The sequence below is a fragment of the Anolis sagrei genome, chromosome 4 (genome assembly GCF_037176765.1).
Source record: "Anolis sagrei isolate rAnoSag1 chromosome 4, rAnoSag1.mat, whole genome shotgun sequence".
Taxonomy (NCBI): domain Eukaryota; kingdom Metazoa; phylum Chordata; class Lepidosauria; order Squamata; family Dactyloidae; genus Anolis; species Anolis sagrei.
The window spans coordinates 140,442,464-140,504,133 of record NC_090024.1 but is presented as its reverse complement, the minus strand read 5'-3'; the positions used below and the strand labels follow the sequence as shown (position 1 = coordinate 140,504,133).

Below are 61,670 nucleotides of genomic sequence, written 5' to 3'. Positions count from 1 at the left end.
CTTGAAGAACGGGCAGATCTGGCGTGCATTACGGAGACCTGGCTGGACGAAGCTGGAGGAGTAAATTTGACCCAGCTTTGTCCTCCAGGCTTCTCCGTACAGCACCAATCGAGACCTGGAGGGCGGGGAGGCGGAGTTGCGGTAATCTATAAAAATTCAATCCCTCTGACCAGAGGCCCCATCCCGCAGTCAACTAACTTTGAATGTGTCCACCTGAGGGTGGGTGACCGGGACAGAATAGGGATTCTGTTAGTGTACCGCCCACCTCGCTGCACTACGGTCTCCCTACCTAAGCTAGCAGGGGTGGTCTCGAACCTAGCATTGGAGTCCCAGCGGCTTCTTGTGCTGGGGGACTTCAATGTACATGCCGAGACTACCCTAGGAGGAGCGGCTCAGGACTTCATGTCTGTCCCCCAGCACAAGAAGCCGCTGGGACTCCAATGCCAGGCTCGAGACCACCCCTGCTAGCTCAGGTAGTCTTCCATGGCAACCATGGCAACCATGTCTTCCATGGCAACCATGGGGCTGTCCCAACGAGTATCTGGCCCCACACACAGTGCTGGACACACATTGGATTTGGTTTTCTGCCAGGGATGGGAGCAAGGTGGTGGTGTTGAGGAGTTGTCCATCTCTCTGTTGCCATGGACCGACCACTATCTTGTCAGCTTTAGACTCACTGCACCTCCCAACCTCTGCAGAGGTGGGGGACCCATTAAGTTGGTCCGCCCCAGGAGGCTAATGAATCCGAATGGATTCCTGACGGCTCTTGGGGATTTCCCCGTCACCTCGGTTGGTGATTCTGTTGATGCCCTGGTATCCCTCTGGAACGGGGGAATGACTAGGGCAATAAACACGATTGCTCCGGAACGTCCCCTCTCAAGTAGCCGAGCTAAACCAGTGCCTTGGTTCAACGAGGAACTGGCAGCGATGAAGTGAAGTAAGAGGAGACTAGAGCGCGTGTGGCGTTCGGACCCGAGCAAGTTAAATCGAACACGGTTTATCGCCTTTCTTAGGGCATATGCCGCGGCAATTAAGGCAGCAAAGAAATCTTTCTTTGCTGCCAATATTGTGTCCGCAAAGAACCGTCCGGCTGAGCTGTTTCGAGTTGTCAGAGGTCTATTAAATCCCACCACTCCGGATGGGAACCCTGACAACTCGACAGCCCGCTGTGAAGCATTTGCTCGGTTCTTTGCGGACAGTCGCTTTGATCCGTTCTGACCTGGACACCATGTTAACGGCAGTCTCAGAGGATGTAACACGAGCATCTGCTTGTCCGATTTTGTTGGATTCATTTCAATTGGTGAAACCTGAGGATGTGGACAAGATACTTGGAGGAATGAGGGCAACCATATGCATCCTAGACCCCTGCCCATCCTGGCTTCTAAAGGAGGCCAGAGGGGGATTGGCTGAGTGGGTGAAGGTGGTGGTTAATGCCTCCCTTCGGGAAGGCAAAATTCCAGCCAGCTTAAAACAAGCTGTGATAAAACCACTGTTGAAAAAACCATCACTGGATCCCACTCAATTCGTCAACTATCTGCCTGTTTCCAATCTTCCCTTTTTGGGCAAAGTCCTGGAACGTGTGGTGGCCTCACAACTCCAGGTATTCTTGGTAGACACTGATTATCTAGATCCAGCACAGTCTGGCTTCAGGCCGGGACATGGTACCGAGACAGCCTTGGTCGCCTTAGTGGATGATCTGCGCAGGGAGCTAGACAGGGGGGAGTGTGTCCCTGTTAGTTCTGCTGGACCTCTCAGCAGCCTTCGATACCGTCTACCACGGTATCCTTCTGAGACGCCTCGCGGGAATGGGCCTTGGTGGCACTGTTTTGCAGTGGCTCAGGTCCTTCCTAGAGGATCGTACTCAGAAGGTGTTGCTGGGGGACAACTGCTCTACCTCACAACTATTGTCTTGTGGGGTCCCGCAGGGCTCAATATTGTCCCCCATGTTATTTAACATCTACGTGAAGCCGTTGGGAGAGATCATCCGGAGTTTCGGGGTGCGGTGTTATCTGTACGCAGATGACGTCCAACTCTGTCACTCCTTCCCACCTACTACTAAGGAGGCTGTTCAGGTCCTGAACCGGTGCTTGGCCGCTGTATCGGACTGGATGAGGGTGAACAAATTGAAACTGAATCCAGATAAGACAGAGGCACTCCTGGTCAGTCGAAAGGCCGAACAGGGTATAGGGTTACAGCCTGTGTTAGACGGGGTTACACTCCCGCTGAAGATGCAGGTTCGCAGGTTAGGTGTGATCCTGGACTCTTCGCTAAGCTTGGAACCCCAAGTTTCGGCGGTGTCCAGGGGAGCATTTGCACAACTAAAACTTGTGCACCAGTTGCGCCCGTACCTTGGGAAGTCTGACTTGACCACGGTAGTCCACGCTCTGGTTACATCCCGTATTGATTACTGCAACGCACTCTACGTGGGGTTGCCCTTGAAGACTGCCCGGAAGCTTCAGATGGTCCAACGCTCGGCAGCCAGGTTGCTAACGGGAGCGGCACTCAGGGAGCATACCACTCCTCTGTTGAGCCAGCTCCACTGGCTGCCAATCCGCTACCGGGCACAATTCAAGGTGCTGGCTTTAGCCTATAAAGCCCTAAACGGTTCTGGCCCCACTTACCTCTCCGAACGCATCTCCACCTATGAACCGACTAGAACATTAAGATCATCTGGGGAGGCCCTGCTCTCAATCCCGCCTGCGTCACAGGCGCGTCTGGCGGGGACGAGAGACAGGGCCTTCTCAGTGGTGGCCTCTCGGCTATGGAATGTCTTACCGGTAGACATCAGACAGGCACCTTCGTTGCTGGCGTTTCGGAGAAAGGTCAAGACTTGGCTTTATGAACAAGCGTTTGGCTAAACAGTGCAACCGAACATAGGAAGACGGTAAATGGAACATAGGAATGGCACAAGGATTATGAGAACGGATCTGATTTCACTGAGGCGCTATGTTTTGATTTGTTAATTGTTATTGATTGATGTTGTTGATTTTGTTGTTGCATTTGTTGCGTTTTTAATTGCACTGACATTGTTGTGATAACTTGTACCATGTAAACCGCATTGAGTCGCCTGTTTGGGCTGAAAAATGCGGTATAGAAATAAAGCAAATAAAATAAAATCAATAAATAATCAACAGTATAAGGTTTTCTTTAACACACACAGACATCCTGTTGCAACTTACTGTAACAGCTACTGCTATTCTATGCATAGTAATATTTAATAAGCTGCTCCTTTAAAATGTGTCACAAATATCCTCTATAAGGCCCCTTCCACACTGGCCCTATATCCCAAGATCTGATCCCAGATTGCCTTCTTATCCCAGATTATCTGGCAGTGGAGACTCATATAATCCAGTTTAAAGCAGATAATCTAGGATCAGATCCTAGAATATAGGGCCAGTGTGGAAGGACCTAGCTCAGTATTACTATCAGAGTATTGAATATTGAATGAAGCTAAGACTTGACTTATACTGCCCTATATACCAGAAACTGATCCCCGATTATCTGTCTATCTGAGATTATCTGGCAGTGTATACCCATAGGCCCCTTCTACACTGCCATATAAAATTCAGATTATTTGCTCTGAACTGGATTATATGGCAATGTAGATGCAGATAATCCAGTTCAAAGCAGATAATGTGGATTTTCTGCTTTGATAATCTGGATTATATGGCAGTGTAGAAGGGGACATATAATCCACTTCCAAGCAGATAATCTGGGATCAGATCCTGGGGTATAGGGAAATGTAGATCCAGTTTAAGAGAGGGCCCTTCCACACACCCATATAACCCAAATATCAAGGCAGGCAGTGAACCACTTAATGTGGCAATTGATACATTCTTTTGACAAAGTATAACAAAAAAAAAAAAAAAGAAAAAAAAGAAGACAAAAGAGAAGAGACTGACAAGACATTTGTAAGTGCCAAATCTATATGTTCTGAATATTGTCTTGTTCTAGTATGCCTTCAAGCACCCTTCTACACAGTCAAACAATTCAGGTTATCAAAGCGGAAAATCCACAGTATCTGATTTGAACTGGATTATCTTAGTCTAAATAAAGGTAAAGGTTTTCCCCAGACATTAAGTCCAGTCGTGTCCGACTCTGGGGTGTGGTGCTCATCTCCATTTCTAAGCTGAAGAGCCGGCATTGTCCATATACAGTTCCAAGGTCATGTGGCCGGCATGACTGCAAGGAGCACCGTTACCTTCCCACTGGAGCGGTACCTATTGATCTACTCACATTTGCATGTTTTCAAACTGCTAGGTTGGCAAAAGCTAGGGCTGACAGCGGGTGCTCACGCTGCTCCCCGGATTTGAACCTGCGACCTTTCAGTCAACAAGTTCAGCAGCTCAGTGTTTTTACCCACTGCACCACTGGGGGCTCCTTAGTCTACACTGCCATATAATTCAGTTCAAAGCAGGTAATGTGGATTTTATACGGCATTGCAGAAAGGGCCCAAGTTGACTGATTTCTGGTACATGTCAAAACTCAAAATGTTGTCTTTCAAAATTATTAAATATATCCTGAAATGCAATAAATCTGACCATATTCAGAAATTTTACGGTTTATGGTACTTCTACACTGCCATATAATCCAGACTATCAAGGCAAATAATGCACATTATCTATTGATTTCTGTTTTAAATTATTTATGTAGTGGAGCCAGTCTGGTATAGTTGCTGGCCGTTGGCTGCACATTTCAAAGAGGCCCAGGGAAGGAAGAGCTCAGTTGAGGTAGAAGAGTCATGTGGTCACGAAAGCAGAGGGGGAGACGGTTATTGGCTCCTACTTGATTTCTTGTGATTTTTGTATTGGGAGCGGCTTTTCTGTTCCAAGCTCCCGAAAGGAACAAACGAACAAATGAATGAAACAGAGAAACTAATTCCGTGCACAACTCTATTTGCTACAATGTTCATTTCATTTCTTATATTTGGCACACTTGACACCATGGTGGGTCTGAGACCAGTAAATGTGAGCTGAGGAAAGGGGAGGGAAGGACAAAATTTAAATGTGAAACCCATTGATTGATTGATTGACTGGTAAATTGATTGGAAGCTGGGAACAAGAACTGTGACGGGAGGGAGCTGTTTTGTGGCTACATCAGGATTCATGTTACATGATATATTTGTGTTTCTCACCTGGTTTACCCATCAATATCAACATTTTCTGTCACAAGGAAAGCAGAACTGCTTTGCAATTTCCTAACACTTAGGGAGCACAAAACAATGCAGGGCTCCTCGGAGACTCACGGCCTGTACAAAAACCCTGGGGAATGAGAGCAGGTGCAGAAACTACAAGAGAAAAATACATCTTCAAGTTACTGGTGTTTTCTTTTCATTAAAAGTAGTTGCGGATAGTGGCTCAATTTCTTTTCAGTCAATCTGATTTGCTCTGATGTCCTTCACTATTCTTAAAAAAATAAAGATGCACGAATATAGTCCAGCAAACACAACTAGTAATTGTCAGCGTTAATATTAGTACAGCCATTAAATGCTCTGCCAGGCTGAACCTCGTATTGCCATGAAACTATTCATTAAAAAAGCAATTACTTCGGAAAGATTTGTGGAGCACTACAGCACCTGCTAATAAACATTGTAATGTAAAAGCTAGGACTTTCCTTCCTAACATCAGCAACTCCATTTTCTAAAAAAGTATATGGAGGGAAATTAACAAAGGAGATACATAGGCATACAGACAAACAAATAATCTAGATGCAGATCAAAAAGGTAAATCTGGCCAACTCACAAACTTCCAATATTATGTATACAACCATATATCACATGCACTCAAAATATTGATTCAAAAATAGGCATCTAAAGGGGGAAAGCTGGAAATTACTTCCCCAACTCTCTTTCATGCTGGTTCACGGGTTTCAAATAATACTGTTCCAATATTATTTCAGGGCTGCCAAATTGTAATTCCTCTCAATAAATGGGGGCTTTCACAGTGCACAATTGTAGTTCTATGACCACACTTTAACTGCCATAATATGAAATCCTGGGACTTGCAGTTTAATATCGGGTGCTAAAAAGTCTCAACCAGAGATTTCCCATAGTGCCTTTGACAAAACCATAAACCCCTGCGTTTCATACGATGCCGTCATTGCAGCTAAAGTGGAATAATAATAATAATACTCAGCCGCTATCAAGACCTCAAAATCAAACTGCAAAGGCTCTGGCATAAACCAGCACAGGTGGTCCCAGTGGTCATCGGCACACTGGGTGCCGTGCCAAAAGATCTCAGCCAGCATTTGGAAACAATAAACATTGACAAAATCACAATCTGTCAATTGCAAAAGGCCACCTTACTTGGATCTGCGTGCATCATTCGAAAATACATCACACAGTCCTAGACGCTTGGGAAGTGTTTGACTTGTGATTTTGTGATACGAAATCCAGCATATAGATCTTGTTTGCTGTGACATACTGTGCTTTTGTGTCAGTAAAATAATAATAATAATAATAATAATAATAATAATAATATACTTTATTTATATTCCGCCCTTCTCCCCTAGGGGACTCAGAGCAGTATTTATGGGACCCTGTTCCATTGCTGGGGCTGGTCCGGGACCTTTTCTTACCCTTGAATGTCATTTTGGGTTATAAATCCTGGGGGAGTTGTGGAAAAACAGCTATTTCCAGGAGCAAATTCCGGAGCTTATCTTAGGAGCTGCTCATTCGTCGCCATCTTAGCTCCTCTCAAAGGCAGAGGTTTCTCTTTTCGTTTCTGGCTTCAGGAGACAGTGCTCATCTTTGACTCTGAGGAAGTGCTTTTCTCTATTTTCAAGCTGAGGAGCCTGTCTTGTCACCTCCTGGTTGTGTGGCCGGCAAGATTGCTTCTGGAACATGACTATACAGCCTGGAAAACTCACAACAACCCAGTGAAAGCCTTCAACACAAAGTGGTTCTTGTTGAGGTGCAGTAATGTTTTCCCATCTTGCTATACTTATGTTTTAATTGCCTGTCCTTAAGATACAACAAGTGTTAGTCTCTGTATCAACTCAATTCCAGTTGAAATTATGCATTTTTTGGAATGGGATATGAATGGCATCACGCAATTAGACAATTATTATGTGTGGTTTTTTCCTTTTTTTCAAATGTATTTATTTTATTAAGGGTATAAAGGGGAAATTTGGGATAGGGGAATCAAAAGAAAAAGAAAAGGAGAAAGGAAAAAAGGACACCTTATACATGTAAAGTAGGAGAACAATAGTGTAATAGGAAAGTAGGAAACATATGACAATATAAGAAAAATACCAAGAGATCCCAAAAACAAGACCTACTATCAAAAAAAGAAAAAGAAAAAAGAGAAATATTTACTTTCCCTACAATTTATCATTTCTAATCATGTTTGCACGTTTTAACAAAAAGAATATGAAAAATATACATGACTGCATCACTCTCTATGAACCTGCACAGACCTTATCAGCTGGGGATTTTTGAATTTTTGACATTAAAAACAAAGCAAAACTAATCTTATTGCCTCTTCCGAAATATTTTCCCCAACAATATAAGATAAACAATATAGTCCTCAAAATGCCCACATGTAGTATTCAAACCCACTGGAACAAGGATTTTGGAGTCTTAACTGGAATTTGTGTTAACTGTATCATTTTCTTTTTTCATTTTGAAAGACTGTGAATCGTATGCCCACACAGTGTCTATGCCCTCTCCAAAATGATGAGTTGGCTTCCAGTGGGGAAAAGGAAAACGGCAGGCGATAATCCGGGCATCTAGTGGGAGTTCTTCCCCAAGTTTCTTCTCCAACGGCAGCATCTGTGAAAAAACAATTCAAAACAACTTCAGATGGCATAATGAATATGGTGTTCTCTCAAGTGATTCTTTTAGTACTAGAATACAAATTAGGAAATTTAAATGGTTGCACGAAATGTTAACCATTCAACTGTTAGAAGAGAGGGTGCAGGAATTACAAAACAATGTGAGTAGCACGATGGAGGCCACATGTTGTTGTTTTTTTTTTTTTTAAAAAAAAAGACATAATCAAATGAGAATAGTGGAAAACTGAGATGGAACAAGGGGCTTTGGGAGACTACAAAGCAATAGTAGAGGAAAACGAGAATTTGGTAAGGTGACAAGAATGAAAACAATAGATGCAGTAAGTGTGAATGACAGGTAGAACAACTCTGCGTATTAGTAAAGATTTCAGAGAATTATTAAATCAACATTCCAACTCATTTTGAAGTCAGATAATGGGAACTTACCATTTGAGGTACGCCAAATATAACAATGTTGGTGTATTGGGAAAAGCTGACCTGTTATTTTTAAAAAGGCAATTATTAAGCATTCAATTAATGTAAATACACTCTCTGTCTTTTCCCACTATATGCACCCCATATGCACAAGTGTGGAAACTGTGCTTAGAAGAGATCTACATTCCCATTCCATAAGGGTCAGCAATTATCTAAAGAAATTACATGAAACCTTTTCTTCTTTTTGTCTACTTCCTGCCTGATGATGGCAATGGATGGTTGCGAAAATCCTGCTCTTTCTTCCAGATCAAAGCTGTCTTTTTCAACTTGGAGCCATCACAGTTTAAAATAATGATGTATTAAAGGTCTTTCTTTCGAGACAGATGCCAGGAAATTCACTAATGAAATAATATTAACTCGCTATCTATTCTTCATCATGGAAAAAGAATATAAGGCCTTTTAATTCAACACTTAAAATATATAAGCATCGGCTGTCATTACAATAACAAAAGAGTTATTCTCTAATATGAGATCAGGGAACAATTCCACAGACAAAAAACAATCCCAGCTTCATTTATCAGCAGGAGTAGCTTTTTTAATGCTCTGCATGTCTTAAATTGATTTTAATAATCTGGATTATATGGCAGTGTAGATCCAGCCTAAGGCCCCTTCTACACTGCCATATAATCCAGTTCAAAGCAGATAATCTGGATTTTATATGGCAGTGTAGATGGGGCCTTAGTTTACAGTTTAACTTTGGGCCCAAGTAAACCTAAGGATTATATGGCAGTGTATACGCTAATAATCAAGTTCAAAGCAGATAATCTGGATTATCTGATTTGATAATTTGGATTACATGGCAGTGTAGAAGGAACCTTAATATGGCACTTCAGGCAACAAGAAGTTGTTTGTTTTAAAAAAAAAACCCAAAGCCCCCCCCCCCCCCCCCCCATAGGTTCAAATCAGATTTAGATCAAGATTCTAATGTTAGATGGCAGGCATGGAAGTACCATCATGCTTCGAATCTGATTTGTGAGTTCGGTCTAGATCAGATCCGTATTGGTCACCTCATCTTTACATGGTAGAAACAGTGATGGTGATCCAGAGAGGGATACCCCAGATCAATATTGCTATACTTCCTTCCCCTGAACTAGCTTGGGAGATAACTGAGTGTCACAGTTCTGGAACAACAATATCCAGACCAACAAATTGCTCCGCACTCCCTTTTCTGATCTCTCTCTGCACTCTGGATATCACTCCAGTGATGGTTTTGCTGCATCTATTTCATGCCTCTAGGAATTGTCTGCCCTTGGAAACATATGGAATTGGCTAGATTACTGAATGCTGGCCAGCATTTTTCAGAGGTTGAACCTTTTGTTACCTTAGTCTAGCATTTCTCAACCTGGGCGTCAGGACTCCTGGGAGGATCATGAGGGAATGTCAGAGGGATCGCCAAAGACCAACTCCAAAACTCAAGGTCAATGCCCAACAAACCCTTCCAGTATTTCCTGTTGGTCATGGGAGTTCTGTGTGCCAAGTCTGGTTCAATTCCATCGTTGGTGAAGTTCAAAATGCTCTTTGATTTATAGGTTAACTATAAATCCCAGCAACTACAACTCCCAAATGACAAAAACCAACCCCCAACCCCCCACCTCACTAGTATTGAAATTTGGGTGTATCAGGTAATGAAAATACATCCTGTATATCAGATATTGACATTACAATTCACAACAGTAGCAAAATTACAGTTATGAAGTAGCAACGAAAATAATTTTATGGTTGGGGTCGCCACAACATGAGGAACTGTATTAAAGGGTCGCAGCATTACGAAGATTGAGAACCAGTGTTCTACAAGGATCACAGTGTAGAGAGAACGAAGTATTGTAACATTTCTGATTTATGGTTTTTGTGGGTTTTTCGGGCCATGTTCTAGAAGCATTCTCACCTGACGTTTCACCTGCATCTGTGGCAGGCACCCTCAGAGGTTGTGAGGTCTCTTGGAAACTAGGAAAATTGGGTTTTTATATCTGTGGAAAGTCCGGGGTGGGAGAAAGAACTCTAGGTGTGATTGTTTCAATTGGCCACCTTGATTAGCATTTGATGACCTGACAGTTTTTAGGTGTAGCTTGTTACTGCCTGGGAGAATCCTGATTTTTGTGATTAGAGTAAATGGTCATTACTAATTTTCTGAATAGTGTTACATTTAATTTGACCATAAGACAGATAAAAACATGAAGGACTGGGGGAGAATTGCTGCTTTGGCTCTGGCTTGAATTTCCTTTAGTTAGAAAAAATGTTCCTGCACACTAGTTGCCATATGAGTTTTAATATTCACTGGAAGCATTAAAGGCCACTATCAATGTTACTTTGGCTTCTACTTGACCATTTTTCTGTTTGACTGTTTTTTTTATTTGCACAATTCCCTATTTGTAAATGTAATAAATGTAATAAAAATATTTACCTTCCATAAGTCTGAAATGTAAAATTTGGCATCTTGATGAACTCCTTCTTTCCAAGCACGGTACCTTGAATACCACACTAACCAAGGATTTAATTCGTAGCCCACAGCTTTAAATCCCAATTTTGCAGCTGCTATTACCTGCGTAATGACAAATCAATACTGTTTTCAATAGAACAAAGATTCTCTGGGACATTCCCTACCAGAACAGAGCACTTAATTAAAATTATTTTCTATATTTTAAATTAAGACAAACATACAACAAGTTCACAAGCATGTATACTCATCTTATTAGGGCTAATAACCCAATACATGGGCACAGGATTGCAGCCATAAAACAAATGTTTTCCAATTGTTCTAGCAACTGTTAATTTAATAGCAAAGCCACAGGTTTTTGTAGTTAGCCAAGAAGTAGCTTTAGCAATTCGCTTTGATGACTCTGCCACCTTGTTGATAATAAGCACTTTATTCTCATGCATTTTAGTGTTTTATAGTATTGCAAGCTGCTGGCTTTCTGCACTTTGCAATAGTGCTGCTTTCTATTTACTTACTGTATTTATATCCCGCCCTTCTCACCCTATGGGCGTGTTTGGATATCAGCCAGCATGCCAATGACTTAAATTAAGAAATCGTTTTCTAAGATCTACAGAGACACTCGCTGGAACACCTCAGCAAGTAGGAGTCCAAAAGTGGCAGGCTCAAACCCAGAACCTCAATCAATGGCTGATACCAAATGAGAGAACTCTTTCCAGGGCACACAGAAAACTGGGCGACTTGGAAGTCACTAAACAGACTGCGCTCTGGCACCACGAGATGCAGAGCCAACCTTAAGAAATGGGGTTACAAAGTGGAATCCACAAAATGCGAGTGTGGAGAAGAGCAAACAACTGACCACCTACTAAAATGCAACCTGAACCCTGCCACATACACAATGGAGGATCTTCTTATAGCAACACCAGAGGAACTCCAAATGGCCAGCTACTGGTCAAAGGACATTTAATAGAATGCTAAGTTTGCAAACTTTGTGTGTGTGTTTTTAAATGTGTGTGTGTTTTGGTTCGCTCCTGAAACAATAAATAAAAACCCGAAGGGGACTCAGAGCAGACTTACAATAGGCAGCAATTCAATGCCATATCAACAAACAATGAAAAATAAACATATACATTAAAACAAAAAAATTAAAAACAATCTAAACATTAAAATGCATTATTAAAATCATGCAGTCTGAAGACATAGTCAAGGCTATTCTGGTCGTTATTGCAAATAATTCCACTTCATTTATTGCACTGCATTATTGGTCAAAGGCTTGGTCCCAGAGCCATGTTTTTACTTTCTTTCTGAAGGTCAGGAGGGAGGGGGCTGACCTGATTTTGATGGGGAGGGAGTTCTATAGCTGAGGGGCCACCACTGAGAAGGCCCTGTCCCTCATCCCCACTAACCGCACCTGCAAAGGAGGTGGGACCGAGAGCAGGGCCTCCCCAAACAATCTTAATTTCTGAGACGGTTCATAAAAGGAGATGTGTTCAGACAGATAAGCTGGGCCAGAACTGTTCAGGGCTTTATAGACTACAGCCAGCACTTTGAATTGGGCTTGGTAGCAGATGGGCAGCCAGTGGAGTTGACATAACAGGGGAGTTGTGTGCTCCCTGCATGCTACTTGGGTGAGCAATCTGGCTGCTGCCCATTGGATCAAGCTTCTGAACAGTCTTCAAAGGCACCTCATGTAGAGCATGTTGCAGTAGTCTATTCGGGGTGCAACAAGAGCGTGGACCACTGTGACCAAGTCTGGCTTCTCAAGGTACAACTCATCTGTTAACTTATGACAACACCATGGATTTCAAAGTGTTTTCTTAGACAAGGAATCCTAGAAGGAGATTTTGGCATTTTTTTCCTCTGAAATATAAGCTATAGCATCTGGTACTCATTGGTGATTTCCCATCCAAGTGCTAACCAGAGCTGACCCAGCTTAGCCTCTAAAATCAGATGGGATCTGGTGCATTTTGAGTGTCTAGGAAATTCTACAAGCCAAAACAAATCCTAACTTGCTGGAAGTCTAATGCTTTGCATTTTCACGTTGGCTTTAGTGGGGAAAGCCAGGGTGGAAACACCTGGGCTACCAGCCAGTCAGGCCAAGCAAGCTGTCAGAAAACAGATGGAGAACTCTCCGCTCTACTGCAATCCTTGTTGCATAGAGGAATAGGCACTTTTCTCTTTAGCTAGCACAGAAATCACAGAAGAGCGAGGAGAAAGAATGAAAATATCCCTCCCTATGTTGCCAACTCACATAACTACCTGAATGTATTAATAACTATAAATCCAAGGGTTCTAGAGAATGTCACCATTCTCTGTAATCATAAAGTGGAATTATAGTACTCTCATTTGCAGACTGTAATATAATCTTCAAATAAGCCTGTATGAGAAAATAAGTCGGACCTACTTGATAATACTATTACACAGACCTAATACTGCAAGCTTTTTGCCCTGCTCCTCGTTTCCTTTGCCCATTCTCCTACTGTACAGTTGAATTTAGAGATACAACGGCAAAACATCTCTCTTTTCTAGTCTTGTGTCTTTGGCTAAGGACTACAGCTTGCACACACAGCCCTAATTGCTATAGTAACAAGAAGCAAACGAGTAAGGACAAATGACTGTGGGTGACGGGTGACTTGAATGGCTAGGAAAAGTCACAGCTGCTTCCTTGCTCAGTTCAACAGCAGATTCAAAAGTACTTTGGGGGATCTCTGTTGCTCCTTAGAAATACTATATTGCTTAGAGGCAGAGTATGTTGGTTGCATGCATTGCAGTCAATTACCTGTTGTTCCAGTTAAGGGATCCCAGGTAGATGTATGAGTAGATAAGATATAGGTCCCCTTTGCACCATATAATTGCAGTACTATGATTCTACACTAACTGCCATAGTGCCATCCTATGAGATCCTGAGATTAGTGAGTTTTCTTCGAACTTTATTTATTTATAGCCTGCCTTTATCCCAGTACAGCATCCAATGCAGTGTACACACCTTTAGGAACATGTTATGTTCCTAAACTCTCAGTAAAAAAGGTTGGTTTTTTTTTGTCGTTTCAGGAGTGACTCCTGGTGTGAGAGAATTGGTCGTCTGCAAGGACGTTGCCCAGGAGACGCGTGGATGATTTGATGTTTTTATCATCCTTGTGGGAGGCTTCTCTCATGTCCCCGCATGAGGAGATGGAGCTGATAGAGAGAGCTCATCCGCCTCTTCCCGGATTCGAACCTGCGACCTGTCGGTCTTCAGTCCTGCCGGCACAGGGGTTTAACCCACTGCGCCACCGGGGACTCCTTAGTAAAAAAGGTAAATTACAATTAAATTATTTTTGATTGGTTCCAGAACCCCCATGGATGCCAAAATCTGTGGGTGTTCAAGTGCCATTGTAAATAATGAATAGTAAAATGTTGGCTGTAATATAAAATGGCAAAATCAAGATTGACTTATGGATTTAAATCTATATAGTTTTTCAAACCTTTTATAGTTGAAAATGTGGATACAGAATGAATGGATAAGGAGGACTGACCGTACTGTATTTTTAGCTTTAAACTTACAATGCGTCCATCGCCACTTCCAATGTCAACCAGGGATCCGTTTCTGCCCTTTAACGTGTTTAGGACATTTTCAATCTGTTTCGAAGTGGCAGGTACGAATGGAAGGCAATGTTTTCTCAGTGCTGGAGCGATAAATGGGGTGACAACAGAGTAAAGGGCCACTAATGTCCCACCAATAACACCAGTGAGCAGGATGCCCCACTTTTTTTGTTTAGACCCCTCACTGGGGATAGGAAGAGGCAAAATGTGTTGAGCTGTGCTGTCTCCTGGGAGTACTTCAGGCATGCCAAAAACACCTAGAAACAGAAAAGATTTATTATGAGTACAATCCGGAATATGCTATTTATTTCAACATGGGACATAACAATAGTGATGCCTGATCACCATGTCCCAAAGCAGTTACTATACTCCCAACTCAAGAAAGGAAAACGGAGTGTTGGTGGACAGGAAAAGAGATTTAAAGATGGGCTCAAAGCCAACATTAAAAACTATGGCATAGACACTGAGAACTGGGAAGCCCTGGCCCTTGTATACTCTAAGTGGAGTTCAACTGAACCCAGCAGTGCTGTGAAATTTGAAGAGGCACGACTGGAGGATGAAAGGGAGAAACGTACCAAGAAGAAGGCGCATCAAGCCAACCCTGACCGGGAAACCAATGCCCTCACTGTTGAAAAACATGCGGCTCAATAATAGGTCTCCACAATCACTTACATATCCACCACCAAGAGACTACACTTGGAAGGCCATCATACTCGGACAAAGAGGGATCACCTAAATATAACAATAGAAGAACAACCTTGCTGGATGACACAAACAAGTCCAACATCTTGTTTCTAACTATGGCCAGGCAGATGCTTTTGTGAAGACAACACACAAGGCATGAAAGCAAAAGTGATCTGTTAGTTTGCTTTTTAGCAACCAATCTTCGGAGATATACTGCTTCTTGACAAAGAAGATCCAGTTAGTTATCAAGGTTAATTGATAAACCTATCATCTAGGAATTTATCTAGTCCTCTTTTTAAGTCATGTGCTGATACCATATCCTGTGCTAGCAAATGCATTTCTTAATTATATGTTATGTTAAGTGTATGCTTAAATTGCTCCTATTAAAACCAGTGGGGCTTTAAATTGCTTGACTTTGCTTAACTTTCTAATTTATAATAGCAATTTCATTTTAGGATTCTTTTTCTTGAAGAGGCTACTTCAAATCACATTAACAAAAATGAATTAAGAGAAGAACTGAGTTATACATAATCACTCTTCTCGTTTAAATTCCACAAAATTCACCTAGATAATCCAACGTTATTGCATACCTTTCAAGTCTCATGTGATTGGAATAAAAAAAAAAAGATGAACTATCTTCAGGAATGCTTCTTACAATAACATTCATTATCGTTGCAACATCAGAGTGTGTGAGAATCTTAATACTCATGCATAAAATCACATCCCACATACAGCAGAAGGGGGACCAAAGTATGGAAAGCAAAAAATTTAGAAAGAATGGGATGATGAATATTTTCCTTTTGAACATATTAAGCAAATCACTAAGAATAAAGATATTTTTGCTGATTCAGAAATTTTCTTATTCTGAAGTCCTACCTCTTTCAGATCTGCCCATACATGATTAGGCTGTTTGTTACACTGCAAATTCTATTGTGCCATATTATTATCTATGCAGATAATAAAAGTGAAAATATGTATAAGTGTGTGGCTGGGATGCTCACTTACACAGACAAGTTCCTGCCTCCACAAACATCTATAGCTCCCACCCCTCAGGAGACACCAATGGCTATCCTTCCATTGTCATTGTAGGTTATAGTGAGCACCACGAACATGTCCAAGAGCCCTGCCAATGTCCTCCACAAACATCATACGGCCCATCACTCAAGTGAAGGCTTTCATACAGGAACAATTTCATCCTAGATTTTCTGTTTTTCCTCCACCACAGACATTCCAGTATTTCCTACTCTCTCCATTGGTGTGGAATTTGCATGATCCCACCTCTCCCTTAACCCTTTACTATTATTTTACTATTCTGGCACACAGCAAACAACGCAATTGATCAGCAACTAAACATGCCAGAGAGGTTTGGGGAGAATTCCCCATGATTTATCGGAGTTGTAGTTACTGGGATGTATAGTTCATCTGCAATCTAAGAGCACCCTGAACTCCACCAACAATGGATCTGGAACTAACTTGGCACACAGAACTCCCCTTGATTTGGGGGAGATGTAGTTCACCTACATCCAGAGAGCACTGTGAACCCAAACACCAATGGATCTGTACCAAACTTGGCGCACATACCTGAAATGCTGCAAATTGATTACTGGAGGGGTTTGGGGGGAAACTGACCTTCCTTTCTGAGAGTTGTAGTTCACCCACAACCAGAGAATTTGTGACCTCCACCGATGAAGGACCTGGACCAAATTTGGCACATTAAACCCCATGACAATGAACCTACTGGAGGGGTTTGAGGGGACTGACTCATCATTGTGGGAGTTGTAGTTTACCCTACAGCCAGAGAGCACACTGAACACCACCAATGATGCAACTTTATGGATTTTGGGGGTTAACTCAGCATGATGTCAATTGTAGTTCACCCACAACCTTATGGATTTTGTACAGTTAAAAAGTATAATAAAATAGAATTCATTAAAGGGGAGTTGAATGCCAAGTCATTGAATGCCATGTGGGAAACAGTAAATGTATATGGGCATTGGCTGGTTGACATGCCAAGTTCCTTTGATGACTGCATGTGCCCCCATGGCTTCTCGAAGACCTACATGCTTTCCTGCTGTTGCCAGAAGCAGTCTCATCACCATGACCACAACAATGTGACTATTTCATTCTGCTGAGCTGCCACAACTCACTTCTGAAGCTATGTCTTTTTCAGTGGAAACCTATTACAATGGACCTTATTTCACTGGCAGCTTCAATGGTTTCATTAGTCATGCAATGATGCTGGAAGTGTGCATGCCCTGAGGAGCTATGAAGACACCAATGCAGTCCCAAAGATGTTTCTCACCTCTGCTTTAAAGCCTTTGTAGCTTCTCTAAACTAAAAGGCACAACCATACTCATGTTGAGGCTCTGAAACAGGATTATAGGTTTATTGGTTTCAGCATGAAACACTTGAAGCCTGACACTTCTGGGTTTCTGTGGCTCAAAAGCATATTTCATTAATTTAAATTTACAGACCAATTACATCCTTATCTGGACAGATATAGCCATGCTTCAAGAATTCATGCCCTGCTAAACTTCCACTTGAATTACTGCAATGCACTGAACACAGGTGGTTTTGGGATGGCTTTGATGCTTCAGTTTGTTCAGATCAGAATTGTAAGCTTAAGAGGCACTGAACAATTTAATGATATACCAATGTTTTGTCATTTCTATTGGATTTGGGCACCTTCCTTGGTCAAAGTGGTTTTGATTATGGTTTTGGCCTCTAAAGCCCTATAAAGTGTGGGATCTGGTTACAGAAAGAGTTGCAGCCTCCCACATTCATAATCTGGCCTAAATCTCAGACGCCTTCCACACAGCTGTATAAAATCCACACTGAAGTGGATTATATGGCAGTGTGGACTCAGATAACCCAGTTCAAAGCAGTTATTGGGGATTATCTGCCTTGATATTCTGGGTTATATGGCTGTGTGGAAGGGTCCTTAGAAACTCTCATTTGAGATATGGTGGGTGGTTATCGGGAGAAAAGAAGTTTACTCTGGAGTCAATCCAGTTGTGGAATTCTCTTCCCAAATAAGGTTGCCTGGCATGCACTTTGTGATATTTTCAATGACATCATTTTAATTTACCCAGGAATGGTAAACAAGTTCAGAATCTTTGACTAGTTCAATTCATTTCTGGATGTTGCTGAAAGTTTTTGTCACACTATTTTTTTCTGTTTTCATCTTTAATTGTTTATATTCATATTTTATTATTTTTATTGTGTGATGGGAGATACCAAGGACATAGATCTGCTAAATTTGCAACTCTATTTGCCCTCAACCATACGTTCAATGCTAGGGTGGGGTGGAAATCAGTCTAGTTGTGAAGCTAGAATAAAGAAATTCTTCATTGCCACATGGAAGGGAAATATCCTTGTTGTCCCATCCACCAAGGGAGCTTTGGATAGATCTACATTCCCAGCATAATTCAGGCTGTTCTTCACACTGTAATTCTATACACACAAATCTGAGAAAAATGTTTTTGGATTTCTTTTTAAATAGGCATCCAGATGATAGTACTATCAACCACAGAATAGGGTGAAACTGTGTAACATGAGCCCTCCTACAGGTGGGACAAGAGAATGACAAAAGGGAAGAAAAGCTATCCTAGAGAAGTGTTCACTCAGGTTTTTAAAAAAGCATTTTTAATTGGTTTTCCCACTTTTGCAAGGATCTTGCACCTGTAACCCCAGAGAATGTGCACGGCCTATTGTAAAGTCAAAGTACTGTTGAAATAAGTGGAAGGTCAAGAGGATCCCAGTAGTTTATAATATGCTTCAAGCATATAACCATAAATTGGATCCAAAAACTGCAGATCCTGGATAGCGTATTGCAAAACGACATTGGCTAATAAAATGCATCAAGTAATTTCAGAAGGAAATCAGCCTGGGCTTTATAGTTACAGCAAAGGCACTGCCTTTATAGATAAGGAAAAACAAGATTGTTGTAATAGAAATACGTCATTTTATTGTCCAGATGTATATTTATATTTTGAACAAAAGGCTACTGTCAGAACCCCAGGGATACAAACAAGGGAACTATGGGAGGAAGAATTGGAAATAAAAATAGGAGAAAAGGAATTGGGAAAAATTATGGGGAGCAAGAAACCTCAAGAATTTATCAATTAGGATAAAAGAAAACTACTACAAGATGGTATGGAAATGGTACCTGACCCCGACAAAATTACACAATATGGATAAGGGTTGTTCAGAAAAATGTTGGAGGGGTTGCCAAGAAGGGGGTACATATATCTACATGTGGTGGCAAGGTACAGGGATTCTGGGGAAAAGTTATAGTAGAAAGTATTACGAAGAAAAAAATTAATATATATCCGGCGACTATACTGTTATCTATTTATAATACAGATGAATGGAAGGAAAATGAAAAGAATTTGATAACAATGTTGTTAACGGCTGCAAGGCTACAAATAGCAAAAAGGAGAGGTGAAAATTAAGACAGAAGAAATTACCAATAAATGATAACTAACATGTAATCTAAAGGTTAAAAAAGGCCTAAGGAAGGATAATGATTTTGAAAGTATATGGAAAATATTTATTGAAGAAACATTAAGGAAAGAAGATGGGAACCAACCCCTACCAGAAGAAATGAGGTTCTGGTGGGAGCATTGTGCAGAAGTCATTGATACTATGTATGTGTTTAACTGTTAGAGTATATTTGTGTTTGTAACAGTAGCTAAAATTAGAGTTATCTGGTTTGAATCCACATTGAGCGTTGCCAAGGAGACCAGGCAGGCTAGCTCAGGAGAGTGAGAAGTGGGCGGAGCCAAGCAGGAAAAGTTATAGGTGTCTTTGGAAAAGGACCAGAGTGTGGGAGAGTGGAGGCTTAAAAAAGCCTGGGAGAGACGGGTGTGTGAGCAGCTGGAGGTTTTTCAGTCTAGAAGGGCTGAAGAGAGAAACCTGACCAGTTTCTTTAGTCAAGGAAGACTAAAGGAAGCCTGTTAGGATCCCTAGTCAAGGAAGGACTAGAGATCAGAGATTTGATCAAGGAAAGATCAAATTGGAAGGCTAGTTATAGTGGGAAACATTGTTCACTAAAGAGCTTCACCTCAGTAAAAGTCGGCCACAAGCTGTGTTATTTGAAAGAGTGGACTATATTAAAACCAAGTGACATTCAGAGTTCTATAAGTTATTTTAACAGCCTGCAACCATACGCTTTGTACACAATAAACTTGTTATCTTTTGTTAAAAACCGTCTCATCTCATCTAACCTGTCTAATATCACCTAATCTCATCGGTGATACCTCAAATACCTCACATTGGTGGCAGTTACCTTGATTTACAACTAATAATTGGCCTCCTCTATAATATATTCTTATACACAATTGAGGCCTGAGATTAATTCCCTCCACAATCATCCACATCTGCACAATTGGTTTGCGCATCTTCTCAAGCATAAAGAAAAGAACTCCAGAGATGGGGACCACAAGGGGTAGCACAATGGGGGGAAAGGAGAAGTAATTATATGAATTGTAGAGATTGTTTTGCAATGAAATGAATGCAATAATGGTCATATATTCCAGTTCAAAGCAGATAATGTGGTATTTTAATCAGCTGTGTGGAAGGGGTCGCAGTGAACTGGAACTCAAGCAACTGGAGGCCTTCCCACAAGGCTGTATAAAATCCCACATTAACTGCTTTGAACTGGAATATATTGTAGTGTGGACTCAGATAACCCAGTTCAAAGCAGATATTGTGAATTATCTACCTTGATATTCTGAGTTATATGGCTGTGTGGAAGGGCCCCGAGAGTTCACTGTTCTCAATAAATGTTCTTCCAAGCTTTTAAGCAGAGGCTGGATGGCCATCTGTCAGGGGTGATTTGAATGCAATATTCCTGCTTCTTGGCAGGGGGTTGGACTGGATGGCCCATGAGGTCTCTTCCAACTCTTTGATTCTATGATTCTAAGCCCCAGCCTTCTTACAAGTAGATAAATTCAATGAAAAGTCACGTTTTCAATCTGAATCCTGGGATTTGTAGTTTGGCGAGGCAACAATTCGTTAGCAAAGGAGGCTACAGACTAAAGGCTAGCTTCCATGATTCCATAGCATTCATTCCACAGTGTAGATCGACCCTTGGCCCAAACCAAGCCAATGCCTTTGATGTTGAAGCTAACTGGGAAGGGAGTTCCACGAGTATCCATTAACACTTACTTCTGTGGATCCAGCCACTGACTAAACGTGTTCGGAGGGAGCCTGCAAGCGACTTCCGGAAACAGTGAGACTAAGGCTGGCCTTGCTGCTGGAGTGGACAGTACCATTATTCCCACAAAGGTGGGGAAGTCTAAGTATCTCAACGAACGTCCCTTCTCTACTTTCCACTGAAAAGCAAAAAGCAAAACAAAGGCAAGTCGTTTACCACATTGTCTTTGAGAGCAGCTCGGATTTTAAAGGCTTGCGTTTCTCAATGGCCTCTATTGTCATTTGAAAAGAAAACATCCCCCCCCCCCCCAAAAAAAAGAACCATCTGAGAATAACTAAATTATAGAGGTAGGAAACTATAGAGTCATTAGAAACCTGCAGTTGTATAGGAAGCCGTCATTGACACATGACGCTGAGGAGCTCGAGGCTATGGCATTATAAGGGCCCTTCCACACAGCCCTATATCCCAGAATATCTGCTTTGAACTGGATTTTTTGAGGTAAAGTGGGATTTCCTGCCTCGATATTTTGGAATATAGGGCTGTGTGGAAGCGCCCCAAGAAAGAAACTCTGTAGAAAAAAAATGGCCCCTTGCGCATGCGCAGTTGCTCGCACTGCTCGTGGACACTTCCAGAATAGGAGTCGTCGCGCGAAGAGTTCGAGAAAGCCCTTCGCCGCAAAGAGGTGGCCGGTGCGCATGCGCCTGTTCTTTCATTGGGCGGTCTCGCGAGAAGAGAAGAGCGAGCGAGAGGCGTCCGCGTTGTGGTAGCGGCGCTCACGCGGGTTCTTTTCTTTTCCTCGTTGCCGTTAGCCCGGCTCTGTTTGCATCATGTCGGCCGTGGGGACGCTGGCCTTTGACGAGTATGGACGACCTTTTTTCATCCTCAAGGACCAGGACCGGAAAACCCGCGTGACAGGCATAGAGGCCTTGAAGGTGAGAGCCATGGCGGGGAAGGCGTTGGGCGGTGGTTGTAGGCCCTTCCTATGTTCTCTCTCTCTCTCACCCCCCCCCCCACCTCGAGTTGGAAGATTCCTTCTCCATATACTTGAGGCGTACAATGGGCGGTACCATTTCGCACTGCGGGGAGGGATGGCCTAGTCATGCTTTCCCTTGCATTCTGGTGGCAGAGAATCGAAATACAGACTTTGCTACATCAGTGTAGGCTAGGCCTGAGCAAACTTCGGCCCTCCAAGTGTTTTGGACTTCAACTCCCACAATTCCTAACAGGACTCTTCCTTCTATTCAGCTCTAAGAAAAAATGAAAGATTGAAAAGAAGATGCTTACGCAAAGAATGGCAAACACAGTAGGGTACTGAAACATTTGAAAGCAGCCTTCTTCAAACAGGCAATTTCAGATCTGATGGACTATAACTCCCATTATCCTAGCAAATATTGTCATTGGGGGATTTATTTATTTACTTCATTTATATACCGCTTTTCTCAGCCCCCAGGCAGCTCAAAGCAGTTAACAACAGCAAAATTCAATGCAAAACATCACAAAACCATTAATGGACAATTAAAACAATAGCATCATCAACAATTAAACAATATAACAATCCTCACCACCTCTGAGGATGCTTGCCATAGATGCAGGTGAAACGTCAGGAGAAAAATTGCCTCCAGAACATGGCCATATAGCCCGGAAAAACCTACAACAACCCAGTGATTCCGGCCATGAAAGCCTTCGACAATACAATATAACAATCATTAGCGTCTCATCAGTAAAATCAGAATCCATTCTCATCATACGTTAATCCGTGTTCCTATATTCATTACACCAGCAGCAACAGTGCAGAAAACATGCAGACAAAAGCACATGATTAGAAATGTCATTGAATTGGGTAATAATGACAGTTCTGAGTGGAACGCATGCACATTAGAAGGTTCAATAATAATAATAAGCTTATACCCCACCACAATCTCCCCCAATGGGGACTCGGGGCGGCTTACATGAGGCCAAGCCCAAACAACAAGTTACAATAAAATAAGATACAAATTGCAATAAAATAAACAATATAGCATTAAAATATAAAACATATAAACAATATACACAAAACATAAAAAAAAGTAAACCAGACATAATGACAATGAGCGTGCCGTATGTACATAAAATGATTTAAAAACTCAGGGTGAGATAAAGGAGCAGAATTATTTGTAAGGGAGTGTGCAATTTACAATGAGACCCAATTTGTGTGAATGACAATGGACTGACCTGGACTATGATTTCAAATCTGCGTGATTTAAACAAATGTTTTAGTGATTTCAAAGCATTAACAATTTTTTTAAATTTCTTTTACAATTTATTACTCTTGTTGGCATTGAATGAATGCCTGTTGTAAAGCTGCTCTGAGTTCCCCTCCAGGAGTAAGAAGGACATGATACAAATATGGGGAATAATAAATAAATCAGGACAGGGTTTTAATCTTGTATGTGTAGATACAGTACATGCAAGCTGGGCTAAAGTAAAATGTTTTTTGTGGTTATATTTAACTGCAGATATATTTCTGTAAATACATAATTAATAGATTTCTGCTGAAATAGTGGAGAAAAACTTTATAAAGCGTAGTTTTAGTATCACCCTTTGTTGGTATCAGTTGGGGTAGTTTGCATCCTGTGCATCTCCATAGTGCTTCCACTGGATGGAAGAACCTCAGTTACTAATGCCTGAAAATGCAACCAAGTGTATGGCTGACTTACGTGCAGCCCATCCCCACTCCAAATAAAAATAATAATGTCTAAGTAAGTGAGACCAGCAGGTGAACAACCTTTTAAGATCGTTTGCTGGACCCTGATGATCTTGCTAACTCAGGCATGGCTGGTACACTGTTAGGAATTATAGGAGTTGAAGTTCAAAACACCTGGAGGGCTGGAGTTTGCCTAGGCCTGGTGTAGATAATTCTTTCTTCCAGTGCATTGTGAAGTGGTGCCATTCCTTTTGTCATTGAACTCTGCCAATCCAGAATAATGAAAATAGCCTGATGAGTTAGTACAGGATGGATATCCCTTATCTGAAAGTAGAACCAGAAGTGTGTGGGATTCCAGATTTTGGGGAGATTTTGGAACACTTTTATTTGGATCTGTATGTACATAATGAAAAGACAGACCTCCCAGTTTTACAGAAGTGAAGTAGAAGCTACATTCATACGTCCCAGGAACAGATGGCTTACTCCCTCAAAGGGCAGCTTCAATTCTCAGCGAGAACAACAATGAGATATCGTAGGGTGCAGCAACACCAGGCGTGGCAAATTTTGGCCCTCCAGGTGTTTTGGACTTCAACTCTCACAATTCCTAACAGCCTACCAGCTGTTAGGAATTGTGAGACTTGAAGTCCAAAACACCCAGAGGGCCAAAGTTTGCCCATGTCTGATCTACCTTGTAGAAGTAATGCAGTTTGACACCAAATTACTGTCCATGGGATCATGGGAGTTGTAGTTTGGTTTAGAATCAGTACTTTTTGTCAGAAAAAGGTGAAGATTTTGTAAAACTACAGCTTCCATGATCCAATAACATTAAGCCATGGCAGTTCAAGTGGTGTCAGGCTGCATTAATTCTGCAGTGTAGATGTACCCCAGGAGATGGGACAATAACTCCAAGCTGAAAATTCATTGATGTTTCATATACACGTAGCCTGGAGGTCATTTTAAAATAATATCTTTAAGGCTTTTGTGCATGAAACAAAGGTTTGTGCACATTGAAGCATCAGAAAACAAAGATATCACTGAGGCCCCTTCCACACAGCCGAATAAAATCCCATATATGCTTTGAACTGGAATATATGCCAGTTCAAGGCAGATATTGTGGGACTTTCTGCCTTGATATTCTGGGTTCCATGGATGTGTGGAGCCCCTGGTGGCATAGCAGGTTAAATTGCTGAGCTATTGAACTTGCTGATGGAAAGGTCGCAGGTTCGACTCCGAGGATTGGGGTGAGCTTCTACTATTAGCCCCAGCTTCTGCCAGCCTAGCAGTTATAAAACATGCAAATGTGAGTAGATCAATAGGTACTGCTCTGGCAGGAATATAATGGTGCTCCATGCAGTCATGTTGGCCACATGACCTTGGAGACGTCTACGGATAACACTGGCATAAAAATGGAGATGAGCACAAACCCCCCAGAGTCGGATACTACTAGACATAATGTCGGGGGAAAACCTTTACCTTTCCTATGGCTGTGTGGAAGGGCCTTTAGCCAGCATCCACACAGCTGTATAAAATCCCAAATTATCTGCTTTGAACTGGGTTATATGGCAGTATGAACTCAAATCACCCATGGCTCTTCCACACAGCCGTATAATGCATTCTCACTGTGGAATACATCTCACCATGTTAAAACAGTGGACGTGGCTGTTAATTAAACATGCCACATTATCACAGAATGTCTACATCCTACACTACTGGAGAAATTATACTGTTTAGCCAGTATTGCATCACCTGGCATCAGTCGGAAAGTAGCAGCCTGTAATGAAAGGACCAAGGCAATGACATCTCTGGCCCATCCTCTGTTCGGATATCAGCGAGCAAGCCAACACCTTAAATCAAGAAATAACTTCCTAAGATCTATAGAGGTACTTGCAGGAACAGCTCAGCAAGCAAGAGTCCAAAAGTGGCAGGTTAAAACCTGGAACCTCAATCAGTGGCTGATACCAGCTGAGAAACTCCCCCAGGGGCTCACAAAAGGCTGGGTGACTTGGACACCACAAGATACAGGGACAACCTTAAGAAATGGGGCTACAAAGTGGAGCATGCAAATGTAGAGAAGAGCAAACCACATACCACTTACTACAATACAGTCTAAGCCCTGCCACATGCACAATGGAGTACTTTATTACAGTGACACCAGAAGCAGAATGCATTGTAACTGTATTCTCAATTGGTTTTTCTGACACAATAAATAGATAAATACCCTTTGAATGGTATTCAATGAATAAAATTCTCTCATCCAAGTATAATTATAATAAAATATGTAATTCTAAAATAATTGCATTGTTTATGTTATTTTAATCATGATTTGGGGAGTGCACAGAAGGTTGTAGGTGATCACCACCTCATTCCATTGGTAGAAGCACTCCTCTCAGCATATACACTTTGTTGGACAGAATTAATATGTTAAGACATAGTGTTACCTTTTAATCAAGCAGTGATGATTGTATGTTTGGTAGTTTTATATTAATGTTCAAATACCATTCTTATTCTTGTGTTTCTCATAGTCTCACATAATGGCAGCCAAAGCAGTAGCCAATACACTCAGAACGTCACTTGGACCCAATGGTAAGTATAATAATTTTATCTAAACTTCTGTATGGTAGGTTTTTGTAGTTATATTGATACTTGATTGTTCACATTTTATTTCAGGACTTGATAAAATGATGGTTGACAAGGATGGTGAAGTAACTGTGACAAATGATGGTGCCACAATTTTGAATATGATGGATGTGGATCATCAGATTGCTAAACTTATGGTTGAACTGGCAAAATCTCAGGATGATGAGATTGGGGATGGAACCACTGGGGTTGTTGGTAAGAATTGTCATAACTCATCTGTGAATTATACTCCTCTTGAAGTTCAGATTCATATGTGAGACAAAATACATGAAAATGCTATTGTAAACTTTGTGTAGAATATTTTAATTAGTTCTTTCGCCAACCAAAACCTTGTAAATGGTTGCGTAACTATTAGCTTTGCAGTACTTAAGCAGTCTTCATATTTTTAGTGAAAAATACTTTAATATCCTTTAAAAAATACATATTATGTAGACAGTCCCTGTCAACTTGTATTGGTAGATGAGTTAGTAATAATCTTCAATTGACTTGCAGAACTGGCTATACAGTTCAGGCATTCAAATGTATCTCTTAACATATCTAATCTATCAAAGTTTGTAGAGACAAAGCTGTCTGTGTAGAAACCAACATTTTCATTATAGTTTGGCCTCTCCAGTTCTTGCAGGTGCTTTATTGGAACAGGCAGAGCACTTACTGGATCGTGGTATTCACCCTGTGAGGATAGCAGATGGTTATGAACAGGCTGCTCGCATTGCCATTGAACACTTGGACAACATCAGTGACAGTTTTCCGGTTGATCTGGAGAACACTGAACCTCTTATTCAGACAGCAAAGACAACACTGGGCTCTAAAGTGTATGTACATGTTCATCCTCTTGTGAGAATAGATTAAATGTGTGATCAGATTTAGTTCTCATAATACTTGTATTGCTTTTTGTTTTCTTTTTTTTTATTTCTTCCGAGAAGAACATTGCGTTGACATATTTTGTATGCATATTATGTAAAACTATATGTATTGCGTCAAGCACACATTTAAAAATGTTTTGAGTGAAAGCACTCTGCTGATTTTGGTTAGGACAGGTGACCAAACAAGAAAAAAAAACAACTCCTACTCTCTAGTCCCTTCTGCTGTAACAGAAGTTTCCATAGGATACGCGTCACTCCCCTTGGTATTGCTGCATTTGAGTTGTGCCACTTATAAAGATGCTGGAAACAAGAAAAGTGTCTCCTCTTTGGCTCAGCCACTCTGATAACTGTGGCAGAGAGAGTGATGCAGATAGAATGTGGAGCCTGGAACCCCCTAAGTATATGCTAAATCCAGTGAGCTTTACTTTTTTTCCCTGCTTACCAAGAGCACAAGCAAGAAGAGACCATGACTTCTTCCCTTGGAAGCAGTGCCTAGGCAAGTGATGGTTGCCACTGCTTCTGATCACTTTTTTGAACTATCCCTAGGCAGCTGTTTTTGCCCATATTATTTTGACTGTTAAAATAGATTGGGCCAGTGGTGCTATGAAAGGGAGGGAAATAAAGTGGAGGAGATGTTATCTTGATGTATTCTTTAAAACTTTTATGAGGTGGTATGATCGGAAGGACCAGGCTTACTGGGCACATTCTCTACCACTCTGTCACCCAGAAGAATGATATTGATGAGCGAGTAAGATTCTAGAGCAGCTTTTCCCCATTACCAACCATCTGTTTAGCACTGTCCAAAAAGAAGAGTGAATTTAGTAGTGGCTGCTCTCGGTTTTCTCTCTAGGCCTGGTCGGTCCTCACTGCAAGAGTGTTCACAGTGAGAAAAAGGGGCAAGGTACAATCAGCTATTGCCTCCCTCAGTGTCTCTGGATGACAAAACTCAGAAGCGGGTGTGCTGTTTGGAGGGGCTTCCTGACTAGGGGAATCTTGTTGTAGGATATGGGAAGGCAGATGACACTTCTGATCCTACTCCCTGACAACAGATGCCTTTCTTTCAAAGTAAACGTAGATGCATTAAGCAAGCTTTTTTAAACAATGCTTAAACGAATGTTTATTTTGTCCCTAAGACTAGTAGGAATATCCTTCAACAAAGTTTAAAAATCTGTTCCAAATTGGCAAATTGCTCAAAGTATTCAAAAAGACAATACATTCTATATCATTTGAGCTTCCTTGCTTTGTTGTATTACCTCATCATGCTGAAATGAGATTTTATTTCTTTCTTAGAATTAACCGTTGCCACAGACAAATGGCAGAAATAGCTGTAAATGCAGTCCTAACTGTGGCAGATATGGAACGCAGAGATGTTGATTTTGAGCTGATAAAAGTTCAAGGCAAAGTAGGTGGTAGGCTGGAGGACACCCAGCTAATCAAAGGTGTGATTGTGGATAAGGACTTCAGCCATCCACAGATGCCTAAAGTGAGTGATCTTGTTTGTTGCTAATTGGATTTGTGCTTATAATGATTGTTAAAACTTGGGTTTCTGTGTTGCTTCTAAAATTGTTCTGCTTGCTTTTTTTTTAAAGAGTACATTATCTTTTTATTGTGGGATGAATTAATTTATAGTAATTGAAACTGGTGAGTTTGCTGTTGTTTTAAAATATAGCTCTTATTCTATTCAGGAAGTTAAAGATGCTAAAATTGCCATTTTGACCTGCCCGTTTGAGCCACCTAAGCCAAAAACGAAACATAAGCTTGATATCGCATCTGTGGATGACTATAAAGCATTGCAGCAGTATGAAAAGGATAAGTTCGATGAGATGGTGAAACAGGTTAGGATGCCGTGAATTTGTTTTGATATGTTTGCGTTTTTATTAATGAAGATTATTGTACATTAAAATGAAATGTTCTTGCCAATGGTGCCTCAATAATTATTATACTGAATAAGTGATTATTGAATTTAGTGTTACATGAATTCAATTGATTTAACGTATTTAAATTCTGCATCAATCTGAGATTTATAAGCCATACACAATATGTGATGTAATTTGGATACACATACTTTTAATTTAGTTGGTGGCAGGGGAGGGGAAAGCTCCAAGACACTCAGTCTCTTGCATTAGGCACTATTGGAAGCCATATAAGTTTGTATTTGTTAAAGTTTAATGTTGACCTAATTCAGTTCTAATATGAGGTTTAAATTGAAATAGTTTCTCATCACTGTGAAGTTTTGTAATTTGTGCCAGGGAGTTTAATTATGTCAGAATATGGTTTGGAGGTGAACTGGATATGGGCCTTGTCTGTAAAAGGGACTTCTGTGTACTTTATGTAAGCTGCCCTTGAATAACCATGACACAAATAAAATAAATACTATGCTTCTTTAGATTAAAGACACTGGTGCAAACCTAGCTATTTGCCAGTGGGGATTTGATGATGAGGCCAATCACTTGCTGCTTCAGAACGAGCTGCCTGCTGTTCGCTGGGTTGGGGGCCCAGAAATAGAAGTAAGTACAAGTCTTTTACTAACTCGTTTGGAATTCTTGTGTTGATGATTTTGTCCTTCTCACAGCTTTTCTGTGGTTATTTTCAGTTAATTGCAATTGCAACCGGAGGTCGCATTGTACCTCGATTCTGTGAGCTCACCCCTGAAAAACTAGGATTTGCTGGCATAGTGAAGGAAATGACATTTGGAACAACAAAAGACAAAATGCTTATAATTGAAGAATGCAAGAATTCCAGGGCCGTGACTATCTTCATTAGAGGTGGAAATAAAATGGTGAGAATTTCTTTATGTAGCTTGTTAGCCAGTTGTTAAAATATTTTCACAGCTTTGATTAGATTTGCCTTAATATGAATTCCTACATCACCACAGGAACAAGTTGATTAATCTGTATGAGTGCACCCTTATTAACCTTGTAAGTTGGCAACCTTAGAAAAGAATTTTCAAGTTCGAGAAAAGTTCATGACAGACCATTAGAGACTTCAAAGCCAGATTACTTGTTTAATCAGGAATCTGCACTTTCAGTTAATTTATGGGAGATGGTTAGCAGAGAAAGCGATGTGTCTCTATGTCAAAAAATATATTGTGGGCTTCAGAAAGATACACAGCATCAATGCAGCATCATTAGGTATTTCATCCAAGTCAGTGTGACTTTCTGTCATATTCCAGTGATTCGATGCAATGTGACAGAAGTGTTGCCATGTCATGAAATTTCCTAATATAAACATGTTCTTCTCTGTTGCTTATCAATATTTTTGTCTTCTGATTTTCCATGGTAGTGAGTTGTGATTTGTTCACATTGATAAGTTCCTCATGCTACCATGCGAAATGGACACCCAAAATCTTAGTTCTTATATTTATCTATTACCCTTGTCCCCAGATGAAATTCTCAGCATTTCTATCCAGCCTGGGTTAACTGTTTGCCTCAGTTGACAGAAAATAAAATCATCTTCATTTTGTTGTTAACATGTGCCAATTCTCAAAACTACTTTTCTTCCTAGCTGGCCTGGTAATGTGTTTCTGTCTGGTTGCACATGCGTCAGAAAAGGGAGTATATTCCCACTGGCTTACTTACATTTTCAAAGTAAGCAACCACTGGTTTATGATAAAAAATAGTAATATGATTGGTGTGTTGTGTGGTTTCCAGGCTCTATGGCCATGTTCTAGCAGCATTTTCTTCTGACATTGATGCAGGCAAAATGTCAGGACAAAATGTTGCTAGAACACCCCAGTGATTCCAGCTTTGAAAGCCTTCGACAGTACAGTAATAAGATTGTACTTCAATAACTTCATCCAATTCAACTCTTCAGTTTGTTTTGCCCCAGTAACAGAAGTAAAGAAGTTAACCTATATTTCAGAGATTTGTAATTAACATTTTTGTTCTAGCACCAGATTCTCAAAAAAATTTCTAACATCAGAGATAACATGAAGACTCTTAATAAATGCTGTAATAATAATTAATACCAGTACTTTCTGATTTTCCTCTTGCAGACATACAAACTGCAATCCAAAGGGAATACTTAGTCCCTTTGAATAAAATAAAGTACATACACCTATTAATCCAACCAAATATCCAAATCTTTTGTTCTCCATTGTATCTGACTACATAGACAGAAATAGAGAAAGTGTCATGTATATTTTTTGTAATGTTTAGAATAATTGGATTTTTCAATTCTGTACACATCTGTCCAGAACTCACTCTTGGTTCAGTGGTGTGTATGTGTGTGTACAGATATAAGATTACATCTTCATTATGATTTTAAAAGGCAATACATTATGCTGCCTTAGGAACATGATTGAACTTGAAGCTATTAAGGGAGTAAAAATTATATGTGTATGATCATGGTAATGTAATACTTGAAAACTGTTTGTGTAGTGCCTAGTATGAATGTATGGCTCCTACACTTTTCTGTTTTCATTGAGGGAAATATCTTTCATACATCTGTATTGGATTTCTGTAATTAGATCATTGAAGAAGCCAAGCGATCCCTTCATGATGCATTGTGTGTGATCAGGAATCTTGTTCGTGACAACCGCATTGTTTATGGTGGAGGTGCTTCTGAGATTTCCTGTGCATTGGCTGTTAGTGAAACTGCAGACAAGGTAAAAACAAACACATAAAGAGGTGAAGATAGAATTTTCTATTAAGCAACTTCAGAATTTCTGTACTGTTTCTTTGCCAAAGCAAGTTTATATGCAATGCATTTTATATTCCTACTGTAAACTAGGTGATCATCAGGATACTAATACTTCATGTTTCAGTTTTTCTGTAGTTTCCTTTTTCTGAAAGAAGTGGACTTTCCCCCCCCCAGTGGTTTCAAAATTTCCAAACATTTTTATCTCTCTGCTTACATACGGAATATCTTCAAAATATTGTCACCTAGCCCTGTTTGTTGGTCATTACAGTATAGTATAAATGCATTCTCTTCTGTGAAGTAATGGTGGGCAAAGTGTGGCTTATGGCGGTCAGCGCCCTTTTTTCTTTTATTTTCTTTTGCGCCATGTTTAAGATCCCTCCCAGCACCTCAGAATAAAAAATAACACTATGTAACTTTAAAAAAAAACAAACGTTCCGTTTCGAAAGTCCTATTGTTGTTTAATTGTCTGGTACTTACTCTGAAAGTAATTGTTATACTATAGAAACCATTTTTGTGGCTGCCACAAACTATTGAATTAGTTGAGACTCAATGAGATGTTTACTGAAAAACGATAGCAAAATGTGCTGCAGGATGTCCCACAAAAGCAAAGTTTTTGCTATTTAATTAACTTTCCCCGTGTTTTATAATAGAACCAATTAGGAAATGACATTTATAACCCAGGAACAAAAATGTTACATAGTGTAATTTTTGCAAAAAATATGTTATTACTCTCAAAATAGGGATAGGAGTTACATTTCCACCATGTCCTGCAGTCTTCTGAAACAGCCTTTTTGAGTACCCAGACATGATTACAATGTCTCCCTACCCAGTAGAGGTATTTGGGGAGAATTTTTGTTTATGTTCAATGGGTGGAGGGTCTCTTAAGGCAGGGCTTCTTAAACTTTTTTCCACTCATGACCCATTTCCACGTGACCCGGGTCTATTGGTAAACAAAATAGGGATAAAAAAATAACGTTGCCAACCCCCTCAATTTCAGTGCAGGGGGAAAGCAGGTTATCAATTAAATAGCAAATATATAAATTCTAAACAGAGTGCAGCCAGATTATTCATCTATCATAGTGGGTATGTTATAGGATGGTGATAGAAAATTGAAAGTATGCTTAGTATACATCTCTTTGAAGTGAGAATGAGTATGTTATGAAAATTCTATCCTGTCAAATAGTTGAATAATCTGCTTCCTTTAGAGATTAATGTGAATATGAGGATTTAATTTGGGTTAATTTTAGAAGGAAAGAAACAATTTACATTGAATTAAAGTACCTGCGCTTTCTAAAGAAACTAACAGAAACTTTGAAGTTTATAGATCCTAAATGGTATGGTAAAGTGAAGCATTATGCAGTGAAGGACTGAATGGACCATAGGGTTTTTTTGTAGTCATGTTTTGATATCTCTTTTAACAAATACACTAAAATAGAACTTGTTTTAAGGTATATTTGCTACTTTTCTCTATTTTTAGTGTCCATCACTGGAGCAGTATGCCATGAGGGCTTTTGCTGATGCCCTGGAAGTTATTCCAATGGCACTTGCAGAGAATAGCGGTATGAGTCCCATACAAACCATGACAGCAGTGCGAGCTCGCCAGGTGAAAGAAAGCAACCCTGCTCTGGGCATTGATTGTTTACGCAAAGGGACAAATGGTAAGAACACGCATAATTATACTAGAAGTGCTAGCTTTGTTTCCATGTATAATCATCATCATCATTTTTAACCTGCCCTCTCCCCGAGGGACTCAGGGCAGCTTCCAAAGTAAAAATGGCAAACTTTCAATGCCAGTACAAAGACATAATAAACAATTCACACACAATTAAGGGAAGATAAATAAAAACATCATATAAAAGATATAATTTGAAATATATGATATAAAAATTATGCAGATTAAAATGCATATAAAATATAGATCTCCATATTGATCTCCATTATATGTATTGATGCTAGAGTCCTCAACTTGCCTTTTCCTCTCATAAAAGTACATTGTAAGCCTGAGAACAAATTAACATTTTGTAAACTACTCAGAATGGCTTTGTAGCTGAGGAACAGGGTATAAATTCTCTTAAACAAATAAAAAAGGAATCTTGAATTTGAATTATTAAAGACTATTCTTATTGAGTTACTGGCATTCCAGAGTGGAATTTGTGCCATACTGTATGATGTGATGCCTAAGGTAGATAAAGGTTTCTAGAGCCTGAAAATAATCTCTAGTACTAAATTGATTTTTAGTGCCCTGAATCCCTTCGGGGAGATAGAATGGTATATAAATGGTTTTATTATTGCGGTGGTTATGGATGGCATTGCGTCAGTGTCCAATGTATGGCATTGAAGTTTTGCCAGTTATGTGTCCCCCAGGGGTGAGAAAAGCAGTATAGAAAAACTGTAAATAAATAAATAAAGTTTTATTATTATTTCCTTCCTTTACTTTATTTGTATAAGTAAAACAAACATGTTATTTTATAGAAGTCTACTTGAATCTTTGTCTGCTGAGAGTGTGGAATAGAAACAAGATATTCACATGCCCAGTGATCATTCATTATCCAATAAACTAAAGGAGAACACTTCTGAAACTTTGCTACCTATTAACTTGTGATCCTAACAGGTCATAATCCAATAGTCCAATACTAGAACTGTGTGTGTAGCATCTAGGGACCCCAAAATGCCATCAGATGCTCTCTAAAAGGTTTGGGGGCATTTGAGTAACATAGTGTCCTCCCGGCCATTTTATGTCAAAGTTTGGCATTTGTTTGAATTCACATGTAAACTGGAAGTGACCTGTTGAAACAAAAAGCAAAACCTGCTCCTCAGCCTAAAAATGACAAAAAGAACCCTGATTTTGGTGATGAAATGTTTAGTGTGGCCCTTAGATGTCTCCCAGAGGGCTGATGCAGATTTGTACCCCCATCCCCAATTCTCTATAAAAGGATCTTTATACTTCAGCTGTGTTTAAAAACTATAGCATAGACCTTAACTTGCCAATCACATAGGCAGTTATAGCTGGAAATTTAAGTTCAGAATTTTTTTCTATTTTGTTGGAAATTCATGCTTTATTTTAATTTATTTCAACTGATTTAAATTTAATCACAATATGTTTAATTTTACTTCTTGGCAGATATGAAGGAACAGCATGTCATAGAAACCTTAATTGGCAAAAAGCAGCAGATTTCTCTGGCAACTCAGATGGTTAGAATGATTCTGAAGATCGATGATATTCGCAAGCCGGGTGAAACTGAAGAATAAAAATACAACACCTGAAGTGAAATCTTAAGTGGCCACAGCAGCAGGACTCCCTCCCATTTTGTTTTGTTCTCTTCTATAGGCTACTTTTGTTATTCTAATTTAGACCAATAAATCACTGTGGTGGTTTCAGTGCTATTTTAGAACATTGTGTGTTTTCTTAAGGTATGCTGTATTTAAATATTCCTTTTATAAACTGGTTCTGTGGAATGATAAAAGTCCAGTTAATTCATACCCTTTGTAGCCTTTCATTACAGTCTAATATTCTCATGCTTTTCTTTCTGAAATCAATGTAATTTGCATTAATCTCTTCCATTATTTTAGCATATTACAGCAGAACAGTATATTGCAGGGAGGGGGGATATAATTACTAGGAATTTAAAAGTGAAAGCTTGTACAATCAGTCAGACAGAGTGACTGATTTGGTTTTAGATAGATTTAGACCATCATATCCCTACTTTGTTTGTTTTTGTGGGGGGGGGGTGCAAAATCCCTCATTTCTAAAATCAGGCTGTTACTATTCTATTCACAACCTCTCAAGGATCTCTGCTCCCATTTTTTGACCCGACGTTTGTTATCTTTTTACATGGAAAGCTACTTATGATGAAAAATCAAATGTTTCTTTTATGAGATTATCAACATTGATCCAAATGTCTTGTAGTGGAGCCCCTGGTGTTACAATAGGTTAAACCCTTGGTCCAGTAGGACTGCTTACCAAAAGGTCAGTGGTTCGAATCCAGGGAGCAGGGTGAGCTCCTCTCTGTTAGCTCCAGCTTCTTATGCAGGGACATGAGAAAAGCCTCCCACAGGATGGTAAAACATCTGGGCAACATCCTTGCGGACGGCCAGTTCTTTCACACCAGAAGCATCTTGCCGTTTCTCAAGTCAATCCTGACACACACACACACAAAATGTTCTGTAGTCCAGAATAGTGCAAGACTGAGCTATGCAACTGGCAGTAGACTTGTACTCTGGAAGCCTCATAGTCTCAAGATGTAGATTATTATTTTCACCCAACCAGTTCCTCTGAAGACTTTCTGATAGAGAAGGGGAAAATAAAAGCGGATGAGACTTGTTCAAAAGCAGGACTTTATTGAGAGGAAGCCAATTCACTGCTCCATGCTCCAGCTTTAATTTGATAATGCAGCTTCGGCTTTTCGTGGGGAAAATAATTGCCACCTTCTTGTAGGACAGCAAAAGCCTTCAGTGCGAAATGCAGGTGGTCTGATGTTTGTCTATTAGCTGTACCAATGGTCTGGCAATCTTACTAGTAGATGTCTGGTATTTCTGGTAAGTTTGATAGCACTGAAGATAAAGAAAGGCCATATGCCATATATTTTGCACCTTGTGAGATTGTCAGGTACAGATGGGCCATGTAGTCTGTCAGAAGCTAGTTGGAAAAACTGGGTCCAACTCTAAATCTGTAATCAATAGTAGACATGATTTGTATAGGCATGGTTAGGGTGACATCTAGTGGAGGTTTAATTTTAATGAGACTTAATTGGTTTCTTTTAAAATTCTGAGACTTTTGTTTCCTTTGGGGGCTAGTTACATAGTTCAATTAAACTCAATATTTATTGTTATTATATTTGAATAACATGAATACTTACCTGTTGCATCTTTTCAAAACCATGCTAATCTATATAAAAAGAAAAGGGAGTGTGGAAAAAATCTAGCAGCACTTTTGGGATAAACTCATTTAGTTTACCATGAGCTTTTATTTATTTATCGTGCCATCCGCAACCAGAACATTGTATTACATTTCTAACAGAACAAAACAAACAAAACAGATTTTAAAAAAACACAAATTTTGCAAACTTGGTAGCTGATTAAATGTCCTTTGACCAGTATCTGACCACTTGGAGTGCCTCTGGTGTTGCCGCAAGGTCCTCCATCGTGCATGTGGCAGGGCTCAGGTTGCATTGCAGCAGGTGGTCAGTGGTTTGCTCTTCTCCACACTCGCATGTCGTGGATTCCACTTTGTAGCCCCATTTCTTAAGATTGGCTCTGCATCTCATGGTGCCACAGCGCAGTCTGTTCAGTGCCTTCCAAGTCGCCCAGTCTTTTGTGTGCCCAGGGAGGAGTCTCATCTGGTATCACCCACGGATTGAGGTGCTGGGTTTGAGCCTGCCACTTTTGAGCTCTCGCTGAGGTGTTCCAACGAGTGTCTCTGTAGATCTAAGAAAACTATTTCTTGATTTAAGTCATTGACGTGCTGGCTGATACCCAAACAAGGGATGAGCTGGAGATGTCTCTGCCTTGGTCCTTTCACTATTGGCTGCAACTTCCCGGCAGATGTCAGGTAGTGCGGCATGTCTCATTAAGAGCCACATCCACTGTTTTAGCGTGGTGAGATGTGTTCCACACTGGGCATGCGTACTCAGCAGCAGAGTAGCATAGCGCATGAGCTTTTATGATTATCAGTCATGAGCTGCCTTAGGTATTACGGATTGCTGATGCAGTGATATTAAAAAGCAAGATACTTAAGCATACACAATTGTGGAAGTGGGAAGAAATGTAACATACAGAATGCAAATTATGTTCTCAGCCATAACTTCTCAGTTGTGTAAATTATTACAGGTCTTTCGAGTCTTAATTGAAGGCGGTTTTTGGGGTGGAACTGGTTTATTCTGTGATCTAGGAGGGATGAAAACCAAGGGACGTCAATGAGTAAGCAGTGCATCCAAATGTGTCAAATGTTCTGGTTTAGCTGTCTTCACGGCACCATGAGATAGTATCACCCCACTAGTTTTTGGTTTTCCATTTATATTGGAAGCCTCTAACCATGTCTCTGCTTCCTGGAATTACTGTGTAAAAATAGCATTCTCCCCGCTCCCAATGCTGCTTTTTTTTTAAAAAAAAAAGTTTCATTTTCCTAGGACTGGCTCTACCATTAGATAGAGGGGAGGGAGTGAATACTTCAGGGAACAGGTTCTTGATACTAAGAAAGAAGGGCAATTTGTTTATTATTTACTATGTTAAAACCACCAGAGTATAGATTCTTATGGGAAATTCACCCTCCTGTTCCAAAATAACTTAGCTAATTTTATGAATTGTGCAATTTGACTTGAGGTATAGAAACATTTTCTGTAAAATGGCTGGGACCTGTTCTGCTATCTCCCCTTCTTTTCTACATAAACACTGTTCAAGAATACAAGGTGTATGGCTAGAGGCATCATCTCAGGACTTTCTCCTTGTTGTAGGACAGTTACTTGACTCTCAGGCTGTTTCTGGTCCTTGGTAGCAAACATGGTGAGAAGTAGATGTAATTCTTTGCACGTCTGCTCAGAAGTAAGCCCAGAATAATTGCATCTGAGGTTGCAAACCAGAACAAAATGGTGAATAGTAACCTTTTAGTGCAGTACCATCTTGCATTGGATATATGTTTCAGTCTTGAGTGTCAAGGCATTCCCACCCCTTCTTTGATTAAGCTCAGCTATCTCTGCCCTTGGTTTTGAAGGTAATACCAGCACCTTGAACTGAATTCTGAACCAGCTGATTGAAAGACAATATAAATTATTCAAAATGTGTCATACAGCAGGCAACAGTTGGGCTGTGGTTTTGCAGATTTTGTGAAGAACACAGAAGTTCTTAGGCCAAGGCAATTGGTGCATGGTGTATCTTGAGCCTAGCATTGCTTCTGGTGTTCTTGTGGGCAGGGATACCTTATGCCAGTTTTGGTTGGTGGGAAAGTTGAGCCCCGCCCAGGGAAATTAGCTTCCAGTTAAAACAAGTACAACATACCATACTCTAGGACAGTGGTTCTCAACCTGTAGGTCCCCAGATGTTTTGGCCTTCAACTCCCAGATCCTAACAGCTGGTTAACTGGCTGGGATTTCTGGGAGTTGTAGGCCAAAATACCTGGGGACCCACAGAACTACTGCTCTAGGACAAACATCATGTAGTGGCCTTGGGTGATTCTGGCAAAGCAAGGTTCACATCTCTGTTCAGTTGTGAAAACCCACTGGGTGATCTTAGACAAGTCACACTTTCTCAGCCATTGTGGTAAACCTCTGTATAAATATTGCCAACCATACTCGGCAACAGAGTAGCATAGCGCAAAGGCAGATGTCTTCACTGTGTCTGGTTGTGATCCCCAGGTTGTGCCAGTCAGCTTTCATATGATATTGTTTCTAGCACCCACTTTTTGCTTGATATTCAGGCAGCACTTCTTGTAGGTCAGAGCACGGACAAGGGTGACTCCCAGGTATTTGGGTGTGCTGCAATGCTGGGATTCCTTCCCAGGTAATCCTCAGAGCTTGGGATGCTTGTCTGTTCTTAAGGTGAAAGGTGCATATCTGTATTTTAGATTTATTTATTTATTTAAAAGTTTTGTATACTGACCTTCTCACCTCTTTTGAGGGACTCAGACCGGTTTCCAACCATAAAATCACATACAGTCAGTAAAACAACATAATTCATATTACAATAACACATTAAAACAGCAAATATATTCAATAACTACAATGGTCAGTCGTCATACTAAAATCGATTATACATCATCTGCCATCCATATCTCAGGGTGTTGGCTCACTCATCGAATGCCTGCCTCCATAACCACGTCTTTACCTGTTTCCTGAATGTCAGGATAGAAGGGGCGGTTCTGATCTCCAGTGGGAGAGAGTTCCAGGGTCGTGGGGCCACCACCGAGAAGGCCCTGTCCCTCGTCCCCACCAGATGTGCTTGCGAGGCCGGTGGGACCGAGAGCAGGGCCTCTCCAGACGATCTTAATGATCTTGATGGTTCATAGGGGAGAATACGTTCGGAGAGGTAAACAGGGCCGATGGATTAGGGATCAGCTGGTTTTGCTGTAGTAGGCGGTAAGGGCACCTAGAGCTTCGGAGAGCTTCTGTTCTACCATCTGAAAGCTCCCTGCTTGAGCAGTAATGGCATGATCATCTACATAGATGAAACTTTCTGTCCCTTCTGGCAGTGGCTGGTCATTTGTGTAGATGTTGAACATGGATGGAGCAAGCACACTCCCCTGAAGCAGGCCGTTCTTCTGTTTTCGTCATTTACTTCTCTGGTTCTGGAACTCAACAAAAAAGCTCCTGCTTTGTAGCAAGTTTCCTATGAGGCAGGTGAGGTGGTAGTCCTTTGTGATATTATACATTTTTCTCAGGAGGAGGCGGTGGTTCACAGTATCATAAGCTGCTGACAAGTCTATGAAGACAGCTCCTGTGATCTGCTGTCTTTCGAAGCCATCTGCTATGTGCTGAGTCAGGTTCAGCACTTGCGATGTGCAGCTTTCGCCTTTCCTGAAGCCAGCTTGCTGTGGGATCAGACATGGGTCTATTTTTTTTCCATAATTCTATGCAAAATAAGTCTCTCCAGAACTTTGTAGAGGTGACAAAACAGGGAGATTGGTCTACAGTTCCTCAGCCAGCTGGAAGATAGAGGAGCCCATCTCTGCCCAGGCTGCAAGTCACAGTCAACCTGCCCTGGGGAAGTGGCCCAGTGACTCACCAGGGCCTGAGAGAGAGCCACAACCTCCTCGGCCTCTCGCCTGGAAAAACACAGCTCGCCTGGGGCGGGGCGCCTGGGCCGGGGCTCCGCCTTCCCTTGCCTGGGCGGGACCCGCAGCAGCACTTGGGCTTCCCTCCGGGGTCTGGCAGGCGCAGTCGGTCTCCTCTCGCCGCGCAAGGATGGCTCTCTTCGGGTGGATCGATCTGTGGTTCGTTCTCTCTCTCGGCGTGGCGCTGGCCACCGGGCAGTCCCGGACCGGGCAGCGGATGGTGGGGGCGCCCATCCAGGTCTCCGCCGACGACGAGGGCGTGCAGCAGGCCCTCCGCTTCGCCATGAACGAGTACAACCGGGCCAGCAACGACCAGTACGGCAGCCGCGTCGCCGAGGTCCTCAGCGTCAGCAAGCAGGTACGGAAAGCGAGCAGGCCGCTCTGGCCCTCAGCACCAGGCTGGAGGGAGCCCAAGGCTCCCCTATATTGTAGGGGCAATGCAGCTTTTGATCTTGTTTATTTATATTACCAAAATATTAAGAATACAAATGATTATATTATGCAAAATTATTTTGTTTATATAAATAATATTATGTATTTATTATTAAATATTATTATTATTATTAAATATATTATTATATAATATTAATATATTATATAATATATTTTATATTACCTCTCTAATTTGATTTTATTATTCAGAGCCGGTGTTGTCCATAAACATCTCCAAGGTCATGTGGCTGGCATGACTGCATGGAGCGCCATTACCTTCCTGCTGAAGCGGTACCTATTGATCTACTCACACTTGCACTGTTAGGTTGGCAAAAGCAGGGCCTAACAGCAGGAGCTCACCCTGCTTCCCGGATTCGAACCACCAATCTTTCAGTCAGCTGTAATACAGTAAAATAAATAACAACACAGGTTGCCCCCAGTTGTGCAGCAGGTTAAGCTGCTGAACTTAGTTATTTATTTATTTATTTCACAGTTTTCTATACCGAGCTTCTCAACCTCATTGAGGGACTCAGCCTGGTTTCCAGCCATAAAAACATATACACTCATTAAAATATCATATATCACAATTACAAAAACAACTTTAAAAACACTATATATAAAACTACAGTGGTCAGTCGTCCTATTAAGATGGATCTACATCAACTTGCTGACTGAAAGGTTGGTGGTTCAAATCAGTGGAGAAGGATGAGCTCCTGCTGTTAGGCCCAACTTCTGCCAACCTAGCAGTTTAAAAATATGCAAATGTGAGTAGATCAATAGGTACCACTTTGGTGGGAAGGTAACGGTGCTCCATGCAGTCATGCTGGCCACATGACCTTGGAGGTGACTATAGACAATGCCGGCTCTTAGGCTTAGAAACTGAGATGAGCACCACCCCCCAGAGTTGGACACAACTAGACTTAATGTCAAGGGGGAACCTTTACCTTTAGTTACAGTGAACCTTTGTTATCTGCTGGGGTTTGATTCCAGGACACTCCTGGATACCAAAATCTGTGTTTTGCTCCATTCTCATTATATACATGGGTAGTCAAATATGGTCCCTTATATACAATGGCAAAACCAAGGTTTGCTTTTTGTATTGTTTAAAAAAATATATTTTCAAGCCATGGATGCAGGATCCATTGATATGAAGAGCTGAGTGTAGTCAGTATGTAATATCTGCAGTAGGCTGGGCTCTTTCCAGCCTTTTCAGGGTCCTCGATACACACGGAAAGACATATCAGTGTATATAAATGTCTTCTGCAAGGGATCTCATCAGACAGAGCTTGGGAAACATCCTTTCCTGCCGGTCCAGGTCATAATTACTAAGTCCCCCCCCCCCCCCCCGGTCCCCGGTCCCCAGTTTTTCCACATGAGAGCCTTGCAACTGGAGACTAAAACAAGCCCAGTGCCAATGAGTTGTGTCACCCATGTTTTGTGAACTCTCTATGAGTTTGCCATATTTCTCTCTTCCCCTTTGCTCTTCTTCCATTAATAGGAACTGGGAATACAGAAATAATTCCACTCATATTTTTTTCTAGCAGGCATGTTGAGGGGAAAGTTTTGTCCCCAAACCTCTGCTTTGTTGTTGAAATATGCCTTTAAGTTGACTCATGATGATACTGCCCTAGGGTTTGTGTGATAAGATGTATCACTGACTTCCTCTTAGGCTACACTGGTCATTGTATGCATCTTAACACGCTCCCACAAAAAGGTGTGAAAGAATGCCCTTAATGCTCCTTAGTGGCCATCTGGGCCGCATTGTAGTTCTGGGATTTCTTATGTAATCATCTGCACACCAAAAACACATTGTCAATAAAGATGGGGATTCTGACAGAGACACTTTCTATGCTGCCATATAATCCAGATTATCAGGCTCCCCCGGTGGCACAGTGGGTTAATCCCTTGTGCTGACAGGACTGAAGACTGACAGGTCAGGGAGAGCATGGATGAGCTCCCTCTGTCAGCTCCAGCTTCCCATGCGAGGACATGAGAGAATCCTCCCACAAGGATGGTAAATCATCAAAACATCTGGGCATCCCCTGGGCAACTTCCTTGCAGACGGCCAGTTCTCTAACACCAGAAGTGACTTGCAGTTTCTCTAGTCCAGGGGTCCTCAAACTTTTTAAACAGAGGGCCAGGTTACAGTCCCTCAAACTGTTGGAGGGCCAGATTATAATTTGAAAAAAGCATGAATGAATTCCTATGCACACTGCACATATCTTATTTGTAGTGCGAAAAACACTTAAAAAATACAATAATTAAAATGAAGAAAAACTTTAACAAATATAAACCTATTAGTATTTAAATGGGAAGTGTGGGCCTGCTTTTGGCTGATGAGATAGGGTTGTTGTTGTGTGCTAACAAGTCATTTCAGACTTAGGTTGGCCCTAAGCGAGGGGCAGGTAAATGACCTTGGAGGGCCGTATCAGGCCCTTGAGCCTTAGTTTGAGGACCCTTGTTCTAGTTGCTCCTGACATGAAAAAAGCAGATAATTTAGATTTAAATGGCAGTGTAGGAGTCTGAGGTCCCTTCCACACCATTGAATAAAATCCCACATTTTCTGCTTCGATTTGGAATATATGGCAGTGTGAACTCAGATTGCCCAGTTCAAAGCAGATATTATGGGATTTTCTGCCTTGATATAGAATCATAAAGTTGGAAGAGACCTCGTGGGCCATCCAGTCCAACCCCCTGCCAAGAAGCAGGACAATAGTGTTCAAAGCACTCCCAACAGATGGCCATCCAGCCTCTGTTTAAAAACCTTCATAGAAGGTTCATTCTGGGTTATATGAGAGAGTGGGACTTGCCCAAGGTCATCCAGTAGGTTTCAATGGCCAAGTGGGAATTCATACTTTTGTCCCTTGGAGTCCTGATTCAGTGCTCGAACCATGCTTGCTCTGAACTTCTGCATACCCAACTGGGCAAGGCTTGGCAAAAACTTGGCAATCCCAGGGAATCAGTAGAACAGAAGTGGGCTTGTTATTATGTGCTGAAGACCAATTCTCCTCCTTCCTCTCCCCTGCAGTGTTCCGAGAAAGAAGTAATTGAAAAGAGGGGGGGAGGAGAAACCTCTTTTTCTGCCCATGAACTAGCTTGGATTCTGGATTGTTGGCTGGAACACTCTTGACCTAATTAAGTCCAAGCACTCCCCCTGTGTTCCTTTCTCCACTTCAGCTAAGTCAGATATGCTTAAAGCCTTTGGGCATCTTCCAATTGGGAGCCCTGTTGTGCCAGCTCTTTTGAAAGATTCAGAAGGAATTTGGAACTGCTTAGGAATTGAAACTTGCATTTGTTTTTCTCCTTTCCTTACAAGGGGACCAACTTAGACTGGGGGGTGGGGTGGGGTGGTATATACAGGCTCAAGGAAAAAAATACTGCAATTCATACCTCATTTCACATTAAACAACTAGAAATTTCTGTCACTATGCACTTGTGACACAGTTTGGTGAGTGGCTAGTTGTTTGTTGTGATGAGCAATACTTGACCTTGACAAAAGAAAAGGAAGGTCTATATGTGAGACTTCTGTCTACTGTGGAATCAGATCCCCTTTCCTGTTTCATTTCTGTTTCTCCATTTCTAATTTTGAGACTCAAGCAGAAATTGCTCTTCCTCTCCACACTCTGACTTCCCGTGTTTTTGAGTCAATGTTGTATACAATTCTGAAATTTATGAAAGTATCATTTTTCTAACTGGCATGCAATTTAGAGCAAAGTGGCATGGCCCCACTCCTACCATCTTAGAATCATAGAGTTGGGCCATCCAGTCCAACCCCCTGCCATGAAGCAGGAAAATCGCATTCAAAGCACCCCTAACAGATGGCCATCCAGCCTCTGTTTAAAAGCCTCCAAAGAAGGCACCTTCACCACACTCCGGGGCAGAGAGTTCCACTGCTGAACAGCTCTCACAGTCAGGAAATTCAGATGGAATCTCCTCTCTTGTAGTTTGAAACCATTGTTCCGCGCCCTAGTCTCCAGGGCAGCAGAAAACAAGCTTGCTCCCTCCTCCCTATGAGTTCATCTCACATATTTATACATGGCTATCATGTCTCCTCTCAGCTTTCTCTTCTTCAGGCTAAACTTGCCCAGCTCTTTAAGCCGCTCCTCATAGGGCTTGTTCTCCAGACCCTTGATCCTCCTCTGGACACATTCCAGCTTGTCAACATCTCCCTTCATTTGTTGTGTCCAGAATTGGACACAGTATTCCAGATGCCGTTTAACCAAGGCAGAATAGAGGGGTAGCATGACTTCCTTGGATTTAGACACTATATTTCTATTGATGCAGGCCAAAATCCTGTTGGCTGTTTTTGCTGCCGCATCACATTGTTGGCTCCTGTTTAACTTGTTATCCACGAGGACTTCAAGATCTTTTTCACATGTACTGCTTTTGAGCCAAGTTGGCTTGACAGTGGAAACTGACACATCTTACAAATGTACGAGTAAATTTCAACTGTCAGAAATAGCAAGCATATTATATTTCTCTTGTTACTTACACAAGAACATATCATATTTTCAGCAAGAGCTCCCAGAATCCTCCATGCATGCCCAGTGCCCATGTTGCCTGTGGGACTTTGAGACCTATAATCCAGAAAGATAAACTATGAAGCAGATAAGTAAACTCCAGACCTGAAACACTGAAGAGGTTTTTTTTGATGTCTGCTCACTTTGTATAGCACTGTCATAGGTCAATGAACATCCCTGAATTTGTCCAGGCTCCACTGCTCTGTTTGCTTTGCATCCACAAATAAACATAAATACAGTTACTTTGAAGTATTTGAACAGTTGGTTCAGTGTGAGACATTCCTATCTATCAATAAGCAGCCAGCTTTGTCATACTATTGCCAATCATATGCCTCGGAAACATTCAGAAGTAAAGTGCTTTGTATCAGGGTGTTGGTTTTCAAGAAAAAGGAGAACTGGAAAAAAAATCCAGACAACAATGCTCTAAATAACATTACTAGATGTAGCACTTTTTGTTTAAATATTACAGTGTGTTCAACAGCACTCAGTTTCCTGATGTGGAAATTATTGCATTTTTAATAACATGGAAAAAATAGCATGCATATCCTTAGTATTTCACAAAAATCCACTTCACTTAAAAGAACACAATTTTAAGGACATATATTTAAAGTGAACTTGTATCTAATGTATTATATTAAGAGTTTAACAGCTAAAAATATGGAAGAATCATTGTTTTTGTGTGTGTGTAGAGCGACTTGAAAAACTGCAAGTTGCTTCTGGCATGAGAGAATTAGTCATCTGCAAGGACGTTGCCCATGGGATGTTTGATGTTTTACCATCCTTGTGGGAGGCTTCTCTCATGTGGCTGCATGGGAAGCCGGAGCTGACAGAGGGAGCTCAACCCGCTGTCCCAGGATTCAATGACCTTGCTGAAATGGATAAGTTCTTAATAAGAAAAAGTCAGTGGTAAGTTTTATGAAAGGCCAGTCATTGCCTTTTTGCGGGAACAAGGGGGGAAATGATCAACACTGGGATTTGAAGAGTAGGAAGGACAAATAAATAGTGGAGATACAAGTATGAAGTAAGATATCATATCATTTATAAACAGGAAAAGCTGTTTGTTGTTTGCCTTGTGTAGTTGTGGGGGTTTATGTTTTTCTATCATTATATTCAAATACATAGGTTTTTTTAGTATGGATGTTTTTGTCATAATAAAACCATTTAAAATAGATTAGCTGTTTTAGTTTTCTTTTGCTAAGTATCTTCAGCTTCACTCAGTCTTTCTCCACTACTGTTTGTGACTCTGGGCCCTTTTAGACAGGCCCTATATCCCACAATCTGATCCCAGTTTTTTGTTTATCCCAGATTGTCTGGAAGTGTGGACTCATATAATCCAGTTTAAAACAGAAAATCAGGGATCAGATCCTGGAATATAGGGCCTGTTTGAAAGAGCCCTCTGTGGACACGAGCAACTCACTTCCCTTTGCAAAACTGGGAAACAAGACATTTTGTGGAATAAAAAAAAAGCTGTGTGAAAAGTTTTCCATGGAAAAATCCAGCATCTGTGTCTTGTATTCAGAGAAATGTTGACTTTGAACCTGGAAGTTCCCATTTAATTCTTGTGGTTGATTATCTTCTGGCGGGTTTGTGCAATTTGCTGAAGCTCTTTTGGCGAATAGCTGTCACCTCATAACAAAAAGCTCTGTTTCTTAAGGTGTCTTTGTGTCTTTGCAGATTGTTGCCGGAGTCAAGTATAAAATTGATGCTCAAGTTGGGCGAACAACTTGTCCCAAGTCAGAAGCTAACCTGGAGACCTGCGCCTTCCATGAAACAGCAGAACTGGCCAGGGTATGTGATAGAAATCAAAACAACAACAAAACCCACAATATTTAACAGCATTACGATTATTGAGGGTAGTAAAATGACAGGGCTGATGATGGTAGGCAGAGGAGGAGGTGGGTGGTCACAGGGATGTTATATAAATTGCAGGATGTTTTGTAAAATGACATGTAAAACGATCTGTGCTTTATACAAGCAGAAGGATCAAGGCCACTGAATACCAGGAAGGGCTTGTTCCACTAAAATTGCAACACTGTTTTTTTTAAAAAAAAAAAATACACAAGTAAACAGCAATTCCAAAGAAGGTGAACAGGAGTGACAGAAGTACTGTTGATTTCAGAATTAAATCTGACCTTTTTTGGGTTTTTTAAAAATGGGAATTTCTATAACCTTTTTGGAGATTTTATGATCTTTGGAAAGGGATGACCTTGTTAGAAGTCACAACCTTTTGAAAAAATGATGCTATAACCTCTTGGTAAAAAGCATAAAAGAGTCATAACCTTTTGGGAAAATGGCATGCAAGGCAACTAGGTTTCTCAGCTGTTAAACTAATGTACCTAGTTACGTCTTTGAGTGGTTAGGGACAAAGATATACCAATGCACAAACATGTATATATATTCGGCAGAGTTGCCCAAAAAACATCTCTCCCTTTCTAAATCATGCTCTCAAGAGACAAAAAATAAGCAGACTTCTTTAAAAGTAACATAGTTGGTTTACTCACAAACTTCATGTATTCAGCATACAGATATTTTGCACATCAATCCAGTTACAAGTAGATTTGAAGTAATTTCTCTGTGTAGGTTACACAGGGCATCATTCTTAGAATCAACAGTCCATAAAGCATCTCTCTGTTCTGAGAGTTTAATAGAGTCTCTGTCTATTCTGAAAGCTGAATGGAGTCTCTAAACATACAGTTCCTACAGAAGTCTCTAAGCATACAGTACTAAAATGGAGTCTGAGTTCTGAACAAGCCCAGTTCTGATCACATGGCCTGCATCCCCTCCCACAACAAAGAGTTAAGATAAAATTATATACCACACACAATACAGTAAGCAATTTTAATTATATTCATAACAAATAATAAGTGGAGGTTTGAAGATGCTTGCTATTTCCAACACTTTTCCCAGTTTTCTTGGAAATATTAGGCATTATCCTTCTTCAACACGGTCTTGCTGATGTCATTACACTTACAATGGCTGATAGAACTCAAGGGAAACAATATAAACACACTTTGCCCCTGCGTTCACAGCTCCAGCTGGGATGCAGTAATCCATTTTGTAATGATAAATACATGACCTGGTAGCTCAGCTGTGTTCTGAGAAGCTGTTGAATGTAAATTATATATCTGATTAGACCAAGTAATCATGCAAGAGCATCACTAAAGGGTGAGGAGTTGCACAGGATCCTAAGCTGATAGGATTAACCTGTCTTCAGTACATTGTGAGACTCATGAATGAGACAGACAAGACGTTAAATAAGCTCATGCATCTCTTACATAGATTAAAATATATATAAATAGCAATAACATTCATGTGTGCATGAATAACTGCTTCAGTAATTGGAATTCGGCGGATGAGCTCCCTCTATCAGCTCCAGCTCCACATGCAGGGACATGAGAGAAGCCTCCCACAAGGATGATAAAACATCAAATCATCTGGGTGTCCCCTGGGCAATGTCCTTGCAGACGGCCAATTCTCTCACACCAGAAGCGACTTGCAGTTTCTCAGGTCGTTCCTGACACAACAAAAAAAAATTGGAATGTGTGCCAATGAAATACTCCCCTCCTCCAGCAAGCATCATCTTCAAAGAAAACATGCAAGAGTGCAAAAAGTTGAAATGGCTTGAATATATTCTCTGTACACATCCTGTTAATGCAACTTGCATTTTTAAAAATCCAAACTTCTTGGATATAAAGATGATTTCAATGTAGTCTGGACTTGTCATTACTTACCCATCATCCCCAGTTAAGATGTCCAGGCCAAGACTTCAAAGGATGATGGTACCTGGAGCTCAACATATTTGGGGAAGCCTCACTACATCCCGATCCTTGTAGGCCAATTCTGCATTTATGTGCATTCAGGGGCCTCATCACACTAGAGAAAAAATCCACTTAAAACTCGGTTTCTGCCTCCTGCAGAATTCTGGGGTTTGTAGTTTAGGGAGGAGCCTTTTGCAGCCTCACTAAACTACAAACCCCAGAATTCTGCAGGACGCAGAAACCAGATTTTAAGTGGATTTTTTTCTCATGTGATGAAGCCACAGGTATGCTCAGTTGAGTTCAGTGGTGCTTGATTTTGAAGTAAATGCACAGATAATGGTCTAAATACATTTTTTAAAACCCAAGGGATATAATTCCAATATTTCATCATGCTAGTTAATGACTGTTTTGTTCCTGTTCTCTCCAGAGACCCCCTTGTCCAAAGCAATATCATTTCTACTTATAGTACAACACTAAACATCTGTATTCAGAATGATAAATTGTTTGGAGCCAGGCAACCAATATAGGATTTTGTTCCTAAATGCCACTGTGATTTGAATTGCTTCTAACTAGTGCCAAGCATTTTGGTGAGATTTAAAATCTCAAATCTCTCCTACTAAATCTCTGTTTGAAATACCTAGTCCAAAGCCATTTTTTCTGTGCTTCCAAATCACAAGGCCATATTGTCCTCTGCCCCCTTCACCTCGCCACCCCCGTTCACTTTGTTTCAACAATTTGAATACAAAAGCTAGCTAAAATGGGTTGACCACTTGAGATAACTAAAATCTTTCTTTAGCAACAGTCAACAAATGTTGGAAGAGGCAAGGGGTTGGAGAAGGCTTTGCTTAGCATACAAAGAGTGTGTTTTTTCTTCTTCAAGAGGAATGTTGCCTTGTCAAAAGCTCTGGAATCAGCTGTTTAATGAGTCAGAAGACTTCTAGTTGAGCACAGCACAAAAGCTTTCTTTCCCAAACTAGTCCAAGTTTCTCTGTTGGAGCAGCTACAACATCAGCAGCATTTGTTGTTTGTTCTGTTAGCAATTATGATAGTTGGAGCATTGCCATGTTACTCTTCCTCTTTAAAAGCCCTTAAAAACTTTAACTTCACAACATTGCAACAAAGCTTTGTCCATTCTTTTTTCTTTTTCTTTTCTTTTCTTTTCTTTTTTTTTTTTTTTGCTGAAAGGAGCTTATATTTTTCCTGTTTATTTTACATTTTCATTATTATTCTTTTATGGTCACAGTAACAGCTGAATGCCGTGCAAATACAAGTACAAAACTCCATTAGTATTTTTGTGTCAACTTTTCTTAAATCCCCCCTCTCCAGTTATCATTTTAAATAAAATGCTTCTAAATTTTGTACTCCTATCTGTCCATATTTAATTTAGGGTCACAATCTAGTTAGATTTAAGCACTTCAGATCTAGTAGTCTCACAGTCAGATATAGACTTTACTCACTTGTTGAAACAATAGGACTGGAACTGAATTTCATGTCTATGCCTCTCTCTCCAAATTGCAGTTCAGCACAGATAACGAATACGGTGTTCCCCTAACCACAGTGGTGCTCCCCAGATTGCTTTCTACTTATTTCATTGTGAAGTTATTTATTTATTTATTTATTTGATGCATTTATTAACCGCCATTCTCAGCCCTTTAGGGCGACTCATGGCGGTGTACAACACATATAAAAAAGCAATTTACAACGAGGCAATTACAACAACATATTAACAATACAACAATTACAAAATTACACTAAAAATCCGCTTCGTCTCATAGTGGAATCATAACCAATCTCATATTCCTTGTTCCTTTCCAGTCGTCTTTACCACATTTTTATAGCACTTAATTAAATGCCCTCTCGAACAGCCATGTCTTAAGGCTTTTTCGGAAGGACATAAGGGAGTAATGATTGCTATTTCCTGTCATGGGGAAAAGTAAATGATTGTAATTAAAGATACAGTTGTGAAAGCAAAACAAAAACAAAACCTTAGGTGGTGTGGCTGTAGGCACACAACATACATATGTAACTAAAATATACAAATCACACCTTAATTGCATGTACTCCACAGAGACTTTGCATCATCAGCATCTTACTATCATGTGGATATAAAACAAATGACATAAGAAACTAGTTCCCAGGGATCTGTTCAACTAAAACAAAGTTCAAATCATATATTGTTGAACTGTAGCTCCCAACAAATCTTGTCAGCTTTGCAGATGACTCAAAACTGGGAAGGGTAGCCAACACATTAGAAGATAGGGTCAGAGTTCAAAAGGATCTAGAGAAATTAGAAAATTGAGCAGAATTTAATAAAATGAAATTCAGTATAGACAAATGCATAATTCGATATTTAGGACACAAAAACCAAATGCACGTGTTTATTTATTTATATTCCACTTTTCTCACCCTTGTGGGGACACAAAGCAGTACACAGCAAAGTCAATGGTAAAATTCAATGCCTCACACAAAATATAAAATAACTAAAATAGCATATAACAATAGATTAAAACCAATAAATTGTAAAACATCAGACATCAACGAACATAGAACATAGTACATTAGACATTGCACCAATCCTGAGTACATTAAACATTGCACCAATCCTGAGTACATTAGACATTGCACCAATCCTGCACACACACACAATCTTCTTGTACTGCAGTGCTTTAAAACAAAGTGTTCCTTTGAAGAGTAGATCTCTCTTCTTTCCAGCTCCCATGGCTTTCCATCAGTTGGATTTGTCACTTACCCTCGCCCCATTTTCCAGCTACAGAACAAGTTTTTAAAATGAGATTGCATGTTTGCATAGATAAGATGGTGACCTTAATCACAATGGTGGGGATCTAGGAAAGAGGAAATTCTCCAGGTCCTTCACTCTCTTAACTTTGCCTTGAGCCTATGTTTTAGTTCTTATCAAATTCATGGTTTCTCAATATTCATCTCTCTTCTTTCCACAGCGTGTGACTTGCCACTTTGAGGTGTATACTGTTCCTTGGACAAACAGCATAACCCTGAAGAAAAACAACTGTCAGTAAACATGTATTTACTTGGATCAAGAGAGCAAGCTGCTGCTCTGAAAATATTTCCCCTTTTCACAAAGAGCAATAATTCAGATGCTTTCTCAAGCGAAAGGGTTAGCTGCTAACTTGAAAATGCTTACATATACTTGTTTGAAACAAGTAAATCCATATAGTGTTCTTTTAAAAATATTTGCTGTTTCTTATTTTTGATTACTTTGTTTGTAACCAGTATTATCATGCTTTCTTAGAAGGGGAAAAAATAAAACTTTATGTTGTCAAGGACTGAAGTGTATCGTGTTGCGTTTTTGAAAAATTGTGTCCTGTTTATATTTTTTGCAAAGACAATAGTAGCATTATGGCTGTCATAGCCGTCAATCATGTGATTACTGTTTATGCTGAACAAGTTCTGTGAGTGAGTATTTAATCTATGTATTTTTACCAGTGCAAAAGACTATGTTCCTGAAACCACACGGGAGCCTCTGACATATTGCATCAAACTGTGTTCATCACCCACCAATTAGAAACATGTTCTCAAAAACCAGTATGTTCGTGTTAGCATTACCGTAGAAAAACATCATTCATTGTTGTTCCTTGCTACTTTCTTGCTGAAAGATTACTTCAAAATATTTTTTATCATATAAAATAAACTAAATGGCCAGGAATCTCTCAAAATGACTCATCACACTGTACATGGACAAGCAACATTCTAGTCAGATTGCTTCCCTGTATGACATAATTCATGAGTGCCATGGTAAATTTATTTGGAAGCAAATCCCACTGAGATCTAAAGATTGTAGCATTAAGGCACAGTTAGGAGTCAGTTCTGTTGTCTTGTGGAAGCCTCTCAGGAAACATGCATACAGTTACATTGTGAGTTGCAATGATTTTTACCATTTTAATCAGTGGTTCCCAACCTTTTTTTTACCACTTTGACCAGAGACCACTCACCAACATTAGTACCAAAAGGGTTACAAATCAGTTTTTGGTCAACTGTAGATTCAGTTTGGTTATTTGGGGAGCCACAGGTTCTCTATTGCAGGTTGGCTCTACAAATGTTGACAAGTTTAATTTTTTTTATCGTGTCAGAAGCGACTTGAGATAACTGTAAGTCGCTTCTGTTGTAAGAGAATTGGCCACCTGCAAAGATGTTTCCCAGGGGATGGCCGGATGTGTTACCATCCTGTGGGAGGCTTCTCTTGTGTCCTTCATGGGAAGCTGGGGCTGACAGATGGGAGCTCACCCCATCTTACAGATTCGAACTGCCTACCTTCAGGTCAGCAGTTTAGCTGGCATAAGGGTTTAACCCATTGCAACACCATGGCTCCTGACAAGTTTAATGCCAGAATAGAATCATAGAGTTGGAAGAGACTTCATGGGCCATCCAGTCCAACCCCCTGCCAAGAAGCAGGAAAATCGCATTCAAAGCACCATCCAGCCTCTGTTTAAAAGCTTCCAAAGAAGGAGCCTCCACCACACTCCAAGGCAGAGAGTTCCACATACTTGTGTGAAAGCCTTTGTTAAAGATGGTGAAATCAAACTGGATCACCAAAATAGATTTTGTCCATAAGGACCAAATTCCTTGCTGCTATCCACTACACATATATCAACTGAAGTACTATTTGCTGCTCTGCATATTAGAGAAAGTTGCTCTAAACCAGGGATTATAGAAATAGAGGCTTTGTGATATTAGTGGACTGTAGTTTCCACCACCCCTAAATAGGACAGCCAGTACTTTGGAATTATAGTATTGTTGGAAGGCCTGCATATTGTTCATTCCTTCCCTAAAGAGGAAAGGAAAGAAGGCTCTCTGTTGCTTGGGTTATATGTCCAAAATATTTCCTACTTGTGGTAAACCCATTATATAGTTTTCTTTGCAAGATTTGTTCAGAGGAGGTTTGCCTTTCTCGAAGGTTAGGGAGTGACTTGGCCAAGGGCACCCAGTTTCCAAGGTTGAGAGGGACTTGAACCTTGGTCTCCAGAACCATAGTCTCATCTTCAAACTGCTATGCTACATTGGCTAGCCACTCAGGAGTCCTTCTCATACACATGCAACATGACTATCGCCATCACATGTACAACATTTGACAATTGATCTTGGTCTGTTGGTGCATGAGACACAGGTGAATAGAAGTGAAATCCAACATGGTAGCCTTGATGGGAACTGACATCTGAGTAAAAATATGTTACAGAGAAAGGGTAGACTATAGAAAGGAAACCCAGTTTCAGTATCTGTTTTATGTCTTCTACAGTGTATTGACTTATTTGATGTGAACACATATACACAGCAAAGCGATTCTGCCAGAAAATTAGGAGTGTTTATAAACATTTAAAGAACTTTCTGCTATGTAAGACTAACTTGGTAATCCAGCACACATTTACTATAGAATAAGCCCCATTGAACACAATGAGACCTGTCTACATTTCTATTGGTTCTGTCTCCAAGATTGTCAAACAATGCACACACTCAAACAGGATTGAGGAAGCAAGAAGTGAAATGCTGCCTTGACAGCCATCTTATTTGTTAATGGAAGAAAGGTGGGATATGGATTTAATTACCCATAAGAAGAAAACCCAAAGGTCACAGTCAAACTGTGAGGAACTTTTAATTAAATTCCAGTGATTTACTAGCACTAATAAACACAAGTCAAAGTCACATTAAAGCAAAGATGCTGGGGTTTTGGTTTGCTCAGAACTGCTTGGATTATTATACTTGCTTATAAAGACTTCAGTTGTTTCACCTTCCCCATATTTATAGATCATTATTAACCCAGCTAGTTCTTCCATTGGCACAGTTGGCAATATAGTACCAGGTATAGGCATGAGTCACTTTGTGCAAGGGCACATTTGTCCATGCCATAGATCAATGGCTTAAGGCTGATATGGGTTTTGAGAGTTAGGACAGAGAAGGGTTATTTGATGTACTGTCGAAGGTTTTCATGGCCGGAGTCACTGGGTTGTTGTAGGCTTTTCGAGCTGTATGGCCATGTCCTAGAAGCATTCTCTCCTGGTGCTTCACCTTAATCTGTGGCAAGCATCCTCAGAGGTGACAATCTCTGAGGATGCTTGCCACAGATGCAGGCGAAATGTCAGGAGGGAATGCTTCTAGAATATAGCTATACAGCCCGAAAAACCTACAACAACCAAGTGTTATTTCCCTGGTTGTTCTCATCCTGGGTCCTCGGAATTAATGGAAAATATCCATAATTTATTCTGGATTTCAGGCATGCAAAGCAAGGGATCTATGTGTAAGCTATATACCCTTCCTATTTTCTAGTCCTTGGAGTCTGTGCAATGTAACAGATCACAGGTATGAACCCACAACTTATCAGGACTTTCTCAAAGACCAGACTAAACCATGTTTAAGCCACAGTGATAATATCACTGAGATTCAAATACTTGTAGCAGCAAGTTCCTTCCCATTGCATTAGATAATCCATGACATGTTCCTTCCCATTGCATTAGATAATCCATTTAATAACATCTCATTTATTAAATGATACCCACAGATATCAAAAGATTCACAAGTAAATTGGACTAATCAACATTCAGACCATAAGACCATACTGTCTCTTAGACAAGATATTAGGATTGAGGTGCAATGCTGGTTTTGGGTGGTTTTACTGCAGCAAATTAAGATGATTATATTTATGTAGTACTTTATATACCCGAAAGAGGTCTCCAAATAGTTTATAAAGGGTTGGAAAAAATAATTTTGGAATAATTTTGGATTTTGTAAGTATTTTGGAAGTCTCTTTAAAAACATCCCTCAAAACCCTCTCTGCCTTCCTTCCCATGATCGAAAAATGAATGAACACTTGAGATGGTGTAACAGACCACATTTTTCATTAATAAAACAAACCTTTTTCAGGCTTATACTACTTCTGACTGCATATCGGAGCCATGTGAATAAATGATCATGCATGGATGTATTATGCATGCTCAGAAATTGAGAAAAGCAAATTTCCCAGTATTTGAAGAGAGACGTGGCCTTAAGTGGCCACATGAGGGAACCAAAGAGGAAGAATGGGAAAAGAGGTGCTTAGCTGTCTCAGCTTTCAGCTAGATCAGGCATGGGCAAAGTTCGATCCTCCAATTGTTTTGGACTTCAACTTCCACAATTTCTAACAGCCTACTGACTATTAGGAATCGTGGGAGTTGAAGTCCAAAATACCTGGAGGACCAAAGTTTGCCCATTCCTCAGCTAGAGCCAAGTGGGATGGTCCAAGCTAGAATGCACCCATCTTGGTTCCTCTGCACATCCCATTCCAGGAATATGGGAGGGTTGCTTTTAAGAAGGACCAATTGTTTTCTTTTCAGTTCCCAATGAGGCCATTTAAGGACATTTCTCTCTATTCAGTTCTTTCTGGGGAGCATGGAGCTCCTGTCTTACTATTCTGAATTAATATCCATCCTCTTCTCATTGTGCCTATAGGATCCCTCTCAGTCGCCATCTGAGCTACCTATCCCCATGTCTCAGTCGTACTTTTAAATATTTGGGAGCCTTCCAACCAAAAAACCTTCCTGATTAAAAATTTGTGTAAGGTTTTCTGGCAGCTTCATTGTCTTCATTTGCTCCAAAGCCCCCCACACCTTTTCATCTGAAAGTTGGCTGCCTTTCCTCCCTTTCCTGTAATTTTCTTCCAGTTTTTATCAAGAAATAAAGTATTCATTGGCAGTTCCATTGTTTAAAAGCATGAAGTTGTATAGCACAAAAAAGCCTCCTCCTGCTCCCATTTTTCTAGAATTTGGCCGGCACAATCAAGCCCTTCACATGAAGACTTATCCCATAACTAATCTCACTCTATAATGATTTTTAATTTCCAGTTATAATCAGTGTGAAATACAAAACTTTGGATTTCCCAATCTTTGTCCAGGGCCCATCCACACTCCGTATGACAGCACTAATAGGCCCCTTCTATTCTGCCATATAATCCAGATTATCAAAGCAAATAATCCACATTATCTCCTTGAACTGGATTATATGAGTCTACACTGCCATATAATCCAGTTCAAAGCAGACAATCTGGACTTTATATAGCAGTGTAGAAGGGGCTTTAGTCTACTTTAACTGCCACGGTTTGCTCCCATGGAATTCTGGGGTTTGTAGTTTAGTGAGCCACTGGGGTTGACTGAGAATTCTCAATATGGATGTGTATTCAAGTCACCTGTTGATTTCTAAATACCTCTTTCTACATTCAAATCCCAGGATTCCATGGAACAGACCATGGCAATTAAAGTGGAGAAACAGTGCTATAATTTTGTGGTGTGAATGTGTAGGAGAGATTGGGTTAAGAGGTAAAAAAAATTACATGTTAAATAGATGAATGTATAACCCAATTCCAACTGAAAAATGTGCACCTTTGCACAACTGTATATCCCTGCAGTCAGGCAAAACACATGCTTTTCTTCCCTCCCTGGTCCAGCACATGTGCAGTTTTAAAAAGCTGATCAGCTGATCGGGCTGTCACAATGGACACATAGCTGGCTCAAGGGAAGCACAAATGGCAAGCAATTAGAACTCTCTGAAACTCTTGGGGGAAGAGAGAGATCTGATGGAAGGTTTTTGAAAAAAAATCCCTCTGTTATGCATTGGACCTCATATATGCACATACAAATCTGCTTACAGTATATTTATTTTAAGATATTCACATGTTCACATATATGGTCTAGCGCATAACGGAGTGCTTTAAAAAAAAACTTCTGCTGAATGTTTCTCGTCTGCCCACCATCTTGATATGCTTCATAAGAAGACTGCAAGGATGGCAGGGAACCATATCCAGGGACTGATAGGTCTGTGTCTGGACCTACTGTCAGGTTCCAGGATTTTTAAACCCACTTTTAAAACACGGATTTTGGGGTTGTCTGGAAGCGCCCTGGTATAAAGGCTGCATGTGACTGTGTTGCCTAATGCTTTTTAAAGGCATAACTTCATGTTTGGATTAAAATACAAAGGACATCTTCTTTCCCACCTCACCCATTGAACAATCCACTCTTAGCTTGCAGTTTTAGCTGACCAAAGTCCTGCCAAGGGAGTGAGTCTCGGAACAATGAGATTTATAGCTTCTCTTATCAGGAAATCTTACTTGTTGTTCCATTTTCCTTTTAACTGAAAATTAATGGGGGACACTTCAAGGGATCCCTCTATGAACAGTTCAAGTAGCATAATAATGTGTAAGCCTTGCCATGAAGACCCGAACTTCCTATAAACAATATTGTTGAGGGAGACTTCTGTGGTTTCACAGACTCAGCCTTCCTGCAATTGAAATGTCCCAAAGCACCATTTCCTTCAATAAACATCACAGATAGGCTTTATAGCATAAAACTCATCTAATGCCTTTATGCAAGAATGAAAAGCATGTTGCTCACAGAAATGCTTGAACAACAGCCCCATAATACTTAAATAAAGAATATTATTTTTGGCGTAAATGTAGCTGGATGTTGTCCAGGAGAACCCTGCCCCTAATTTGATTTTGGGGGTACACCCTATGACCTTCAAGCTGTATTGCTGGGTGGATTTGCTGGTACACAAGTAAAAGGATATACATAGATGTAATAGGAAGATGCACCAACATATATATCATCAAAAGGATTCAATGCAATTTTTCCAGTGAAAGAGGTCATCTTTGCATGAAACACAAGCAAGAGGTGCTGCTACTTGTGTTTTCCAGAGGTATCTTGTTCATGGCTGTGGGAAAGACCTTTAGTTTCTTCCTTATGTGTTTTTCTGATGTTCTTATGTAAGAAGAGTTCAGGCTTTCCTTTCTATAACCAGAATAGTTATAGGGTGACAACCCACTACATGGGCTCCTCCAACATATATTGTTACTCCATCACAAGGAGTGATGGGAAAGTGATTTTCATGCAGTGGTAAAGTTATATATTATTGGAAGAATAACTGAAAAGTCTGTGGCATCTTAATGACAAATACACATTTAGTCTTAAAAAAGAAACCCTCTCAGGTGCTTAGTGGGATTGTATTATACAAATGTATAAACAGGATTAAAAACAAATGTTACACAGGGGAACCCAGAGGCAGAAGTTCTGAAAATCCTGTAATGCGAGAGCCATATTTCTGAGGATAAAACTCAGACAGTACGAGTCTAATAGAATACCTGGTGTAGGACTTTATTTATTATTTATTTACTGTATTTGTGTACTGCCCCTCTCAGCCTTCCAGTGACTCAAGGTGGTTTAAAAGGCAACATTCAATACCATAGAAACACAAGTACAATATAAAAAAAGCATTAACATACATAAAATCATAACAATAACAATAAAATATAAATCAATACATTCTCATTAAGGAAGAAGTCCAGACACTCATCCAGCAGAATAAGTGGGGCATCCTAAAAACACAGCAGAAGTGGCTTGCTATATTCTAGACAGTAAGGCCCCATTTACACTGCCATATAAAATCCAGATTATCTGCTTTGAAATGGATTTATTTATTTATTTGCAGTATTTATACCCCACGCTTCTCTCCCCGAAGAGGACCCAGAGTGGCTTACAGAACACACATACAGCAAACATTCAATGCCGATTATACAATTAACAAGGAGAGACAGCACAACAGAGGTAAAGGCAGTTTTTCCCATCTTATTTCTGGCATCTTGGAGGTTGTGCTTGACTCCAGTCACAGGGGGGTGCTGTTGCTCCATCTTCCATGCCAAGGAGCTTTCCTCCAATGCTTGTCCTTAACAGTGCCTTTATTACCTCCCCGCTAAAAGTGATACCCATTTTATCTACTTACATTTCTGCTTTTGACCTTCTAGGTGGGCACATGAGCTGGGGCTAACGGTGGGACTCACCCCAACCAGGGCTTGAACTGCTGACCTTCCTATGAGCAGGATTTTTCTGCAGAACTGTGTTTAGCCTGCTGTGCTAAGCCCGACCCCTGATGATATAAATCTGCACTGTCACATAACCCAGTTCAAAGCATATAATCTGGATTTTATATGACAATATAGATGGGGCCTGAGATAACATAATTGCCATTTAGAGCTCCCCTAAATAAGATAAAGTTCAAAGTGGTTTAAGAGCTATTTGTCAGGGATACTTTGAATGTGCTTTTCTTGTATGGCAGGGGGTTGGACTAGATTGCTCATGCAGTCTCTTCCAACTCTATGATTCTAAGAACCTTTTCACACTATACAAAACTAAACCATTCAATAATCAATTAAATAATTAAGATTCAGTTTGCAGTAGGATTTTAGAGTTCCCAGACAGAGAGTATGTCGAAGTGCCTCAAAAGATGCCATAGGATGCAGTTAAAGGGGAACCATAGTGCTGTAATCATCTAGTAAGGGTTCTTCATTTTGTATCATTTGATGTGAATGATTTCTAGTTATAGGAAGCATTAATTAACTAACATTGCAAGAAAGGTCAGCATTAGAGGACAATTACTTCCTACAGTAAGGAAACTGGTCCTTAAAAGCTATTTGAGGTTTAAGGTATACAATGCAATGGCCAACAAATTCTAATACAAAAACTTTATGCTGGAACTTCCCTTAGTAACTCTTTGTTGTTAAGCAAAATGACTTTTAGATAGGGAGTTAACCAAAGCTAAGTCATATTTCCCCAGCCCTTACATTTAAAATTAGAGACACACTCGATTTTTACAGCTGCAAAGAGGGAAAAACCCTTGTATAATGAAAAGATGTACTGCCATCTCAGATGGCAAAGCCTTTGGCTTCTGGAAGCGTCAGCATCCTGGGTGTGCCTCCTCCAAGTACAGGAAGCTCCACTGTCTCAGGAATGACTGGTGGATCCAATCATCACTGATGCACAGAGATGGTAGAATTGTTGCCTCTAACAGAGACAGATGGGAGGAAGACCAGCCCAAAACAATTATTAATGCAGAAATGCAGTGGACAAAATCCTTTATCGATGAGTGCTTCTAGCTCACTAGTCATTATGTTTTAAATATATTTATTTCTCAGAATGGCAGGGTAACTTACCTTCCAAGAGGTAGCTGAATCCTTCCATTAAAACAATAGAGCCCTGTGATACCTTTACGACTAACAGATTTCTTTTAGCACCAGGCCTTGTGGATTTCAGTCAACTTTCTTAGATAAAATAATTGTTTAAAACCTCTTGCAACATGTGGATTGGGATTTATTCATTGTGTGTCAACACACAGAAAACCAGTGTAGTTATTTGAACATTGGATTACAAGTTTACAAACCATAGTTTGAATCCCCACCTGGCCATAGAAACCTACAGTGTGACTTTGG

At 40.5% G+C, this 61,670-nt stretch overlaps 3 protein-coding genes across 4 annotated transcripts; 2 read left to right on the top strand and 1 right to left on the bottom strand.

The window, feature by feature from the left end:
• Window positions 1-6,701: 6,701 nt before the first annotated feature.
• Window positions 6,702-21,345, bottom strand: ATPSCKMT (ATP synthase c subunit lysine N-methyltransferase). Of its 2 annotated transcripts, XM_060774069.2 has the most exons (5): window positions 21,134-21,341; window positions 14,240-14,535; window positions 10,667-10,804; window positions 8,218-8,268; window positions 6,702-7,771 (listed from the first exon to the last, which is right to left on the bottom strand). In XM_060774069.2, the coding sequence occupies exons 2-5, from the start codon at window positions 14,522-14,524 to the stop codon at window positions 7,580-7,582; spliced, it is 666 nt and encodes a 221-aa protein (XP_060630052.2). In that variant the 5' UTR covers window positions 14,525-14,535; window positions 21,134-21,341; the 3' UTR covers window positions 6,702-7,579. The 2 variants fall into 2 exon arrangements, with proteins under 2 accessions (XP_060630052.2, XP_067323860.1); XM_067467759.1 differs by lacking the exon at window positions 8,218-8,268 and having other exon boundaries at window positions 21,134-21,345.
• A 482-nt stretch (window positions 21,346-21,827) lies between these two features.
• On the top strand, window positions 21,828-35,426 carry CCT5 (chaperonin containing TCP1 subunit 5). Its single transcript, XM_060774070.2, has 11 exons — window positions 21,828-22,054; window positions 26,328-26,388; window positions 26,473-26,637; window positions 27,056-27,254; window positions 28,596-28,788; window positions 28,991-29,140; window positions 29,693-29,812; window positions 29,899-30,084; window positions 31,774-31,911; window positions 33,424-33,604; window positions 35,068-35,426. The coding sequence occupies exons 1-11, from the start codon at window positions 21,950-21,952 to the stop codon at window positions 35,193-35,195; spliced, it is 1,626 nt and encodes a 541-aa protein (XP_060630053.1). The 5' UTR covers window positions 21,828-21,949; the 3' UTR covers window positions 35,196-35,426.
• Window positions 35,427-40,770: 5,344 nt separating this feature from the next.
• Window positions 40,771-52,719, top strand: LOC132774207 (cystatin-like). Its single transcript, XM_060774071.2, has 3 exons — window positions 40,771-41,065; window positions 47,334-47,447; window positions 52,375-52,719. The coding sequence occupies exons 1-3, from the start codon at window positions 40,838-40,840 to the stop codon at window positions 52,450-52,452; spliced, it is 420 nt and encodes a 139-aa protein (XP_060630054.2). The 5' UTR covers window positions 40,771-40,837; the 3' UTR covers window positions 52,453-52,719.
• Window positions 52,720-61,670: the final 8,951 nt, after the last annotated feature.

What these genes read in the sequence shown, in the direction of transcription:
- ATPSCKMT (XM_060774069.2), bottom strand. Translation starts at nt 14,524, where the DNA reads ATGCCTGAAGTACTCCCAGGAGACAGCACAGCTCAACACATTTTGCCT. An exon ending in GAAGTGGCGATGGACGCATT is followed by an intron (nt 10,805 to 14,239) that starts GTAAGTTTAAAG and finishes GTCATTACGCAG; the next exon opens with GTAATAGCAGCTGCAAAATT. An exon ending in ACATTTCAGACTTATGGAAG is followed by an intron (nt 8,269 to 10,666) that starts GTAAATATTTTT and finishes TAAAAATAACAG; the next exon opens with GTCAGCTTTTCCCAATACAC.
- CCT5 (XM_060774070.2), top strand. Translation starts at nt 21,950, where the DNA reads ATGTCGGCCGTGGGGACGCTGGCCTTTGACGAGTATGGACGACCTTTT. An exon ending in TCGATGAGATGGTGAAACAG is followed by an intron (nt 29,141 to 29,692) that starts GTTAGGATGCCG and finishes ATGCTTCTTTAG; the next exon opens with ATTAAAGACACTGGTGCAAA. An exon ending in TTTACGCAAAGGGACAAATG is followed by an intron (nt 33,605 to 35,067) that starts GTAAGAACACGC and finishes ACTTCTTGGCAG; the next exon opens with ATATGAAGGAACAGCATGTC.
- LOC132774207 (XM_060774071.2), top strand. Translation starts at nt 40,838, where the DNA reads ATGGCTCTCTTCGGGTGGATCGATCTGTGGTTCGTTCTCTCTCTCGGC. An exon ending in TCCTCAGCGTCAGCAAGCAG is followed by an intron (nt 41,066 to 47,333) that starts GTACGGAAAGCG and finishes GTGTCTTTGCAG; the next exon opens with ATTGTTGCCGGAGTCAAGTA. An exon ending in AAACAGCAGAACTGGCCAGG is followed by an intron (nt 47,448 to 52,374) that starts GTATGTGATAGA and finishes TTCTTTCCACAG; the next exon opens with CGTGTGACTTGCCACTTTGA.